The sequence below is a fragment of the Chenopodium quinoa genome, unplaced genomic scaffold (assembly GCF_001683475.1).
Source record: "Chenopodium quinoa cultivar QQ74 unplaced genomic scaffold, ASM168347v1, whole genome shotgun sequence".
Lineage (NCBI taxonomy): Eukaryota > Viridiplantae > Streptophyta > Magnoliopsida > Caryophyllales > Amaranthaceae > Chenopodium > Chenopodium quinoa.
In genome coordinates, this window is record NW_018742204.1 from 8,438,961 (window position 1) to 8,511,049 (window position 72,089).

General features: G+C 37.1%; 1 protein-coding gene across 1 annotated transcript; it reads left to right on the plus strand.

Annotated features, from left to right (window-relative positions):
• The first annotated feature begins 4,336 nt into the window (after positions 1-4,336).
• LOC110711574 (cullin-4-like) lies at positions 4,337-26,757 on the plus strand. The gene is made up of 17 exons (XM_021890012.1): positions 4,337-4,790; positions 10,265-10,380; positions 10,470-10,816; positions 12,412-12,592; positions 12,780-12,902; positions 12,993-13,280; positions 13,460-13,585; positions 13,702-13,803; positions 13,876-13,929; positions 21,579-21,685; positions 21,796-21,856; positions 21,935-22,066; positions 22,176-22,313; positions 22,406-22,486; positions 25,488-25,568; positions 25,681-25,761; positions 26,225-26,757. Exons 1-17 carry the CDS (start codon positions 4,529-4,531, stop codon positions 26,336-26,338), a joined length of 2,394 nt encoding a protein of 797 aa, XP_021745704.1. The 5' UTR covers positions 4,337-4,528; the 3' UTR covers positions 26,339-26,757.
• Positions 26,758-72,089: the final 45,332 nt, after the last annotated feature.

Consider the following 72,089-nt stretch of genomic DNA (forward strand, 5'->3'; position numbering starts at 1 on the left):
TCATTGTATTATTTCACGTACAAAAATGTTTTCAAAACAAAATTATTTATTTTATGGGATGGAGTCGTAATTACTCAGTTTATCTGATTTTGGAGTTTCTCCTTGTGTTTCCTATTTACTTTTGCAGGTTGGTAAGACGGGTTGGTTCGAGTGAGGACGTATCATAGAATAAGACTATTTGCCTTTGTCGTCACTAAATATACTTTTAGTTTAAGTTTTATGTTAAGTTTGGGTTGTAATAAGTTATACTTGTTTTAGACCACCTAGCTATGGTATAATAGTTTAATATTTGTTTTTATCGAACTTTCCTATGCCTCTTAGTGACACTTCCAAAGTTTAAATGACGATTTTCAATAAAAATATGATTTTAGTCATTATAAAAAGAGTTCAATTTTGGGGGTGTTACAGCCGAAGACCCCCACCCCCTTTCCCCATTCTCACTTCCCCCTCCATTCCCCCTTCCCGTTCATCCCCCTCCTTGAGGAGTCCCTGAGTGCCCATTCCCGTCATACCCCTTCCCTTTCCCGCCGTTTCACAATCCTATTAGTCTGGTTCAATCTAATTTCCTAGGTTTATGGGTAGTCAAGTGGGTTTTCAGGGTTGCTGCAGGGTAGGGATAAGGGTTTCAATTGGTTGTGCGAGGCTCACCATCCATTGTGAGGGTTTTCAACAACAATTTTTTATGAGGTTTTCATGTCAAGGCAAGGAAGCGAGAATTGGGGAAAGGGAGGAGTAGGGTCGTCGTTGCTAAGGGAGGGAGGGGGGCCGGACGCTGGCAAGGGGGGATGGCAGTGCTGGTCATGTAGGGGGTGGTTTAGGATTTTTTTTTTTTTGTAATTTTTTAAAAACTTTTTATTTAGTAATTATAAATGTAATATTTAATTATAGTTATATATTTAATTAAAATCAATAAAGTATTATTAATTAAAAAATGACATGTTTGGTAAGTAGTAGGTCATTTGACCTATTAAAATAAAATATCCCTTAAAAGTCGATTTATTATGAGTTAATCGAAAAGTTGGCTTATTTTGAGATAACCACGCAAAGATCGACAAATTTCCCTATAGCTTATTCTTATAATTGCACACACGCCTCTTAGCTTGTTAGGATAATTATGTGAACTACGATGAAATAGAGGCTAGACCTTTATATATTATAGTGGAGGCAATTTTTAAGAGCTAACCTTGATAGATGACATTCTTTTTTCCTTGATAATCCCTTGCATATAAAAAGCTCTAAATAGGTTGGCTTGGATGACTAGGAGCAACATCTAGTGTTTGGTTGTATGAAAATATCACTGGATTTAGATTTCTTAGCTTTCTTCTTTTACTCATAATTTGGTGGTTTTCCTATAGGCGCAAACCAAGGTTGCTTCTTTTGGGCACTGAAATTTTTGACCATTTCTAATTCCTTCTTGTTGCGAGCAAGTGAATATCTAACCATAAAAAGCTCAAGCCTTGTTCCATATACTTAGCAAGCACTTCTTTGATTAGATTATTATCCCTCCATACCAAGGTTGTAATGATGTCAAAATTTGACAAAACTAACCCAATACAAACAATCAAACTAATCTTCAACTTGTATCTAAATCTAGAAGACTAGAATTCATTTAAATAAGAAAATTTTGCAAAAAACCACCTTTTATAAGCATTTTTTTTTTGCAAGAAACCACCTTATAATTTTTTTTTTTGCAAAGACATACCTTAATCAATTTTTTTTTCTTTTTTTTGCAAAACCATACCCTTATGCCGGAAAATAGAGTCAAACCTTATTTTCCGGCGTTGACTACCCCATCCCCACCCACTAAACTGACAGTGGAGGGGAGAAGGGTGGCTAGGGCTATAGAGGAGGGTTTAGGGTGGTCGACGTCGTTAAAGGGGTGTGTTTAGGGTGGTCAACGGCGTAAGAGGGGTGTGTTTATGGTTGTCAACGCCATGAAAGGGTGGTTTTGTGGGTGGGGCTGGGGAGGGAAGTGGTTTAGTGGGTGAGGCCTAGGGAGAGAGGTGGTTTCGTGGGTAGATTAGGGTAGTCAACGCCGGAAAATGAAGCGTAAAGGTGTTGATTTGCAAAAAGAAAAAAAAAATGATTATAGTGTGTCATTGCAAAAAAAAATTATAAGGTGGTTTCTTGCAAAAAAAATTGCTTATAAAAGGTGGTTTTTTTTTTTTGCAAATTTCCTTTAAATAAATCGATTTGTTTCGATCCTCCTAAGCTACAACAATCTAGTGGTGACAAAAAAAAAAAAAACAACAATCTAGATCCGAATAGAAAACTCCACATTGAACCTAATATTGAACAACCCGATTGCAACCATCACAACAATGTGATCGTTAATCAGATCTGAACCAAGAACTACTCACCAAACCTGATATTGAGCAATCGAATTGTAACCACTCCCACAACCGCACAATCAACAACCGAGCCCAAACCTAAAAATCGACATCATAATCGATATTGAACAACCCAATTGCCACCCCTTCGAGATTAAGATAACATGTAAAACGGGTATCTTACGTAAATTCCTCTAAAAGGGTAATTTGTAGGGCCAATTGACCATATTGGTATATAAGTTAACACCATTATGACATCTTGGTATATAAGTTATTGCCGGCGACATATTGGTATATAAATTAACAAATTGTGACATTTACCCCTATTTTTTCTTCGGATGAAAGAGCGTGTTGTATACTTCAAAAATTTGTTTTAATTACTTTTGTAATCTTATTTATTATCATAATATACTTATTCAGCACCAAATAATAATTTTTCCCTCTTCCCTTCAAATACAATAACGTCGATAAATCAATCAAACGATAAAACCCTAAAGAACTAATAATTAATAAACAAAATCTCAATATTGGTTATTTAATTTCAAAACCAATTACTAGTAGACGCTAACTTTCATTATTACTTCATTTGTTTAATTATACCCTCAATTTTGTAAATCAACAATATAATAAGAAAAAATATATATATGAGTGTTTTTTTTTTAAGAAAAAAAAAAGAAGAAGAATCTACCCTTGCTTCAATGACCAATGCCCTCAATACATTCAAGCTTATATCCCTTTGCTCAAGCTTTCCTATTCGTTTTCCCCTAGCTTCTTTCTCATCACTTTTGGGCTTTCAACTTTTTTTTTTTTTTTTGGATTTTTATTTCATAATTTTTTTAAATTAATATAAAAAGTAGAGAAAAGTACAAAAAAACAAAATGTCAAATAAAAGTTATTAGCACTAAAATTAAGCGCGTGTATCATACGCATATCCTCCGACAAGAAAATAGGGGTAAATGTCGCAATCTGTTGACTTATATACCAATATGTCGCCACATGTTAATTTTTATACCAATATGTCGCCGACAATAACTTTTATACCAATCTGTCATAAGGGTGTTAACTTTTATACCAATATGGTTGATTGGCCTAATTTGTAGTATCAATTAACCTATACTAAAAGCAAATCTAAAATGACACTTGTCACGATGTTATTAGTAATTTTCCCGCCCATTTTGTTTTCCGTTTTCCCTCAGATTTTTTAAGGAAAGTAAATTATAATAATCCAAAACATCTTTTTTCCCATTAAAATTGTTAACAATAATAATTCTCCACATAAACCCAACTAATATATTTTTCACATAAATGTAGTATTTAATATCAGGTTTTTTTTTTCCAAAAATAATATAAGGTTTTTTTTTTTTTTTTTTTTTTTTTTTTTGTAAAAAAATGAATGATAATATTATTAAACAATACTACTCTATCGCCTCTATATATGTTCAAAAAAAAAAAAAGACACACCAATATTACTCTATATTATCTTAGTTATCGTTAATACTATCAACTTTTTATTTATTTATTCATTTTTTCTAATTTTGTTACTTTTGCAATAATATTCAATTCAATAAAAAAATAAAAACATTTTGTTAACACACACATATACACTTTATTTTTTACTCTTAAAGTCGTATAAATAATAAAGTACATGTGCGGATACTATCCTTAGTCTTAAAGTCGTATCAATAATAAAGCACATGTGCGGATACTATCCTTAGTTCTTTACTTTTTAAAATATAACCTCATAGACCCCTTTAAAAAAAAAATAAAATCAAGTCTAAGTGTTACTATTATCAACATTGGTAATTTGGTATACCTAGGTATGATTTTAAAGTTATATTTATTTTTGAAATAGTATTATGAGTATAATTTTTTATAAAATTCAATATAATAACTCTTTACAAGATTTAATAATAATCGTGTATTGCTCGGGAGTTAAACTAGTAGGGAGTACTAAATCTAGAGCACTCTCTTCCCCTCTAAACTCTCCACATCATAGTCACTCCTCTTCCTTTCACATCCCCCCCCCTCTCTCTTTCTTACCAACACCAAATACCATGACCCTCAGCTAAGACACCCCCCAACCCATCTTCATTCTCCCTCATTTTCATGTCTCCCCCAACACCAAGCGCCCTTCTTCCGCCGCTTCCAACACCAACACCAACACCAACAACCTCTCTTCCTCCGCCTTCTCTTCTCCGATGAAGAAGCCCAAGTCCTACTCTCAGTCCCTCGACTCCAAGAATGGCCTCCACCATTCCTTCAACTCCGCCGCCGATGACGATACCGATACCCCCGCTTCCATGATTGTTGATGACGATCTCAAGTCTGATGCTGCTTCTGTTTCTCCTTCTTCGAATTCTCGTGCTCCGATCACTGCTGGGGCTACCGCGAATTTGTCCCGGAAGAAGGCTACCCCTCCTAATCCCTCTACTAAGAAGCTTGTTATCAAGCTTGTTAAAGGTTTTTGCTCTTTCTCTTTCTTTTTCTCGTACCTGATTTTGGTAATTTGGGCTTTTGAATTGTTAGGGTTTTTGGAATTTGCAGTTAAATTTGATTGTTTTGTTATGAATGATGTGATTTTTGTTAGATTTTTAGCGGTAGAGTGAGGAATTGAATTGAGGGATTATGTTAGGTTTTTGTTTTCGGGGTGTTGCAAATGATTGATGGCGATTTGTTGTTGAATTGAGGTAGAAATGGCGGTAGGTTTACATTAGCTTAGCTGTTTAAATGTTTAAGGTTATTAGTGAAGATGAGGGCTTTTCGGCGAGGATGATAGCGGTTGGATTCGGTTTTTGGATGGAGGTTTTTATGAACATTCGTTATTGGATGATGTTTGAGGATATGGTAAATGTGTCCGTTGTTTTGGTTGCTGTTGTTTCCATCATTAGCATTAAGCAGTGTGTAATTTATAGCTATTTTATTTGGGATAATGAGTAGTTGGAATTATGGTCATATAGACAAAGTTTCCTAATTTGCAACTTGAGGTACTATGTACATATGAAAGGTAAATAATTATGAAGTGAATGGGATCAAAGTTTTTGTTCTTTAGGATGTTAGATTTGTAAATTTTGTTGGTATGAACTTGGAATGGACTGAGTGGATTCTTTATGCCATTTTTGTCTTAATTTAAGCAGATATGTCAATGGTGGGATCTTCATGAAGTGTTGCTGCTTTATTGTTAATTTCAGGTTTACGGGGAAGGTATAAGGATTGATTCAGGGGTAGCTTCGTATACATGCCATTAGTGGCACTCATGTTGTATATTTTTGTTTCAGTGTACCTTTAGGTGTTGATTGTTGATAAAATGCAACCATGGGGAGGGGGTTAACAAAGTATAATACTTTTTCCTTGTATTAGTTAAACCTGTAGTCACTTTCCGCACTTGTCCTTGCTGCACTGAAAAAAAGGAGAAACTGAATTTAGTATAAGGCTCTTCAGCCTGCCAAACCATTGCATTGGTGCATTCAAAGTCATAGGAAATGGTGTTTAAGTAATGACTATCTATTATTGTAATGCAGTTAGCTTGTCTAATATTGTTTTCATTATCTATGTGCTCGTCTTTCAGGTTGTGATATGGCTTACTTGACCACTGCCCAAACTCTAGGTTGTCCTAAGGTAGCTCACATTGGTGAATACTATAGTGCACTAGACTGCTCGGGATATTGCTAGTCAAGAGTTCTTAGCCCAAATTTCTTGTTTCCATTAGTATTGTAGTGGTAGAAGCTATTCATCAAGGGTGAATTTTTTGTTGATTAAAGTGGTAAATCTAACATTTTGGGTGCCTTGTGTCCATAGTTTTTGGTGGTATTTTTTTTTTGCCTGTGTAACTTCCAACTTCCATTAGCAATAGAGTTAATGTTGGTGGTGCATGTTATGGGTAGGATATAGGTTAGGGTGGGATTATCTAAAAAGATGTTTGCTGAATTGAGAAACAATTTTTAGTAATCGCCAAAGGCTAGATTTTAGGTACAGTTTTTAGAGATTGACCTGGTTATATTTGAAGTTCGCAACAAATGGTGTGAAGAACTTTGTATTAGACGAGCTCTTTATCTTATGTGAGAAGCTCTCTGTCCTTGCAACAAGGATGAAGAATAAAGATGGGTGGGTAACAACAAATCGGACTTTACAGGTACATCTGAAATCAACCCAACTAGCAAAAGAAATCTTAGTTTGCCTCCAAACCTGAGTCCAAGACTGTGTTACTATATTGCTCATTTTCAAGTCCAATCTATTCAGATCTTCTCATTTTCTATTACAAATCCACTAAAATTTTTGTTTGATAGTATTTGTGGTTCCCAAAGAAAATTGTTATAAACAACAATTCAAAAGGTCAATAAACCAATCAAGAAGTTGAGACCTGAAATTTGTAGAGTGACTTATAGGTAAAGTTGAAATATATTAATAAGTGCTGATGGACCAACTATAATATTAACCTATTATCTATGATTTTTATTTTTTTTGAATAGCAAAAATATTACGTTAACTAAAAGTCATATGACATCTACAATAGAGATTCGACGTTAACAAATATATAAAATATTGAATTAAATAAAATTTTCCTTCATAAAAGCTACGATCGTATCTTGCACTGTGGAACATCTCCCGCTTATATCGCTGGAAAATACAGCCTTGTTAGAGAATGATGTTTTTCTTCTGATTCATCCTGTCTGTATTCGAAAACTTGATAACTTTTTCACCAACGAAATAATTTCACAACAATCTGTTAGATCTAATATTATGGATTTAAAACTAAGAAACTTCTCCCCCGAAAAGAGGAGATAAACTTTGTCTTTCGATGGAGGTTGAAAAACTCTTGTCTTTCAAAGGAGATCGGAAACCCTTTCTTTCGAGGGAGAAAAGTTCCTCCCAAAAGGAAGAAGCATTATTATAAACCTAGAAAAACTTTAAAAAAACAAGAATTGGGCTTTCTACCGGTTAAAACCGATGGATGCCCCTTCAAAACTCAACAATGAGTGCTAGGGCATTGGAGAGAGGAGGGAGGAGAGAGGATAGGTATACCTATTATCTATGATTAAGTGTAACAAATCTATTCATAAGTAAGCATTTAAAATAAAAAGAAATTCTAATCTATTACATACTAGTAAAGGTGAAACTAGGAGGGACACTTGGCAACGAGTTATTATAAATTTTCCCTCCAAAATTACTTGCTAAAAAAAAAAAAAATTCATTGTTACATAGAAAGAAGTTTTGTTTCTAAAGTAAACTTCCTATAATTTAAAATTGCCCATTATAACTATTATATATATAATTATATTCTGTCATATTTTTTAAATATATTTCATACTTTTAATGCTTGGTGAGTATATATATATATATATTTATTTATTGTCATTATAACTATTTAACAACCGTGTATTGCACTGGGTTTAACTTAGTTTACAATACAAAGTGCCATAAACACCTTGTGAATTGGAAAACTGAAAGGTAATCAACACTTATAGGAGCCAACGATGGCGATTTTTTATTTTTTTTGAATCCAATAACTTTATGATTCGTTCCTTTTTATTTATCTTTTTCTACTAGCATATTAAACCTAGTCCCAATTGATAAAACTGGAAATGTAGTCAAGTATATACATCCTTGAAGAATGACATGGAGAGAAGTTTAGATTGCTTTTTGGAAACTGATGTTAGTTGATTGGCTTTTAATGAGCAAATGCAATAAACGGGGCGAGAGAGGGGTTTTGACTCTTGGCTGCAAAATCAGAACAAGTGATGGGCTTAAGGTTTACTTTGGCTTTAATACTCTAAAGAATTAGCGAAGTCAAAAATATTCGCTGGCCTTTTAATGAGCTTAACCTGGTTCATATACTTGTAGCCTTCGAACTGAACCCGATTCCTATTCAGTCTTGGTTTCAAACAGTTTGAACTCAAATTTGGATTGGAAAATTCCTTTGCAGTGAGTCGGCCATGGATTGGATTCAAATTTAATTGCTGCCCTTAATGAAAATTAAAAATACAGGTGTTAAGGATATAGGAAAAGTCCTATAATTCAAAGAAAATGACAAATCAATTGCAAAACACACATGAAGCTAAAGAATTATGGGGAAGTGCCTTCGATCGAAGGTAACAACCATGGTTATTGTAATATTTGGTATAGATGTTTGCAACAAGGCATGCCTATTGCGTTGAAGGATCATCCTTAATTGTGCCTTCATTGAAGCAGGAAAGGTAGTTGTGGAGTAGAGAGCCTTTTTATAATTTGAAGGAAATTCTGTGAAAAACCAACTTTTAAATCCTTGTTTTTGTGAAAAACCATCTTTAAAATTTTTTTTTTTTTTGTAAAAACCACGTCAGTTAAAATTATTGTTGTAATTTGCCACTACAAGAACAAATGACGATTGAATCGTTTATAGTTGAAGCTCATTTTCCTACAGCATGTGGTGAATTACAACAAAATTTAAATTAGGTGGTTTTTTACAACATTTTTTAAAAAGATGTTTTTTTCGAAAAAACAATGATTTAAAAGGTAGTTTTTGACAAAATTTCCTAATTTGAATGCAAGTTTCTCTATCTCTGGCCACCAATTAAGTACATTCTTCCACTCCTGGAACTTTTACTTCCCTTTATTACTTTATGTCAGCCGAGCAACCACCAAATGTTATCCTAAAATCACATAGGAGGCTTTCTTAATTCTGATAGTTTTGGTAAACTTAAGAAACAACTGCCAGAAAAATTCTTCTTAGAAAGAAAACTTTTTATATCAGCTCTCCAAAAACACAGCTTGTGGAATTTTCTAATACTGAATTTTTAGTTACTAAACTTTCAGGTGATACTGATATTATATGGTACTTTGAATGGTATTAAAGCCATTTAATTATCTGCTATAATTAGCTATAACATCTTTTTATGGGTGACGATGGCTTAACCTATTCAACCAATTAGCTTTTTACTGGAAGGATATTTACTTATAACTGGACTACCAAAGAATATCACAACTATTTAATTTTTTTTTCTTCTAATATTAGTAATTTGGCAACAATCAATAGAACAAATATCTTCCAGTTCCTAAAAACAATCTTGAAAACAATAGCTCTTCAGTAACACTATTTATGGCCCTTGTGTGAGGCAGATGCTGACATTGTAATCAAGGATTTTGCCTATGTCATGTTAGAGAAAAAGAGTGATGAATCCAGGGATTCTACTTCCATATTTTTTCAAATTTATTCTATATCAGAAAATCAAGGATATTATCAGAACTTTGGGAATTGGGATAAATGCAGCAGTACTAGGTGTTTGAAGTATCAGAATGTTCAGATGAAATTTACACAAATATCTGACATTTATTTATCAATTGTGAAGAGGAACAAGAAACTAAAGAAGAGACCCGAAACAAATGTTCTCCATCAGTTCTATATTAATATTTTCATCATTATGAATGAAGGTTAGGGATCAAAAATGTATATAAGGAGATGTGAGTGCTTAATGTTTTTTTTTTTCTGAAGAGGAATGGGCTTTATAGGTTTTGTTTGGTTATCAGTATTTGTTGTTTCAATTAAGGTCGTTGCTAGAGGTAGATTGAATCAATTTATGTTGTGGGCATTTGTTTCACAACCATTTTGTCTCTCTTCCTCCATTTTAACATTTCTTACTCACTTCAGTAAGACTTAATGGCGACGCATCAGATTTATTTCTAGTACATCATGTTGCAATATCTTGGAAATTCACTCTTTGATTATCCTGTTGTAGCTTATGTAAATGATAACGGTGTTCCTTTAAAATCTGTGGGTAATTGTATTGATTATATTGTTCATTGTATGTGGAAGCCAAAAAGCTGAGTTCATCATGCTGCCATTTGACTGTTTTTAATCTAATTGGAGTTTATCAGATGGAATCGGAAAGTAATATTTACTGAGAGTGTATCTATTCAAAATGCTTATTTGACTTTATTCTTCTTTGCTCATTGTGAAACAGCTAAGCCCACCCTTCCCCCAAACTTCGAGGAAGATACTTGGGCAACCTTGAAGTCAGCCATCAATGCTATATTCTTAAAGCAGCCTGATTCGTGTGACCTAGAGAAACTGTATCAGGTAAATAAACTCACAACTTCCAGGTAGAAAACACAAACTGCCTTGTCCTTTTTGGAATATTATTCACAGTTGTGATCTTAAATTTTTAGGCTGTTAATGATCTTTGCCTGCACAAGATGGGGGGAAGTCTTTATCAAAGAATTGAGAAAGAGTGTGAAGCTCATGTTTCTGCGGTACTGCATTCATTGGTTGGACAAAGTCCAGACCTAGTAGTTTTTCTATCACTTGTTGAGAAATGCTGGCAGGACCTTTGTGACCAAATGCTGATGATTCGTGGCATAGCTTTGTATCTTGATAGGACATATGTGAAACAGACCCCAAATGTGAAGTCGTTGTGGGACATGGGATTACAGCTATTTCGTAAACATCTTTCTTCATGTCCTGAAGTTGAGCACAAAACCGTTACTGGTCTTTTGAGAATGATTGAGAGGGAAAGGTAAATTTGCATGTTTCTTTGCTTTGTATTTTTCATTATTTCTAAACTATGTTCTATGGACATATGGCTGAAATATGCAATGACATCGGTATCACAACTTTGATCCCTTACGCAATATTTCCATCATACAGATTAAGTTGACTGACATTTTGGCTCCTCTGCTTTTTCCCTATGCTATTGTTATGTAGTATTGTAGTATTGTGTGTCTATGTGATATATCTCTAAGAGGACAACTTATCTTACAGATGCTGGTTGATATATTTTGCCTATGCTTTTTGTTTATTCTAGCATGTTGTTTTGAATTGTAATTGATGCTAAAATTTGATATTTGTTCGTGAATTATCTTCTGCACTAGTTTTTACAGTTGAGAGCAAGGCTTTTGTTTTAACCTTTTTGGAACTTTGTGTGTGTGTGTGTGTGTGTGTGTATTTTGTGTGTGTATTTTGTGTGTGTGCGTGCGTGTCTGTGCGTGTGTGGAATAGAATTATCTTCATATCGCTTTCTTTGGCATGTTCAATTCATATTAATCGTATCTTGCTGTTATAGACTGCCTCCGGCTAGTATTAATTAACCATAATTATGCAAGAATTTATAGTAGGAAACTTGGTTAATTGATTAATAATGGCAAATTATCTTCATATCGCTTTCTGTTTTTTGGCAAGGTCAATTCATATTAATTTTATCTTGCTGTTATAGACTAGCTCCGGCAAGTATCAATTAATAGTAATTATTATGCAAGAATTTAGAGTAGGAAGCTTGGTTAATTTATCAATAATGCGAAATTGCTTACAAGGATTAATAGCTTTAGGTATCACTCTCAATTAGTAGCTTTAGGCTACAACTCTCAACAAGTGTTTTATCTCAATTTCTGGACAATTGCTATTCTACTACTCCTGCTTTTTTATACTCAAGCTCTATTACAAGGGTTAAACCTACTCTTTGATTACATTTGTCCTCTATTGCCAAAAGTATCACATGGTCAGAGAATCAGTCTTTTTTCCCTCCCCTTAGTGCTTCATTGATGACTTTTGTTCTGTTCCTCTTTTTGCTTATTTGGCTGTTCTGTTGCTTGTACTCCTGTCCCCTTGATTTTGTTCTGCCTTTGAGCATAGACCCTTAGTGGTGGCTCAGTAGTTCACCCAAATGAGGTGGCTGACCCAAATTACATACTGGGCTACTTGGGTCCATGACACTTGCTGTTTCAGAGGAAAAGAAGAGGGACTAAGTGCTTGTAGTGCACTTATTATGTAGTATTATATTTGTGCTTCTTTCTTATGATTTTACCTGAAAAGGTTTTTTCTTTCTTTTCTTTTCTGTTAACCATTTTTTTTCTTCTTATTTTGCTGTTTCAAAGGAAATTAGGAAAAGAAGAGGGACTAAAATGCTGTTTTCACATCTGTTATGGTTTATATTTATGCTTCTTTTTTTTTTTTTTTCATCTTTCTGTAATAAAAAATGTTTGTTCTTGAGTAATTTGTAAATCATTGGACCTTATATACATTTGCTTTAATGTTAGGTGCTATTATAACAAAATTGTGTACGGAGTTCCTGCCATTGTAAGGTGTTTATTTTTTCATTTTGTCACTGTTTCCCAGATTAGGTGAAGCTGTTGATAGGACTCTTCTGAACCATCTTTTGAAAATGTTTACTGCTCTTGGAATTTACCAAGAGAGCTTTGAAAAACCATTCCTTGCTTGCACAGAGGAATTTTATGCTGCTGAAGGTTCAAAATACATGCAGCAGTCGGATGTTCCAGATTATTTGAAGCATGTCGAAGTATGTGTTTGCTTTTAGTATCCCCTCTAGTTTAAAGCATTTTTTTCCTTGCATTATTCATTATTATGATACTGGAACTGTGTTTTTGTACTGCTGTTATTATCATTTAGGGGGTGGCATATGATATGGCTATTCTTATACAGCAACCTTTCTGTGGTCAAAATCTGATGCTGATGCTTCTTTGCAGATAAGATTACATGAAGAACAAGAAAGATGTCTACTTTACTTGGATGCAAGTACTAGAAAACCACTCATCTCAACGGCTGAAAAGCAGCTTCTTGAGCGTCATATATCTGCAATACTTGATAAGGTATGACTTTTTGCAATACTCGTGGCATCTCTGCACTTTCATTTCCTGTATTTTGCTGTATTATTACTGAAGTGTTAATATATTGAGCAGGGCTTCATGATGCTGATGGATGGAAGTCGTGTTGATGATCTGCATAGAATGTACAGTTTATTTTCCAGGGTCGACGCCCTTGAGTCTCTGAGACAGGCACTAAGTTCATACATCCGCAAAGCTGGTCAGGCTACAGTAATGGATGAAGAGAAAGATAAAGACATGGTTTCTTGCCTCTTGGAGTTCAAGGCAGCACTTGATAAAATATGGGAAGAAAGTTTCTCAAAGAATGAATCATTTGGAAATACTATCAAAGATTCGTTTGAGTACCTAATTAATCTACGTCAGGTAGGCATTTTAAAAGCATCTATTTTCTAGTTACCAACTTGAAGTCAAGTTAGCTAATACAAAATGAATGTGGGACATGCGTGTGTATTATATATTTATTTCATTTGTTCTCTACATACTTTGCTTAAATTCGCTATATTCATGCATCATCAATTCTAACTTTATACTCGATTTAATAGAACCGTCCTGCGGAGCTGATTGCGAAGTTTCTGGATGAGAAGCTTCGAGCGGGCAATAAAGGAACATCTGAAGAGGAATTGGAGGGAACCCTTGATAAAGTTTTGGTCTTATTCCGTTTTATACAGGTAAGTTTGTTTATGTTAAGTGGAATATTGAAGGTTCTCTTTCTGTTGCAAGTGATCTGCATATTAATTCAGTCTAAATATTTGGGCCAATATCTCATTTCCTCTGTTAATTCTAGGGTAAGGATGTATTTGAAGCATTTTACAAAAAGGATCTTGCGAAGAGGCTTTTGTTAGGAAAGAGTGCTTCAATTGATGCTGAAAAGTCTATGATCTCAAAGGTGACTTTATTGATATAATTCTGATTGTTTGAAGTTCAATTATTCTCTCTGATCATTTTTTTGGCATTGCAGCTCAAAACTGAGTGCGGTAGTCAATTTACAAATAAACTTGAAGGAATGTTCAAGGTATGGTTCTTATCTTGGAAATTGTTATTTTACAAGCAATTACAAATTCAATTGTTTAAAATGTGATTACGTGACATACAACATTATTTGGATGCAATTTTTTTTTTTTGATTTGTACTGCTGAGATTACTGTTTGTCCTCTTCTGATTTACTTGTATCTGATACCTTTGGTTTTTCAAAGGAAAAAAAAGCCTTTTCTTGTCCAAATTAAAATATTAAAAGTAATTAAAACTATGATGAATTACTTGCATATTATCTTATCAAGTGGGATTATTTACCAAAGTTGAATAAGAAATGAACTCGAGAGTCTGAGTGTGCGTTAAGGGACTTTAGGTTTAATGTTTCTCAATTTCAAACCAGTACAAAACCATAATTTACCAAAGCTGCTCGGCCTTCTGTCTAGCTTATCTTTTTATTTTCCTCTTTAGTTTGTATTTTTATCAAAAGTGAAATATATTAATTTCAGTGTCTTTTGGCTGTTTACATCATGTGAAAAAAAGGTTCATGTGGTTTGTTACATACTTGCCCCATAAATCAGAGGTTAACTATAAGGATTGCTCTTCATTGAGATTGGGCATGTTGAGAAGCTGGTCTCTTAGCGACATGGTATGTTGAGAAGCTGGTCTATTGGTTGACATAGGGTCCAAGTACTTGACTGGATCACTTAGGTGAAGGGGGAGGGGGGGGGGGGAGGTTGCGTGTTGATGTATTGACCAAGGGAAAGAGGTTTTATTTCTTCGGTGGTCTTCTGTGTGAAAACAATTTGTAATCCTAAAAAAACTATAAATCTGCCAGCTGATTGTGAAAAGTTGATATCAGGCAATTGTTTAGAGACTGTAATTTGCTAAATGAGAGGCCTAAAGATGCAATTCATGTGCTTATGAAGCTTAAGTATTCATTTTAGGTAATCATGCTTTTAATCTAAATTTAACTTTTAGCATTGTGCTTGGTATAGTGTAATGAAGATGATTTGCTAACCCATGTTAGCTTAGTATTTTAGAGCCTTCTATTTGAAAGATGTTTTAAATCATCTTCAATGGTGGAAATGGATGGGTTTGGTAATTTCAATTGTTATTTATGACATGAACCAGGAGTAGAGTTTTATGATACAATTAGACTCTGAATTTTGGTGATTGTGATGTATAAGAATGGGTATATAAGATTTTAAAATGGTGTGTAAATGAACATCTATTGTAAATGATTTACCGTGTTAGTTCAACTTAGGTCGGATCTCCTGTGGAAGCTATTTCTAGGGGACACAGATAATAAACAGGGGCTAAATGATTTTCATATGCATGTTGTGTCCATATTATGATTTGAGGTACATATGGCCTATCTATTTTTAAATTTAAGAGTTTTTTCTTCCTAACTTTTTACTACAACACTCGAAAACCCCAATACTCTAATCTTATGCATTTGATTTTTTATTTTATTTTTATTTATATTTTTTTATAAAAAGAAACTACCAATCCCACTGTTTTCCTACATTTTTGTTTCAAGGGACTCCAATAACTACTCCTCCCTCCGTCCCTTTATTACATGCCTATTTCTCATTTTGCACGGGTATTAAGAAAGTTAAAGATTCCTTAAAACTAATAATTGAGAGTATAAATATGCATGTGGGGTTAGAGAGAGATAGAGAAAGAAAAAGTTGTTGAGAACTAGGAGAGAGAAAGTATTGGGAATTGATGTTAAAGTACAAAAAAGAAAAAGAAAAGGGGTGACAAATCAATAAGAGAATAATATTGTAAAAAAGTACAACCTATAAATAGAAATAGGCACTTAATTTTGGTCACCCTAAAAAGGAATATAGGCATGTAATAATGGGACGGAGGGAGTAACATTTTACTTTTTGTTGTTTTCTTTCATGAATAACATAAAGCACGGTTATGCTCTAGTTATTAAATAGATGAGTGGGGAAGTAATGATGTAAGATAGAAATTGTTGGATTCATTAAAAGTTTAAGAATTAGCCTCCATTGCAAATCAGTTTTAAGAATTTAGCTCTAGTGGTGTGTTTGAATGATGGAATTTCGAGGAAAAACAAGTGTTGAGAGGTGAAAGGATTTATTTTAACTTATTTGATAAGGAATGGAAAATTGAGGTATCTGTTTCTGTTATTTATTTAACTTTTTTATTTACCAATTCCTTGCATTATTAGGCGATTGTAATCTATAAAAACTGGTGTTGAGATTTTAGATTGATGGGCTGAATAAACATCAAATAATTTATTCATATTAATTCAACTTAGGGTGGGTTTCATTTGGAGCCATTTGTAGCGAGTGCAATTAATATGTATGGGGTAAATGATTATCATATACGTTAATGATTTGAGTGTACATATGGCAGGAGACAGGGGAAGGATAATATAAAATGGAAAATTTTAAATTTATTAAAAGTTTAAGAATTAACAGTTAATGCAAAATTGAGATATCATTCACCGTAAAGATGCAATTTGGAGCAAAAGGGAGAGTTTAGAGTCAAAGAAATTTACTTTGACTTATTGGATATGGAATGGGGAGAGGAAAGGGATTGGAGAGGTATTTGTTTTCTTTCCCTTTGTTATAAACTAATTCCTTCCATCATTGAAAGGATTTAGGAAGAAGATTCTAGTCCAGTCCTCCCTTCCCCTCTTCTCCCCTCACCTCCCTCCCTTCTCTTTCTTTCCCCTTTCTTCTGATGATTTCCAACCAGCACACTGTACATTAACTTGTTGTTTTCTAAAATGGCTGAGGAAACAACCGTTTGTTAATTAATTGGGCAATGATACTCTTTCCGCTAGCTTGACAGGTTTTTTGGCAGGTTTTTACCTCATTCGATCATTTTCTTTTTTAAGAGGAGATGAAGGGCTAAATGCTGTTGAGAAAGATGGAAAAGAGGGATGTAGGGAAAATCTTAGGGGGAGAAGGGTGGGGGGACTAGGAAGGCAAGAGAAGGTATGCTTAAGATAAGGAAAAGAAATGCAAAAGAGTTGATCATAGAGAATGGCAAGAGAACAATTTATACGTCAATACAAAAAAAATGCATGCATGTAATTTCATTGTGCACCCTGAAATTAACTTGGACACCAATCAGGCAATCACACATAGAATGCTTTATTTATTATATATTACTATATACCCATGTTACTCTACTAATGTCAATGTTATGGTTCAAAATTTTTGTCCAATATGTTGCGGTTCAAGATTCATTAGGTTGCCTAGTTTGTAGAGTATTTGTGAGCTAGTGTAAATGGTATGAGACAGTACAGTCTTAGAATGTACATCCAGGCTAATGTGGAGATGATTGGCCTTTTTATGTTTTGACATTTTTCTCTATGGTGGAAACCTTTGTTATGAAATCCCTTATATCCTCAACCTCTTGATTCAAAAAGCCTGCCTGCATTAAGGTGAGGTTTTCTAACAGATGAGCCTTTGACCAACGGCTATGTTCTTGAAGTCCTAGCAACTGTAGGCCTTGAGGATTCTGTGGAAAATAATGAAAGGGGAAAATCTTCAAATCTTGAAGCAAAATACTCTTATTCAGTAGATTTTGTGTAACTTTAGGGGTAGGCTAAGTTTGTTATTACAGGGAATAAAGGCTGTATATTGTAGGTCTGTAAGTGTTAAGTGTTGAGGCTATTGCAAGAGATGTAGTTAAAGTAATATTTTGTCTCTTCCATTGTTTCCAAAATCCAATTATGTTTGCTGGAAAGTGTTTGGGAAGTGAGTAAAGGTCTAACTTTGACTGACACTCATCTGGATTCTCTGTTTTTAGTAGAGGTTGAGGGGGGACATGCCAATAACCTGCTTCTGGTAGGACACAGATGGAGACTTGAAGGAATGTAAAAGATAGTCAATAAATTCCATGCTCAATGCATTACATACTATGTCTTGTCCTTGGGAACGTGTCCAAGTGTCAACTCGGCTATTTTGTGAAATATTTTGGTGATTTTTTAGCCCAAAGATATGTAGGACTGCCCGGGATACTTTGTGTGAAATGAAGAGTCGAGTGACATAGATTGCATCAATAGCAAATGGTTTTGGATAGTGAATTAGATTTTCAAAAATTGTTGCTTTGTTTGTGAAAATAAAGGCTATCTTGGGGTTGAAGAGTAACTCTATCTCAGTTAGGGTGAAAAAAACAATTTCAGACAATTTTAACATGTTTGTGGTCTGTTTTTATTGTGGCTTGCAATATTTTACCTTAATAAATGATATCTGAACTTCTGAGGCTATGAGGAATTAGGTAATTCTTCCCTTTTCGTTTCTTTTCCTTTTCTTTTTTTTGTTTTTTCATCATATGTTCCCCCCTTTCCTTTCCTCTCCTCTCAGTTACATCTTTGTAACCTAACATGTCGATACCTTGGCTATAAAATCCCCTCAATAATGTATTTGATGTATTCAAGCAATTTTAAACATATAATTTTCTAGACAATAAACAATATTTGCAACAAGGAAATCTAGGATGAAAAAAAAAAGAAAAAAACTTTTCTTTGTATAATAGGTGTCCTTTGAATTGTTGTGAAGCCACCCTAAATTATCACCTGCTGGCTACCTTTTATCATGCTTGACTGTAAATGCCCTGTTGCAGCTGTAGAGTTGTCGCGAATACCATGCTCTTTCCTCTCGTCTGTCTTTTGTGAGAATTATGCTTAAATGGTGGTAATAATAATAATAAATTTGGGCTTCTGATCTAGTCCAGTTTAGCTGGTAATTAAGTAACAATTAGGGCCTGTTAATGTGAACTGAACTGAACTGATTGAAGCTGAACTAAACTGAAATGAACTGATTGAGCTGAACTGAACTGAACTGAGCTGAAATGAATATTTTATGAGAGGTAAATTAGGAGCTGAACTGAACTGAACTGATTGGAGCTGAATTGAACTGAAATTAAGTAAATGTGAACATGCCCTTAGTCCTTTACTTTAACTATTTTTTATTTACTCGTCTGCAGTACATTATCAATAAAATGTATTTTTGCTATTTGCATAGTTTTGATTTCAATATATGTAGGCCTAAGTATATGCTAGGCAACTGGATAAGGAAAAAAATGGGAAGCTACCTTGATATAAGAATTCCTTTAGGCCTTGCTATGGGCAGAAATTAGGCGTGGAATTTGGGGAATTTTGGAAAGGTGTCAGACTTTGTATGAATAGAAGGATTGAGAAGGGAATCCAAAAAGTAATAGGTTCTCTTTCATTTTTGTTTTATTGATGATATAATCACTCCTATAATATAGCCGCTGCTTCCCTGTTTCTCTTGCCTTCTCTATTTTCTTAATTTCATCTTAATTTCTTTTCAATCTCAAATTCACGTCAAAGTCCCCATCTATTAGAGCAACATTATTTTGGGTTACCTGATAGCTACATGTGATTTTAAAAAAATGGCACCAAGCTATGTTCCTCAAAGAGTAGAGTTGGTGGAGCAAGAATCACCAAGAGTACATTAGACTCTCCAAAGTCCAACCTTGTGTGTTGGAATAGATTGTGGCAAGCTTGACAATGAGGCTGGATAGATGCCTCGCCACTGTTGTCGGCAACATCGCGACCATAGTGAAGGTAGCACAGGTATTGCAGCGCGAATTTAATTTACAAGATGATGACATAATTGTGTCAAAATATTGGAAGTGAGCGTAAAGATGGCGGCATTGACATGCCTTTAATTGATAGGTTTCATTCAGACTTTGAGCTATCTGAATCCAAATTAATTGCCTTGAACCTTCCTCAAAGGTCTAATGAAGGAGATATAGGTGACTGAATTCAGCCATTGAGCCATGGCTTTTTTGTCAAAGAGGAAAAGGGGCCGGATCTACCAGGCAATTTTGGGGTCTCATTGAGAACGTACTCCACCCCTTGTTACGTATACAATCTTAACAAACTACCTTTATAACCCAAAACCACTTAATCAATTATCTTGGCTCGATAGTTTAGCCCTAAACAACAACACACAATGAGCTTTCTCCAAACCTACCATTGAAGTAAAGAGACTGACAATTACGATCTATAGCATAGAAGGGAGAAAAACCTTTGTTTTTGGTCTGATGAGTGGTGGTTGGTGGGTCATATAGCTGTGTGCTACTCGGCAAAGATGATGAAGAGGAGGGTGAAGCGGTAGTCGGACCCATAGACGATGAGTAACATTCCATCGTCCTATTTAAGGCTCTCTTAAATCTCTCTAAAATTGGTGGTGGGAATAATTTTTACAACTCTGTAATGGTGATTAATATTAGGGAGGAAGAAGTGGTAGTCATGGTGGATCTTGGTGCAACCCACTATTTCATAAGCCTTGATACGGTGGTTCACCTATGAAATTATGTCGGTGTGTCTTAGCTCAAAGGAAGGTTAATTAAGGGGGTGCAATTCTACCTTTAGGAGTTACAATTTGTTTCAAATTTCAACCCCTTATGCTAGGTAACTTATATTTGATATTGAGAGTAAAATTGGCTGTCCAATACTCAGCAACTGGAAGCTTCCGGCTTTGAAATTAATTTCAGGCTAGAGGGATTTTCATAAACTTTCTTGGAGACCTAATGTAGAGAAAAATGGAGATTTCATTATAAGCCATGTTGAGGACTATTCAAAGAGAAAGGAGAGATTAAGATTGAGTTAGAATCAATTAAAGGTAGCACAACATTAGTAGGAAGACACGAGTGGACGGTGCCACCATTTTTGCATACCACCTTGCAACAATTATTTAAGATCTTTTGTATGCCCACCAATTAGGGAAAAAGAACATTCAATCACCCTAAAACGTTGAAAAAATAAAAAAATAATAAAGGGGAAATGATCTTGTAAGCATGCGCTTTATCTAACCTCCAATCCCGATGAGATTTAATGATATCAGCTGGAATAATAAGGCCTTATTGTAGGCCATTTTTTTAGCCTGATTCTCTTTAATAAAGAAGTATGTGTTATGGAGGCTATGTGTGGATTACAGAGGCCTTAAACAGATAGACAATGTTTGTAAAGATTGATAAGCTTCTAGATTAACTCTACGGGTCTTGAATTTCTCTATGCTTGATCTTAAGTCGGGATATCAGAAAACAGTAGGGCTTTGTGGTTTAAGAGGGCTGTTTACTTTACAGAGGAAGGATCATGGTTCTAGGTAATTTTAAGATTACTTCAGCCTCCTTCTACAAGTATTCATTACCCTCGTATTGGGGGCATTTGGGGGAAGCTCAAAACTTAGCTTCAGTTTGTTATGGAATAGTACTGAATTTGTATGACCCAACTACCCCATTTACATTATATATTGGCAGGAAAAAAGGTCTAATTATTATTGACCTGTCTCATTGCTCTCAATCTGCTATACAGATTAGGTTACAAGTACCTCTTTGTGCAGCACAGGACTGTGTATCTAGTGAAAGATTGTATCTTCTTCCGTTCCTCTTTCAGTGGAGTATCTAATTGCTGTACGGCATTAAATTCTAAAATGTTATTGTAGAGACTTGGTTTTTAACATCGACAGATTTGTCGATTTGATGCACATTATGCTTCCTGATTCGTAGACTTCATGTCAAGTAAAGTTAGATATGGCAGTTTAATCCAATAATATACGCTTGTGAAAATACTTGAATATCCTATTGTTGAGTTCTAGTGTTAAATGACCGTATGCTTCTTAATATATATGTGAATGTATAGTTTGTTTATTCTCTCTTGTATTTTTGCAGGACATTGAATTATCGAAGGAAATTAATGAGTCTTTTAAACAATCATCCCAAGCAAGGACAAAACTTCCATCAGGAATTGAGATGAGCGTACATGTCTTAACCACAGGGTAGGTTGTTATTCTAGTCTGGTTTTCGAATCCAAAAGGATTGAAGAGATTTTGTTTAGTAGGCTTCCTTGCTTGGTCCACTGGTAAATCTTCTTGTTGTTTTGCTGCAGTTATTGGCCAACGTACCCCCCGATGGATGTCAGGCTCCCACATGAGTTAAATGTATACCAGGTAAGATACAAGTTGTGAAGCCAGAGGATTTATAAATGTACTGCCATACAAGTGTTTTGATTCTGGTTTGATGTGCAGGACATATTTAAAGAGTTTTACCTTAGCAAACACAGTGGTAGACGGCTAATGTGGCAAAATTCTCTGGGTCACTGTGTCCTGAAAGCAGACTTCCCAAAAGGTAAAAAGGAGCTTGCAGTTTCTCTGTTTCAGGTTGGTCTCCTCCAATTACTTTTGCTGTTTGTTTATTGACTTTATTTTTTGTTTATAGAAGCCCTTTTATTTTGTTTTAACTCTTTAACTTATGTATTGTAATACCTAGGCCGTAGTTTTGATGCTATTTAACGATGCTGAGAGTCTGAGCTTCCAAGATATGAAGGATGCCACTGGAATTGAGGATAAAGAGCTGCGGAGAACTCTCCAGTCCCTTGCATGTGGCAAAGTTCGTGTCCTTCAGAAGGTACTGACCAGCAATTAGTTTATTCAAAACTTTCTTTGGATATTATGTTTGAGATATTGTATCAAACACTTGTTATAAATTTAAAAATGCAGGTTCCTAAAGGCAGAGAAGTGGAGGATGATGACTCTTTTGTGTTCAATGACACATTTGCTGCCCCGCTCTATCGTATAAAGGTACCCGAGATCTTATAATAATGAGTTTATACATGAACTACATATAATACACAGTGAAGAAGATAATCATCGAATTAATTCTGTCATTTATTACATCAGATTATTTTCTTAATAATGTACCTGTCTTGCAACAAAGCATCATGCTTGCTAATGTGTAGCTTGTATTAGTTTGGACTTTGCATTTTCTCAGTCTTATCTGAGTTTGTAGATGTTGAGAGATTTTTGCATTGTAGTGGTTCATGGAAATATTGGGAGGGGAAGATGAGCAATTGTGGGAAGAGAGGTTGATTGTGCTGCAAAATTGCAATTATGTTCCAAAGATTGCACCATGTAGTTTGGACTTTGATTTTTGTTATTGCTTTGGAGAGTTAGAGAGTTTTTTGCATTATAGTGGTTTCTTAGAAGAATGGGAAGGGAAGACAGATTGTGTGTGTCAGTGGAGAGGGGGGGTACATGGTTTAGCTGCTAATGCTAAACTACTAGGAAACTAACATCCTACATACACTACCATTTTCCTTTTATATAACTAGGGCGGCTAACGCGTGCGATGCGCGCGTCATAATTAGCCATGTCCAGGAGCACTTTCAGTTTGTCCTTATGTCATAGGTTGGTAGCATTGATGTGGGAAAATATATAAACAAATATTTTTAGGGGTATAAATATCTGCACACTATTAAAAAAAAAGAGATAATCAACATAAATGAGGGCAAATAAGTAAATAAACATTTTAAAGGTTTTAATTGTTCAAACACTATTCATAAGAGTTATCTCAAACTTTTCAAAAAGTAGGGAAACAATATTATCATTTGCACTCCTCATTTTACCTCAAGTGCGCGATTAAGATCCCTCATACATGATTAGGACACTTTTAACCTTAATTTTGGATTAAAATCATGACAAAATAAGACATGGTAAGATAGGCGAACCACTTCCCGGTAACAAATATGACATGGTAAGATAGGAAGGATTTCAAAATTTTCAATTTGGCTGTTTTATTGGGTGTTTACTGTGCAGTTTTAGACTGTATGTTAATATGTTATGCCTATATCTTAGAATTGTACACTGGTTCAGGCAAGGGGTGTAGGCCCTAGTGTTGAAGATCCTTTTTCATGTTATCAATTTTATGTCTTTGTTCATCTTCCAAATGGGTAAATTGTGAATCTTGTTGATTGAAATTGTTATCAAGGACTCGGATAGTCAATCGCAGATTTGAACATAAGGGGCTTGTCCAAATTGGTTGGCAGACTTGGCGTTAGAGTTGTCTTGTCATGGACAAAGATAATTCTGAGTAAAGGGGCTACTCATAGAAGAACGGGTGTATGGTTGTTCTATCATGTATTCTTTGAGAAGTTTTCATCTGTAATGCTTTTCTTCTACATGCTATGGTAGAATGGCTTTGTTACTATTATATCCATTTTATGTATTTTGTAGTAATAATGTTTTTGTTAACTCTATTAAAGTAGTAGTTGCAGTAAGGTGGGCCTCCCAAATCTTTCTTAGCTGAATTAACTCTAGGTCATTTAGTTGTTCCTACTGTCATTCAGTTGTTCCTACTGTCATTCAGTTGTTCCTACTATCCAGTCTCCTAGGCTTTTTGGTGAATTAGTGCTAGAAGTGCATTTTTGCAGAGTAATTTGCTGTGCTATTGAGACAACTAGGTGATGGTTACAATGGCATCTTTAAGGAACTAATGTGAGGATGGGTGAGTAAGAAAGAGATAGATTCATTTTAAATGTTGATTTGTTGTACTTAGTTGATGTTGGACATCATTCTCTTGTAGTCGTCACCTCTTTGTTTGTTTTTAAGACTTTGAAAGTTTTTTGAGGAGCACCTTTGATGGCTTGGCTATTATTTAAAGAATTTGGGCTAATATGCTGCAGAGTGTGGTAAAAAGGAATTACATAGCATCATCTACAACACAGCTTCCCTCGAATAAGATTTGGGAGATTCTTTTCATAAGTATGCTAATTAAATCTTGGGAAATCATACATGGAACCAAATTTGAGGGTGGATATTTGAATGAAGATTCTGCTGAAGTGGCTATATGTATAAGTGCTCCCGCTTGAGGGTGGTATTTGTTAAAAATAATTTCTAAAACATATTTTAATGCAGTTACCTGGCTATTACTTAGGGGTTGGTTTTATTTATTTTTTAGCTATTAGTGGTTTATATAATGTAACCTTCAGCTATTCCTTGATGCGTGTAGAAATACCCTATCTGTTTGATCTTGAGAGTGCCACTTTCCACATTGATTATTTTATTACTTTTCTTTTTTCTTTAGTGCAAACAGATCAAAGCATGTGCTTTTGATCACTGGGTATCCACATGAAATTTGACTACATGGAAATTGAACAACCCAATCATAAAATTTCCTTCGTGTTGATTGTTACAAAAACTCTGATGCTTTTAACCTTTTTGTCAATTTTTGCAAAGATGTTGTCATGATAAATAATCAAATGTTCAAATGTAGATCCTCATTAGAGAGACAAATGTGTAAATGTGTGATATTGAAATATGAATTATTGACATCACCACCATGCCAAAGAGGTGGAGATGGCAGTAAGCATCGGGCTAGATTGTTGAAGGTAACAACAATGGTGGTGTGGGTGATGATCACCACGAGTGAAAAAGAAAAAAATGAAGTAAGTCAACCAAAAAGATGACCATATTCCGGAGCACAAATACCTACTGTAGTTTGTAAACAAGCTGACTGGTCCAATAATGTCAAATGCAGTTAAAGTTTGGCCCAACTAAATAATACTCAGTTGTATTTGCGACTGTTTATGGTAGACCAGCCATATTTGAGACCGTCTATTTCAAATTTTCCTTCAAAATATGCTGCTTAATCTGATAAAATTTTATTAAACGGTGCAGGGAGCAATTGCCTGAAATCTAAGTACCCTTTTCCTCTTTTGTGCCGAGACCTGAGCTTCATCTTCTTGTCATGTGCCATGGATTGCTTATCTGACAATAATTAATCATGAATGTTTGAATGATGCAGGTCAATGCAATCCAGATGAAGGAAACAGTGGAGGAGAACACGAGCACCACTGAGAGAGTATTTCAAGATCGTCAATATCAGGTTTGCCTAGTATTCGATGCCCCTCATTTTGTAATGCTTGCAAGTTTGCTCCAGGGTATGATTTTTTTAATTTAGGTAGCTAATCAGTGTTTTACATTTTCGTAAATCAAAGGTTGATGCTGCTATAGTTCGTATTATGAAGACGAGGAAGGTGCTTAGTCATACTCTTCTGATAACTGAACTATTCCAACAGGTAAATTTATTACTTGATATTCGGGTGGGCTAGGGAGTAGCTGGGTACAGGAGTTCGTATACGTTTGTAGTTCTGTCATATTCAGTCCCATGTATGCATTTTATTACTGGATTGGGAACTGAATTTCTGTTACTGGCTGTAAATGGTGTTGAATATTACATCCTTTTCAAAGTGTTGCAAATAATTTGTGATGGTTTTATAAAGGAAAATGATGCAGTATTTCAGGATGGAAGGTGTACCTTCTGTGTTGCTTATCGTTTAGTTGCATTAAGCACAATGTGTCTTTGATGCTTGAAATGCTGCTTATTGTTTAGTTGCATCAAGCACAATGTGTCTATTTGTCTTTGATGCTTGAAATGCTTATGTGTAGCTAAACGTTCTAAACGCATTGGACATGTTACTTGATTTTTGCATTTCTTTATATATGCTGTTTGAATTTACTTTGTTTTATTTGATGAAACAGCTCAAGTTTCCCATTAAACCAGCTGATCTGAAGAAAAGGATTGAGAGCCTTATAGACAGAGAATACTTGGAGAGAGACAAGAATAATCCTCAAATATATAATTACTTAGCGTAAACAGATCATTTTGAGTCGAACCTTCTAGATGACACACGGAAAACCTGCTACTGTCAGCTGAAGGTTTGTTTGATAATGTACAGTAATTTGCACCCTTTTTTTTTCCCAACAATGTAGATGTAATATTTTTTTTCCCCATTTCTTGATAATTTTGCATTTAAAAAAAAAATTCTCGAAACCAGTTGCAATATGTTGTAAAATATCAGGGATTTGGTAATCAGTACTGAATAGCCTTTGGTCACTCAAATCTCCACACTTGCCGTGTATTGCCTCAACCATTTGTAGTGTGTCTCCGACCTATATCCATCCCCCTCTCTTATGTAATCCTGGAGGTGTAAGTGTTGGTGTTGGTTAATTTGTTCTCTGATCAAAACAACGTTATTTCAATTGGTACGAATATATACGAGTATTTACATTTATAAAGCTGTATGTCATTTACTACCTTCGTCACTGAATAAAATCAACACTTCTATTTGGAAAAATCATAGAATGATTATGGTAGGCTATTGTTGATACAAATTGAGTAGAAAAAATTAAGTGATTTGAGAGGAAATATAGTGGGCTTAAAGAGAAGTTGATGAAGAGTGAATTAAAAAAAGTTGGTGGGTGAAAGAGAAATGAGTCTTCTATTTGAGGAGAATAATTTTGGACAATAGCTAAGACTTTTTTAAATGTGAAAAGAACGTCGTAGTATGCTTGAGAATTTTGTAATCAAAATCATTCAATAGGACTTTTATGCTTGCCATTATCAATATCTTTGATCATACTTAAGTAACCTAGTTTTTATTTCATTTATTAATTTTTTTTTAACAACTTAATAATAGGAAAGTGATAAATGAACCCTTGTATTAGAAGTTAAAAAAAACAAGGAAATAATAAGGGATGCATATAAGAAGCTAAAAATGAAAATGATAAGAATATGTATAGAAGTGCACATATGTATTGTATATGGGAATGATATTATTCCCTGTTTATTTTGGTACTAAGGCTCTGATGTAAATTAACTAATTTTAAAGTTAATAAGTTTGGGGAAATAAATTTTAACTAAGTTCAATATAATTCTAAGTTGTATAATCAAGGGTTAATAAAGAATTGTCAAGTTAGCGGATGATGAATTTGCGGTTAATAAAGTCTAGTCAAATAAGCGGGTGATAAATTTAAGGTTAATAAAGACAGCTTAAATGAGAAAACTATTTATACAAGGGTTTGGTTTTTTTTTTTTTTTTTTTTTTTTTTTTTTTTTTTTTGATAATCTTATACAAGGGTTTGAGTATCAGTTTATAAACATTCGATCATTCAACCAAGCAATACGTGGTCCACTTGGTATGAATCGTCCCTTACATAATTGAGGCATAAGAATCCTATCAATAGTACCAAATAGAGTATTTAGAGGTGGAGAATCCTACCAATTTGAAGAGCGAAAGAATATTTAGCTTTGGGACACTACTTGGTTGCTTTTAAAGTGCAACTCTTAACCTCATGTATAACTCATAACTTTAATTATTAATAAATTTAGTTATCTAAATTCGTTATAAAATATTGATATAATGAAACATGCCTTGTTAATAACATTTTTTTTTTTGTACATTCATAATAAACTCAAATCAAATCCCACTAAGGGCCTGTTTATATTTACTTATTTTCAGTTTAGTTCAGTTCAGTTCAGCTCCAATCACTTCAGTTCAGTTCATTTCAGCTTCAATCAGTTCATTTCAGTTCAGCTCTTAATTTCCCTTCAGTTTAGGTCAGGTCAGTTCAGTTCAGCTCCAATCAGTTCAGTTCAGTAAATATGAACAGACCCTAAATAAATTTTGCAAAAGGTAAACAAGTTACACTTGCAAGAATGGAAGGGGTAACATTTAAAAGTTTAAACTATACACTAAGACAAATTAAACAAAATCATGACTTTAGTTTTTTTTTCAAAGATTACTCTTAATTAGGTTTTCTCTATTATTAAATGGAACATTTAAAGAGACGACAAAAAGAAACTATACATTATACAATCAAGCGAGTAATAAACAAATACGGTAGAAAAGAAAATTAAAAATACAGAGCACTATAATACAATACTGTAATTCATCTTTGACATAGAAAAATCGTTGACACTATGATTAAGAATTTTTACATTACAAAAAACTTGCACAACGACCAAAATCACACAACAAAAAACCCAAATCCATGATCCAATCCAAAAAAAAAAAAAATTAAAAAGAAACAGAAGATTCGATTTCATTTAGATCAGATTGAGGGAGATTGCAGATCGAAATCAGACGGGCTTAGAAGGGGTTGATTCGGAAGAATCAGCGTCGGGGTTGAGAGGAGCGCGGATGTTGTTGTTGGCGTCGTCGTCATCGGGGTCGTAATCGGGGTTGAGGTTACGGTCAATGGCTTCGCGGCCTTTCTCGAGGCAAGGTTTGCAGGCCATCTCGACTGCAATCCAGCCTAATGCTAGACCCACCACTGCTATGATTGCGGTTGTGATTGCCCCCATTTTTTGTTTTCAGGGCGGAGGTTGTTGCTCGCCCACGTTTGTGGAAATGTGTCGACAAGCTTATGGATCTATTGTTGATGTTTTTGAAATGTATTTTGTGTCGTTATTATGATAATACTAGTCAAAGGCTTGTAAATGACTAAAACTCAATTTATTATTATTATTATTATTATTATTATTATTATTATTATTATTATTATTATTTTATTTTTTTTATATTTTTTTTTTGAAAACCCCTCTCAAAGGAAAACTATATTATAAGATCTTCGGAAATCAAAGACAAAATACTATCCGGAACATCATTTACCCATACTCTTCGACCCAACTCCCAAGGTTGAAAGTGAGCTAAAGTATGCGCTACCCGGTTACCACTACGCTTAACAAAAGACCAAGAAAAAGACTCAAAATTAGAACATAAAGCTAGAATATCTTCTAAAAGAAGATGAAAAGTGCTTTGCCCTCTTGAACCATCACGCAAAGCTTGCACCAGCATCAAACACTCGCTCTCGATAACAATCCTCTTGTATCCCATCTCAATTGCCCAGCTTAATCCCCATGAAAGAGCCTTTGCCTCTGCAATTTTCGCTTCCCATACTTCCTTGCACTAATACGAAGCACAACCAAGCACCTGCCCATCACAATCACGCGCAATAACACCAAAAGTCGAGTCAATATCCCTCAACAGACCAGCATCCACATTCAATTTGATGCTTCTCACCGCAGGCTTAGACCAGGACACGGGATGACAAGCAGCTTGTTGCCCCGAATTTAACCCAGCATCATTACCCACCTCTCTCACTTCCCCACTGATCTTCAAGGCATAGCTGATTATGCTTGCAGGGTCTGGTTGCTCACCTTCAATCACCTAGGAGTTTCGAGCACTCCAAATCGCCTAACAGATGGTGAGAATGTTTTCAACATCTATCTCATCTAGCTCCTTGAAGCAATACTCCCACCAATTAGCAACACAAGAGAAGCGCATCTCACCCAAGTTCTTATAAGGAGACTCGTCCCAAATATCCTGAGCCAGAGCACACTCCTTCAATGCATGAATTGCAGTTTCCTCCGCTCCCTTGCAGACCCCACACAACGCATCAAACTCTTTCATACGCACACTCAGCCCTTTTCTAGTAGGCAGGGCATTCTGACAAGCACGCCAAAGAAAGATCTTGACCCTAGGTAGCACACGAACACCCCACAATTTCTCCCAAATACTGATGAGAGTTGTTGCTGCTCCTTCAGTTTTTTTCCAATCATCATCAAAGAGCGCCCTAATGCAGATCTTACAGAATAAGTCCCATCTTTCTCTAAATCCCAACACAGAAAATCCTCTGGAAGACGACTACTCTAAGGAATATTCAAGATACTTTGTTGCTCAAGAGGAAGAAAAGTGCTAGCAACTGCAGTAGCACCCCAGCATTTTCTCACAGGATCAATAAGGTCGCAGACTTTTAAATCCGAGCTGACATTTCCTTTAGGAGAGAGCACCTTAAGAGTTTGGGTACCAGGAAGCCACGGATCATCCCAAACTCTAATTTTTTTTTCCATTTCCAACTCTCCATCGCATTCCCCTTCTTAAAACCCAACGAGCCTCCAAAATTCCCCTCCAAGTATAACGTGGAGACGAACCCAAATCTGCATCCATAAAGCTTTTCGATGGGTAATATTTGCCTTTTAATACCTGTTCCAGCAAGCTGCCCGGTTGCATAGCAAGTCTCCATGCTTGCTTTCCAAGTAAAGCCCAATTAAAAAGCTTAAATTCCCGAAAACCAAGCCCCCCTTCATTCTTTAGCTTACATAATTTTTTCCACGCAAGACAATGAATTTTTCTTTCCCCTTGTTTTTGACCCCACCAAAACTGAGCAACTAACGACCTGATTTCATCACAAAAAGAAGATGAAAACTGGAGCACACTCATAGCGTAGGTAGGGAGAGATTAGGCCACCGCCTTTATCATAACCTCCCTATCCGCCTTAGAAAGCACCATCCCCTTCCAACCTTGTAGTTTCTTCCATAATTTCTCCTACACACCTCTAGTGATTACCTTTTTCGACCTACCAACAACGGTGGGTAGCCCGAGATAACGATCATGAACATCCACGAGCTTCACCCCAAGACTACCTGCCAAAGCTACACGCCTATCTTAAGGCACACCTTTACTAAAAGAAACCGTTGTTTTATCAAAGTTAACCTTTTGCCCCGATGTAGGGAATATTTCAAGCATCATAACCCCAATCTTGAACCCCACTGTGATCATACACTTAAGTATGGTGGCGTCCAAAGGAAAAGAAAAGAGAGCAAAAGAGTCGCCAACAAGTTTTAGGAACTTGTAAACCGTTCACGAGGTGAAGTTTACACCCCTTAACGATCCATGAGATTGTCAACTCCATAAGGTCTTGAACCAAATAGGGTTCGGGGATGAAGGTACGAATACAATCTACAAAAGAAAGGATCCGCCCTATAAAATAGGCCTCTACTTTATTCTGCTCGTATTCATGTGCGCTTTTTGACTAACATGCAATCATTATATTAATCCTAAACCTGTTTAATCTATGTTGGTTGAATATTAATGCACAAATAAAACTATTATTTGTGATCACTTGAATTAAAATCATATTAGCCTAAACCAAATTATTAATTATCTTATTAGGCATGATTTCAAGTACAAATTCCCTTTAAACATGCATAAAAGGCATGATCAAGCAATAACAATAAATATATATCAAGCAACATAATAATAACAATAATCAAAATCATGTTAATAATAAAGCTTAAATATAATAGCAAGACCCTAGACATGATATTAACAAGATTAATAACAAATCCTAGCATGTCACTAAACATCAAAGATTAAAGCTTTAAACCTAACATGGTACTAACATGTGTAGACACCCATTTGTGTCTCTCCAAAACAAAACCCAGTGATAAGTACCTTTCACGTCGAATCATAATAGAATGAAGTGAAAGTGTGGAAAGTTTAGTGTTGTGGATAGTTTTATTTTCTTTTCTCTTCTCTCTGTTTTTGAAAACCTATTTTAAGAAAATAGCCTCCGGTTTTGTTGGTCCATGATATGGGTCCAATAATAGTGTTGGATAGGGCTTGAAAATAGCTTTCTGATGATATATTATAAGCCCAATTCCGATGAATATTGAGGAAGTTATGGCCAAATTACTGAACTGGGCCCGGTTTGAGCCTTATATGCGGCCCAATGATCTAGAGAAGGGCCTAATATGGATTTATCATTCCTAATGCAATTAGGAATGGTTTTAGTCTTCTAGATTCTTCTAGAAGATTCTTTTCATTCCTAAATCAATTAGCATTGATAAATTGACTTTTGTTGATTTTTTAGAGTTTTAATCAGAACAAAAGAATGTTTTTGAGGAAAATACGATTTAATCCTCCTGTACGGGCAATTTCTATCTGATTTTAGAAAACGTGTCAATATTTTAGTCAGCACCAAACACCAGCATTAGCGCCTGGCGCTAGCGTTAACGCCTGGCGCTAATGTCAGCGCCTGGCGCTAACCTTGGTTTTACGCGTCAGAACTCTGTTTTGATTTTTTATTTTTTTAGCTGATTTTCTCTATAAATAGCCTCCTAAAAACTCCGTTTTCATTCACCAATTCTCTTCATTCACCAACTCTCATCAAGATTCTTTTGATTACTCTCTCTCTCTTTTCTAAACTAGCCTTTTCACAAATACAAAATTCCGCATCCGCAAGACTTAGATACACCTAGCCATATTCGAAGTTGCCTTCGCCCTAAACGTGAAAGGTTTAATTTCTGAGGGTTTGGTTCCAAATATCTCTTTCAATTATTTAATTTAATAGTTTGATTTATTATTTTCCTTGAAGTTACTAACGTGTGTATTTTGTTATTAGAAAGAGGTACGAGGCATCCAAGTAAGTACTTTAATGATTTTTATTGATGTTATGATATAGAAATCATGTCTAAATTGTTATTATAATTCCTAGTATCATGTCTAGGGTAACTTTAATATCAAATATTATTATTATGATGCTTCCTATTTTCTTTCTAATATTTATATCGTTAGTTTCATGTTAGGGTTAAAGCTTTAATTTTTATTGTTTAGTAACATGCTAGGGTTTGTTATTAATCTTGTTAGTATCATGCCTAGGATCTTGCTATTATGCTTTAACATGATTATTTTTTTTATAATTATTATGATTATAATTATTGTTATTATGATTATTATTTATTATGTTGCTTGATACATTATATATTTATTGTTATTGCTTGATCACACCTTTTATACATGTTTAAAGGGAATTGGTACTTGTAATCACGCTTAATAAGATAATTAATAATCTTGTTTAGGGTTAATTTGATTATAATTCAAGTGATCTCCAATAATAGATTTATTTGTGCATTAATATTCAACCAACATAGATAAACAGGTTTAGGGATAAACCTATTGATTGCATGTTAGTCAGAAAGCGCACATGAATACAATCAGAATAAAGTAGAGGCCTATTATTAGGGCAGGTTCAATCTCTTTTAGGTTGGATTTACACCTTCATCCCCGAACTACCAGTCATGGTTCAAGACCTATTGGAGTTGACGATCTTTTGGATCGTTAAGGGGTGTAACCTTCACCTCGTGAACGGTTTACAAGTTCCTAAAAAACTTGTTGGCGACTCTTTTGCTCTATCTTCTTTCCTTTTGGACGCCACCGTACTTTAGTGTATGATCACAGTGGGGTTCAAGCTAGGGATTAGTGCTTGAAATATTCCCTACAGTTTTTGGTGACTCCGCTGGGCAGGATTTCTATTTTAATTCCTGGAATTTATTTCGGCAATGATTTAGAATGAGTGGATGAGACTCGAAAAGTTCTATGTATTTCATGTGCGTAATTCTGATTAACATTATTGTCATATGCATAAAAAAGATCTCATTGAAAGACCATCCGTAATGAGTTAAAACATAGGATTTTTACACGTAGGAAATTTGAGGAATATCTTTCACAACTAGGACCGAAATAACACTGCGCGAAACTGGATAATTTTATCGAGCACATAAAGTTGCTGAGGCATGTAGGAATTAGCGTCAGCGAACAGAAGTTAGCGCCAATATTTTGGCATTAGCGCCAGACGACAGCTCTGTCTCCAGGCGCTAAAGCCAAAAGCTGACGCCAACCTCTGTTTGTTGGCACCAAATTCTTCCAATACCGAGCCAGAAATATGCGTTCTAATTTCGACTAGTTTTTAGCATTGTTTGCTCGATCCTACTTCCTGATTGAGTTTTTCTCACTTTTCTGAAACCTATATGTGTTCTACATATGGACATAACCCCTTGGGAATTCATGCTCCATCTACCTGATTGAACGCTCTGGGCAACAAAGGGTACATCCGGGAATGTTGAATTCACCAAACCATGGAAGCGAGTTTTTTCTAAAACTCGCGGTGTCCCATCCACTCGCGCCAACCCTTCACGGTTAGGCTTTCGCGCGGTGCATCCAGAAAATTAACCATGGACCCTCTATTGACTAACCCATATCCCGAACTTTAGAGAACTAGAGCCATGGTTAGGTTGCAAACTCATTGCATCATATTATGCCTATTTGACTAATTGTGCATTATTTGTGCATATGATATATGTTTTTCTTAACCGTTTTTTTTGACTTGTGCTAAGATTAAATAAATCAATGACTAAAAGAACTTTTCCTAATTAATAAATTAATTAATTAATTTGAGTACATAAAGTCTAATATTTTAACTAGAATTGACCTAGTATGACTTTAGGCATACCCCTGTTGATTAATAATACCGAAAACAGTTTCAGATTGAAGCTCCAGCAATGGCGCCAAAGTTTGAACTGTAGCGCCACTCTCTGTAGTGTGGCGCCTGGCGACAGTTCTGTCGTCTGGCGCTACACTGCAAAGAGAGGCGCCAGTCTTGTCGTTTTGACGACAATTCAGATTATTGATCGAGTCATCACTTTGCGTCTAATTAACCAGTTGGCTAATTAATTTGGTTAAATTTTACTGTTAATAACACTTTGTTAAGTCATTAATTGAGTCTAGGCACCAAGTCCCATGGTCTTACACAAGAGTCCAAGCATGTCACTTACACTCAACGCACACACCAACACACGTACTTTGACCATGTCTAAGAAAGTCTTGTACGCACGTTTTTTCCGCCTTTTTTTTTAGGGGGGTAAGTCGAATATTAATCCTCCAATTTAAATACCATACTTGGTTCCTAAAAAAATATATACCTTATTTTTGCCAAAAAATATGCACCTATTTTTTTATTTTTCCTCTTTAAAACCATAAAGTTAAGGTCGATTTGAGTCAAGTAATTAAAACAAAAATGGTCTAAATTACAGCGCGTGGTCAAGAAAGGAAGGGCGGTTAATCAAAGACAATCTTTTCGTACAAGTCCAACTTTTCGACAAACCCATTGCTCGTAAGAGGAAAGCTAGAACATTAATGGCAACACAAGAAGAAGTCAATGAGCTCAGGAACCAACTGGTTACCGTGACTGAGGCACTAAAGATCCTAACCCTTAAGATCGATGATCCCGTGAAACAACAACAGATGAACCTCATGCAAGAGAGTCTTAGCAAGATATCTAGAGACTACAAGTTTCAAGGGATTAGTTCACAAGGGGTCTCGGTGGACAAAGATCTTCTTTCGCAGAAGTTCAATGCCAACGACTTCCCGAAATTCAAAGCAACCGATAACCCTTATTTTCATTTAAAAGCCTTCAAAACAATAATGAGTATTAAGGGTATCGACAAGAAGGTGTTCCCCTCTCTGTTTTAACTATCTCTCGAGACCGTTTTCCATCCATGGTTCTTTTCTCTCGAGAAAGAAAAAACCTCCACCTGGGAGTCCATAGCAAACGCTTTCGTTGATAGATACAAATGCAACATTCAAGTTGAGACTGACCATAGGGAACTTGAAATCCTCAAACAAAAGGAGAATGAAGGCTTCACATCATTCTTTAACAAATGGAGAGAAACCTTAGCTAAGATGATTGAGGTGCCCAGTGAAAAAGAGTCTGTAAGGTTATTCATCAAAAACCTTCAAGAAAAATACTCCAAGCATCTCAAGTATCAGAATAATCTCCATACCTTCAAGGCCGTCTACGACATTTGAATCAATATTGAAGACGACCTGGCTAAGTTAAAAGCTTCCAACAATAACTCCAACAGTGGCTGGAAAGGCAAGAAGAACGACAATCCTTCTTCTTCCAAAACCACCCACTCAAACAATGTTAGCACTTTTAACCTAGGTGAAGTCCTTGCTATGAATAATCAAGGACAAAAGAAACCATTTATGAGGAACTTTACTCCTATTGGCATGAGTTATGACACCGCATTTGACCGATTAAATGTAAAAGGTCTTATAACTCCTATTGGACCATTTAGGGACCCACCAGTCAAAAAGAGGTCGGCTAATTGGAACCCTAATGCACATTGCAAGTATCACCAAGGTAGGGGCCATCTCACCGAGAACTGTTGGAAGCTTAAAGAAGCTATCCAAGACTTCGACAATAACAAGCTGCCGTTGCCCCCTGCCAGTAAAAAGCCAAGTATTGATAATGCGCCGCTCGCTCACTCTTTGGCTATCTATGATGAGGAAAACGAGGTTCACCCCTCGTCTCTCATCAAACTTGTTACAGAAATCCATGCCATCGAAGAAGAGGAGGAGATCTTTTTCGACGCCATGGATAATCTTCCGGAATTAGCAAGTAAAGAGGACATACAATCGCTTACACTGTCTATGATCGAAGGATCGCACTTGCTACGTGAAACTCTCAAGGCTATAAAAGAACTTCAGGAGAAATATGATGAGGTTCCACTCCCGAAAAGTAAACCCAAGGAAGAGTTCACACCCATGGGAACGACTTATGAGGCAAAACGTTTTCCTTTACAAGTCACCGAAAAACCCAAGAAGAGTAATAGACTCTACACTCCAATTGGGATCCCATATGTACAAATTTTCAAAATGCTCTCCGAGAGTGAAGAAATCAAACCTCTCGAACCGAGACCATTTGAATCATTGAAAAGGACAGATAGATATTACTGTCAATATCATCAATCAGGAGGTCACACTATCGAAAACTGTTTTAAATTCAAGGATTTAATTCAGAAAATGATTGATGAAAAGAAGCTAGTCCAAGTTCCACAAGAAGAGGATGCAAGTATTAATGGAGTTTAGGACAGCGACGAAGAAGACGTCTACTTAAAAGACATGGTAGAACCTCCACCTTCGGTGTCATATGCCATGGATGACTTTTGGGTTGAAGAAGATTCATCAATAGACGTCCTCACAAGATCCGGGAGAATGCAACCTCCTGTTTCAACACAACCCATGCCAACCACATAGTAAGTTCCCATGCCTATCATTGAAGATAATGATATCGTCAAACAGTTCAAGAAGACAAAAGTTGAAATAAACTTATGGAAACTTCTGGCCACATCTCGAGAACATAGGTTGGCTGTAATGAATGCCTTAAACAAAATAGGGATAGATTCTGACACCACTCTTGAGGGGTTGGCTAACTTCCTCACGAGTGATCTACCTAGTCCCATCAATTTGATCACCTTTTCTAACAAGGATTTACCCCCAGAAGGTGACAAACACTATAAGGCATTAAACCTCACAGTAGTTTGCAAGAGAATGAACGTCCCTATGACTCTTATAGACAATGGATCAGCCATTAACATCTGTCCACTTAGAACTGCCAGGATGATAGGCATAAGGGATGAAGACTTAACCCCATCAACGCAAGGAATAAGAGCCTACGACAACACTCGTCGTCAAGCTCTTGGTAAAATTACCTTGAATGTAACGGCGGGAGCAATAGAACATGCTACTACTTTCCAAGTAGTAGATATTAAAGCTTCACTCAATTTACTGTTGGGACGCCCTTGGCTTCATGACCTAAAGGCCGTCCCCTCATCCCTCCACCAACAAGTGAAAGCTATAGTTGGAGGAATTCCTATTACCGTCGATGCTTCACCTATGAGAATCAAGTCTATAGAAAATCCAATAATTAACGTGGAGCACGATGAGGATGATGAAGATTTATGGGGCTTTAATGAAGAGGTCTCCTTAATCTAGGAGGATGAAAGGATCCTTCTTTTCCACGACCCCCATTCTAACATGATCGTGAATGCTATTCTCAAGAAACAAGGACATTTTCCTAGGAAAGAAAAAGGGAATAGCAAAACCGCTGGAATCACCTGGCCTCCCTAAATTAGATTCTTTCGGACTTGGTTTCGAACCGACTCGGAAAGATCTTAAGCGAGCCCAGGAAAAGTCGAAGGCACGTAGGGACGCTCGCATTCAAAAGAAAGCAATCCCAATGGATCAGTACCCTCTTACACTTAATGGTCAATTCATAAAAGAAGGAGAGGACTATCCATGCCACGAATTTCCCGAGCCATTTGTCGTAAACGGCATAAGGCAACCGAGATTTGAAATTTTCTTGGATTGCTATTTCACAGATGAAATCCCAACTCCTGTCCATAAGGAGAAAGCACCCCCATGCTTTGACTTTAATGTCATGGGATTATTATTTGGCCGAGAAAAGGATGAGCCGACATACAAAGAGGATAACTCCTCGCTCATTCAAACAGTCCTACAAAGCGAAAACTTCGATCCCTCGAAGCTAATCACTCCAGCGGAAGGATCACTACAAGGGTGGCGCAAGACCGTCAAGGTGACTACTCCAAGAGGAAGAAAGATCTCCATCACGATAGGACAAGGACCGATGTTCGAAGATTCATCTGAGTTAGAGTCAGAGTCTCTCCCTATAGAGTCATCTAAGTCTTTAGTAGTAGCACCTTCCCCTTCTTTCTCTTCTCCTAGAATAGTTAGTGATCAAGTCCCTGAGGACATATCACTCTTTGATGTAATGATCTCAGAGTATAATAATATGATTTCTTCTCCTTACTCCTTGTGTTCTTCTTTAACCCAAGATGACGAGCATTGCTTAACTAACAATTAAAAAGACAAATAACTTATTAAATCAATGGAAACACTTGAAAAGAAAACACCGATAATCGATGAAACTGAAACGGTTGATATCTCAAATGATTCAACCAATAAAAGAGAAGTTAAAATCGGACTAACAATTAATGAACAAGAAAGAACCGATTTAATTAACTTGCTTAAAGAATTCATCTATGTATTTTCTTGGTCATACGAAGATATGCCAGGCATTAATAGAGAAATAGCTCAACACACTATACCACTAATCCCGGGAATGAAACCTGTAAAACAAAAGTTACATCGAATGAAACCCGACGTAGCTCTTAAAATAAAAGAAGAAGTTCAAAAACAAATAACTACAGGTTTCATTAAGGTATCAAAAAACCCCGAATGGGTCGCCAACATCGTCCCAGTTCCGAAAAAAGACGGAAGGGTAAGAATGTGTGTCGACTATTGAGATCTAAATAAGGCAAGTCCAAAGGACGACTTCCCTTTACCACACATCGATATTCTGGTAGATAACACAGCAAATCACGCACTTCTCTCGTTCATGGATGGATACGCAGGCTATAATCAGATTCTCATGGAAGAAGAAGATATGGAGAAAACAACCTTCATAACACCATGGGGCACTTACTGCTACACGGTAATGCCATTCGGGTTGAAAAACGCAGGTGCTACTTACCAACGTGCAGCGACTGCCTTACTCCATGACATGATGCATAAAGAAGTTGAAGCGTATGTGGACGACATGATTGTAAAATCAAAAGATCGCCTGGGCCATCAAGTAGCCTTAATAAAATTTTTCGAAAGGCTAAGAAAATACAATATGAGGTTGAACCCATCTAAGTGTGCTTTTGGAGTCACCTCAGGCAAGATTTTGGGTTATGTCATAAGCTCTAGAGGAATAGAGATAGACCCAACCAAGATCAAAGCAATCATGTCAATGCCACCGCCCAAAACCGAGAAGCAAATTCGAGGATTTATTGGCCGGTTACAATACATAAGTAGGTTCATATCAAAATTGACGACGATATGTGAACCAATCTTTAAAAATCTTAAGAAGAATGTACCAGTAATATGGGATGACGAGTGTCAAAAAGCCTTTGAAAAGATCAAAGCCTATCTCGCAAATCCTCCCGTATTAGCACCAGCACTTCCCGGAATACCTTTTAGGTTGTACCTAACAGTTACCAAAGAGACAATGGGAGCTATGCTAGCACAAGAAGTAGAAGGAAAAGAAAACGCAATCTACTATCTAAGCAAGAAAATGCTCGAATATGAAGCGCGTTATAAACCACTTGAGAAGTTGTGCCTCATCTTGGTGTGGGCCACAACCAAGTTAAGACATTACATGTTAGTACATACAATCTTTGTAGTCTCCCGATTAGATCCACTCAAGTATCTATTCGAGAAATCTATACTTAATGGACGCATATCGAGATGGATAGTCAATTTAGCCTAGTTTGATGTAAGGTTTATGCCGCAAAAAGCTATCAAAGGATCTGTAGTGTCAGACTTTTAAGCGGACTTTCCAATAGAAGACTCGACGCCAATACAAGACAATGAATTTCCAGATGAAGACTTAATGGTCACTGAAGATGATACCTGGACCTTATACTTCGACGGAGCCTCAAACCAAAAGGGGTGTGGCATTGGAGTATTACTAGTATCACCTAAAGAAGAGCATGTTCCAATCTCCATAAAGCTTGATTTCGACGTTACCAACAACGCTGCTGAATACGAAGCATGCGTGGTAGGCCTTGAAATAGCTTTGGCATTGGGAGTAAAAAAGTTACGGATATTCGGAGATTCTTCACTAATCATTAATCAAATATCCAAAAGGTGGAAAGTAAGGAGCGAAAGTCTAGCCCCTTACCAAACCTATCTGGAAACTCTTACTAATCAGTTAGAGAAGGTATAATACTCATATCTACCTAGAGAAGAAAATTGCTGATGCCTTGGCAAGACTAGCCTCAATGGTTAGGATTCCTACGGAAATCGAGCAAATGCTTCTAACTATAGAAAAAAGGCACAAACCAGCATATATTCAGGCTATAGAAGATGATGAAATAATCTAAGACAAAGAAGAAGAAGAAGAAGAAGAAGAAGAAGAACCGTGGTATACAGATATACTCAATTATGTCACCATAGGAGAATACCCTCCCCATGCTGACAAAAGAGCAAAACGAGCATTAAGACTCTTGGCTTCCCAATACGTACTCATAGACAATGAGCTACATAAAAGGGTACCTAAGGGTCGAGCTCTCTTATGTGTAGGAAAAAAGGATGCCCAAAGAGCAATGAGGATAGTCTACGAAGGAATTTGTGGAACTCACATAAATGGTAAAATGTTAGTCCAAAAGATAATGCGAGAAGGATACTACTGGACTACAATGAATAGGGATTGCCATCAATACGTAAAAAGATGCCCTAAGTGCCAAATCTATGCCAATTTACAACACGTTCCTCCATCCTTGCTCTATACCTACACGTCGCCATGGCCATTCTCTACATGGGAAATTGATATCATCGGCAAAATCACTCCCCCAGGAACATGAGGCCACGAATATATCCTAGTGGCAATTGATTACTTCACAAAGTGGGTCGAAGCGCAATCATACGCTAAACTCACTGCAAAACATGTAGCACTCTTTATCGAGAGAAATATTATTTGTCGATACAGAGTGCCACATGAAATGATAAGTGACAATGGAACTCACTTTCAAGCCAAATGTGAAGAATTGCTATAAAAATATGGCATTCAACATCATCATTCCTCCCCTTATAGGCCTCAAGCAAATGGAGCAGTCGAGGCAGCTAATAAAAATCTAAAGACTATCATCGAGAAAATGACGGAAAGTTATGGTGATTGGCCTGACAAACTTCAGTTCGCATTGTGGGGTTACCGCACGTCAATTCGCACATCAACAAAAAATACGCCATTTTCCTTGGTTTATGGAATGGATGGCGTACAACCTGTCGAACTAGAGATTCCATCTCTACGCATCGCATTAGAGAGCAAACTCGATGAAGTTAAATGGACTAGGTCAAGATATGAAGAGCTAATTCTACTCAATGAAAAACAGCTAGAAGCTCTACATCACACTCAGTGTTACCAAACTCGTATGGCTAGGAATTTTAATAAGAAGGACAAGACAAGAAACATCAAAGTAGGAGACTTGGTGTAAAAAGCATTAAGGAAAAATGTTTTAGATCCAAGGGGAAAATTCAGACCTAATTGGTCCGGACCCTACATTGTCAAAACAATCCTGATAGGAGGTGCAACAAAATTAACTAACATGGATGGCAATGAATTCTCGAACATGACAATTCTTGACCAACTTAAGAAATACTACCCATAATTACTTGAGTAGGATACTCAAGAGAGCTACGTTTGGCCTGATTCCTTAAGAGAGGATACGTAGGCAACCCTTTACGGGTGCGGCCACTTTATTTTTTAAAATCTCGCATCCCAGACTTAATAAAAAAAATTCAACAGAAGATCGACGAAACATCGGCGTCACAGAAAAGATTCTGGCGCCAGCCGATGAACATCAGCGCCAGACGACAGCATCCGTCGCCTGACACCAGACTGCCGCAGCCAGCGCCAGTCGCAAAATTGTGGCGCCAATTTATAGTTAAATGTCTGGGAATATTTTGGTGTTTTTCGAAAAATTTTCGACTTCCGTACCTGAAAAATTAATTCTTTGGTTTTCATTGCTTTAATAAAATAAATTTAAAGTGAATAATTTAATTAAAAATCCGGAATTTCATTAATAAAATAATTACATTATTGATGGAATTTAAATAAAGTTTAAATAAATTAAATTTAAATTTAAAATCTAAGTCTAATAATTGGAAACTAAGCAATGCTCTTAATCTTCTTTTTCTTTCTTAGCCCTTTTCCAATTCTTGTCTGCTACTTCTTCCTCATCCATAAATTTAGCTAGTAGGCATCCTTTAGAGGACCTACATTCAATCTTGGAGTAAGTAGTTTCCCCCTCAGCTAGGACTCCATGCTTCTTTTCTACCCAAGCTTTCTTTTCTGTGGTGTCAGCTTTCCTTTTTCCTTTATCTTTTGAAGTACTCTTCTTCTTAGGTATTATAGGTGCTTTGAACTCAATTCTTTAACCCAAGTGTTCCCTAACAGGAATCACTTTGTCACCTAGACGATTCTTCACATCATTCTTACTCTCATTTTTCTTCACGTCCTTTGAGGGTTTCTTCAGAAGCCACTTTTTTACATCATTGGGCAAAGAAGGAGGAACCTTTTGGGTAATTACTTCCCATAAAGGTCTAGCACTCCAATAAGCATCAAATTTGTCTACTTCCTGGGAGACAGGGAACTCGTAGGGACGACGAAGATCACCAGAAGGAATAGTCTGAAGTAAGCCGTATTGTCTTTTTACCCTGCAGGGATAATAAAAAGTCATACGGGACAAGCTTGGAAGACGACAGAAAGGGTGCTTGTTGACACCAACCATCTTCTCTATTTTCCACCAAGGGATGACCCACTTGATGGTAAAATTACAAGACTCGAAGATCTTCTTCCATTCATGGCGCCCCATCTTAGAGAAGCGTTTCTTCCTTCTCACGAAACAATTTGGAGTATATTTCTCAATGTTGGAGGGCTAATTAATTCGAGTCTTTACATTAGCCACATCTGTAAAAATTGCAATGCAAATAAATTATTATTACTATACAAAAATATATTTTTGAAATCTGTAATTAAAAATATTATTTTTCTACCTATAATAAAATTGGAGAGCCCCGAAAAGGTGCTTTTGGATTTTTCTTCAATTCATCAAGACTAAGCATAGTCTCTCCAACTATTAAAGGCATTGGATTTCTCCCTGATTCAATTTGTTCTAAAACAGTGGATATAATTGATTGACCCTCATTATTTTTACCACTAGTAAGAAAAAATTGATTAAGCATGCAAAACAGGAAAGCCCTTCTTCTATAAACATGGAAAGATTAAGAATAAGGCCTATCAAAATGATGGCGAGCAAATTCTTTCAAATTAACTACGCTACCATCTACTATTTTTGATAGATCTCTGTCTTTTAAATTGAAGAAGCGTTCAAAATCCTTATAATAATATTCATTTATTGTAGGGATTACTACAAGATCTAGCGCAGGGAAGCCTAAAATAGCACCAAATTCTTCCGGCAAAGGGCTAATATCATCATACCATATTCTAAAGCAATGAGTATCTACATCCTAATATTCTAGAGCGGTATGAATAAAATCTGAATCAAGATCTACCCCTTTGACACCATAAATACCCCCCAAGTGAAACACATCTAACTCTTTTCTCTCCTTGGCATTAAGAGACCGTCACCATTCATAAGTATAGTTGGTAAAACTTTTGGAGACTAGAGACATGATGATATTTTTCTAAAAGCTAAGAAATATTTTATCTGCTGAAATTATGAAGAAAATCGGCTGGGCAGGGGGCTATTTATGCACAAAATCGAAGCAGTTTTAATCCAGGAAGGATTCGAGGTCAGCGCTCATTAGCTCCTGACGCTAACTATTGGCGCCTGACGCCAGATCCTGGCGCCAAACGCTAAGTGTAGCGCCTGGCGCTACACCAAAACGCGTGGCGCCAGCTGGCGCTAATACGTCTCATCGTACGCGCTTTCTAAAAAACCGCGTTTTTGACTTGATTCGAGTCTGCTAATGATTTTACGGTTTCCTTATCTTTTTTCTAAAAAATTCATCTATTCCTCCTTCTTGATTAATATAGCTATTATATTAATTTTTGGATTTTATTTAGACTGACTTCCAAGTCGTTATAAATCCAATATTTTATTTGACTCTTAGTTTTTCATTTTTTCTTTTTTGGGGGAGAAAGTCGGATACCCTCCATCACTAACAAAAATGATGGAATTTTGCGCAAAATTATTTTTCACATTTCCTTGCACACACAAACATGCACATAACAATAATAAAAAATGAAAAACATGATAAATAAAGAATAAGCTAATAATCGTATGTATATACAAATATGTCTAAGTAATGAGTCTAATAAAAGGCAAAGTTTTATACAAAGTCAAAATAAAATAATAGAAAAAGCACAGGAATAAGCTACGACGCCGGGGGACGTACACCCATCATCTCATAAAACTGCGCCGTACGAGGAGTAACCTCTCCACCAGCTCCAACGCCAGCTCCAATTTCCTCGGGAGGAGGAAAACTCAACACAGGACCCGTCCACCCAAGATCAACCTGAGGCTGAGGCTGCTGCGATGACGAGCCGACCTCGTACATCCCACATCCTCTAAGAGCTGAGGTAGCCTCTCCCTGGCCTACTGTCGCATCATGTGCACCCTCAGATGAAGAGCCCGAGTCCTCTACCGCCTCGGTACGATCAGCCTCAGAATGACCGCCCCGACCTCCCAAAGCACTGCGGCGACGTCTCGAGCTAGACCTCGGCGGATCCCTCCGCACCTCAGGTCTCGTGCAGGTACGAGAAGGAATGGGCTGACCCTGCAAAAGAAACTAAGATCAGAAACATGCAAAGTAGAAGCGGTAATACAAAAATATAAGAAGGGAGGCTACCTCCTGAACAGCATCGTCTCGACGGCAGGTAGCCACGTTCCTTATCCGGACGAGCTGGCTACGGAAGGCATCTATGCATCGTGCCATCGCTGAAACCACCTCGCGTGAGAACTGTCAAAGAAATAAGTCAGTAAACATGCATAACATATATGGACAAAAAGTTGTAAATAAACAAGCTTACCCGAGTCTGGTGACGAGGAATCGACCGCTCCACAAAGCGCTCGCCCTCAGGAGCCGGAGGAATCATCTCCTCAATCGGTCCATATGTCCCTTGATAATGGATAGATATATGGGGTGGCACGAACTCAGCAGGATCATCCTGGCAAAGCAAAACAAAATTAGTAAAGCATCACTTGGGGGATACTTAACGAAAGGTAAAAGCTGAAAGTCGTACCGCCACATCCTCAGCAGGTACAGGAACTGCAGCTAACAACGGCAGTAGCTCCTCCCCATAGCATCGCCCAGGGATCGTGTAAGATCGCAAAGGGGTATTGACTCCCTCTGACATACTCACCAACCTCGTGGCGTTAAACATGTGACATGGTGGAGGAGCAGGAACGACAAAGGTATCTGAGGAATGATGAATAGCAACCCTCTCTCCAAGATACGCAGCCGCTCCGTAAGTCCCCAAAAAATAGCGACGCTCAGCAGAATACTGCGCGGCTAACCCAAGGACTACCAAGTTGACCCATGGTCGGTACAACAACTCAGGCTCCTGCAAAGAGCGTCTATCAGGTGAGAATCTAGCTAAGGCATTGCAAAATGTCAAATAGGAAAAGAATCATACGGTCTCGGCGGCGCTGCTGAGGGAAGTACTCGTAGAACCAGATCTACAAAAGGGTAAGTTATCAGCAAATGCTAATATAGGGCTGAACTTTATAGGGAATAAAGTATACCTCTACGACCCTCCAAAAGCCGGATAGAGCAACATTCACCCCGAAGGACCGATGTCGACACGAGTCCCACAACGCTCAGATGAAATCAGCATAGGCCAAGCTGGCCCCGTCATAAGTCCCGATCCGGTGCAGATCACGGACGAAAATAAGGTAGTATAGCAGCGCTCTACTACCTTTGTCAGGGAAGAACGTCCCTGACAGCAAGATAAGTGCAAAGATGCGCACCTGATGCTCTCGGGTAGTGGCATTATCATCGAAAGCAGCTGATAGAGTCGAGCGGCGAATCCCCCTAGTATTGAACTGAGTCGACTCTACCTCTGCTCGAGCCTGATTAGCAATCGGGCGCAACAACTCCTCGACCTCAGGAGAAAAGATGTCGATCCCGCTGTGGAACGACAGCGCCACAGAGCTAAACTTTAGTCCCGTAATGAGATTGAAGTCGGTAGGAGTGACCATCATCTCACCCTAGGGGAAGTGGAAAGTGTTGGTGGTGTCCCAAAAGAACTCCACCAGGAACAGACTACGTGGTGACCCCGCTAGAGGCAATCATGGCCTCGGAGGTCTCGAACAGTGCAGTAAGCCCGCAAGACTCTCATAGAAGTCTCTTCTGATCGTCTTTGGCGATGTACATCTTGTACAGATCGCCTAAGCCATCACAACCAGAACCATGGCGTGTCCTCCCAACTTTGATTCCCCGTCTCACCCTCTCAGAGATATGGTGGACGAGAGAAAAGTACAAGGTCCGCTCATCCCACTTAGGGAGGGGCTGAGCAAAGTGGACGGTTCAGCATCGTCCTCTACAGGCTCGTCGAACGTCTCGGGACCGTGAACTAGAGCCTCGCTGTCTAGCCATGCTACATTATGTAGAATTATCATAAATTAAGGTTCTATAGTATCTAAGGTTCGCCTAGCCGCATGATACTATGTTCGCAAAAAAAAAAAAAAAGTACGTAATACTAAAATAGAGCACAAATTTAAATTGAGCATGCACGGCATTTTTCAAGCAACCAAACAATTTCTTGCAATAATATGGTAATTATTGTGAATAATTGGACAAGAATTGCTAGCAAAAACATCAAGAACAAGCCACATTGTTTTCCCGACCTTAAGAGGTTCAACAATGGTGATTTGTTCATTTCTTCACCAAATTGAGTCAAACTAGTCTCAAATTACTCCCAAGGCAATATATAAACATAATCAAGCAATTTCATGGCATAAAATTTGATAAACAAAGAGAATTAAGCAATTCTAAATTCGAATTTTCAAGAAATTCAAGGACAAACACATGTGAAATTCATTGATACCGGCGTGAGTTTTGAGGAAACTTACATAGATCGGGAAAATGGATGGAATAAGCTTTGATTTGCAACAAATTTGAGCAAATTTGGTTGAGAAATGAGCAAGAACGAGTGAGTTGAAGTTCTGAGAATTCTCGAGCAAGAAACGCGAACAACAGCAGTAGAAATGAGGAAGAGAAGGGTATTTAAGGAAAACCCAACTCTAGTGTCAAGCGTCAGACCTTGGCGTTAGTCGATAAGCTTAGCGCTTTGCGCTAGCTCCAGCGTTTGGCGCTACAGCCAGATAAGTGGCGCTGATGTTATTTCAGCGGTGCCAGAATGTTCAGCCACTCAGTACGGTTGTTCCAACCTGATGCAATATATTTCAGGTTCCTTGGTACGCCAGTTAGACCCTCTAAGCAATTTGACACGATTTTTAGTAATCGGCTTGATTACATAAAGTGATCGACCTAATGAAAAATCGTCTCACTTAGCTTAAAGCGCCTAAGCATTGGCTCATCGCAAAAGGCACCGACATACTGGTTCATTCAGAATGGCACCGGTATATTGGTTCGTAATTCATTTAGAAAGGCACCGACATACAGGATCACAAGCAGAAAAAGCGCCGACATACAGGCATAGCGGAAGCAAATTTCAAGCGAGCTTTTAAAGATCGACAAGAGGAGGTCTTCGATAATTTTCTTTGGAATATTATCACAACAAATGAGGATAGCTTCAAGCGAGAATATCTTCGGCAGCATTCCCTAGCTTGTGGAGAGTTGTCACAAACAACTGATGGTGATTTCAAGCGAAGTTGTCTTCGATCGTGTTCCCTAAGATGTGGAAGATGGTCACAAAGCGGAAGAGGATCGTTTCAAGCGAAGCAATCTTCAATAGTGTTCCCTGGCTTGCAGAAGATTATCATGGCGGAATTGGAGGCAGTTACAAGCGTAGCAGTCTTCAAGAAGGATGGCATTCTCTAGCTTGCAGGAGGTCATCAAAACAGTAAAGCAGCAGAAAATCGGACACTTCAGAGACGTGTGCTCGACGGTGCAGGATACGCATTTCTTAAATCTTTTATCTGTTTAACTAACGCTAGTTTTTAGGTATTGACGTTGGAAGAATGATTTAGGATCGTAGAAAGTTCTAAACCATTCTCCGTCCTTATCGATACTTTGACTTTTGTTTTCGAAACTTGCGTTTCTCCAAACTCAGTTAAAGTGGGGGCTTCTGTAGACACCCATTTGTGTCTCCCCAAAACCAAACCCAGTGATGAGTACCTTTCACGTCGAATCATAATCGAATGAAGTGAAAGTGTGGAAAGTTTAGTGTTGCGGATAGTTTTTAATTTCTTTTCTCTTCTCTCTGTTTTTGAAAACCTATTTTAAGAAAACAGCCAATCCGGTTTGGTTGGTCCATGATATGGGTCCAATAATAGTGTAGTTGGATAGGGCTTGAAAAGAGCTTTCCGACGATATATTATAATTAATCCCAATTCCTCCGATGAATATCGAGGAAGTTATGGCCAAATTACTGAACTGGGCCCGGTTTGAGCCTTATATGCGGCCCATTGATCTAGAGGAGGGCCTAATATGGGTTTATCATTCCTAATGCAATTAGGAATGGTTTTAGTCTTCTAGATTTTTCTAGAAGGTTCTTTTCATTCCTAATTCAATTAGCATTGATAAATTGACTTTTGTTGACTTTTTAGAGTTTTAATCAGAACAAAAGAATGTTTTTGAGGAAAATACGATTTAATCCTCCTGTACGGGCAATTTCTATCTGATTTTAGAACACGCGTCAATATTTTAGTCAGCGCCAAACGCCAGCATTAGCGCCTGACGCTAAGCTTGGCGCCTTGCGCTAATGTCAACGTCTGGCGCTAACCTTGGTTTTACGCGTTAGAACTCTGTTTTGATTTTTTATCTTTCTGGCTGATTTTCTCTATAAATAGCTTCCTAAAAACTCCGTTTTCATTCACCAATTCTCTTCATTCACCAACTCTCATCAAGATTCTCTTGATTACTCTCTCTCGCTTTTCTATACTAGCCTTTTCACAAATACAAAATTCTGCATTCGCAAGACTTAGATACACCTAGCCATATTCGAAGTTGCCTTCGCCCTAGACGTGAAAGGTTTAATTTATGAGGGTTTGGTCCCAAATCTCTCTTTCAATTATTTAATTTAATTGTTTGATTTATTATTTTCCTTCAAGTTACTAATGTGTGTATTTTGTTATTAGAAAGAGGTACGAGGCATCCAAGTAAGTACTTTATTGGTTTTATTGATGATATGATGTAGAAATCATGTCTAAATTGTTATTATAATTCCTAGTATCATGTCTAGGGTAACTTTAATATCAAGTATGATTATTATGATGCTTCCTATTTTCTTCCTAATATTTATATCGTTAGTATCATGTTAGGGTTAAAGATTTGATTTTTAATGTTTAGTAACATGCTAGGGTTTATTATTAATCATGTTAATATCATGCCTAGGATCTTGCTATTATGCTTTAACATGTTTTTTTTTTTAATTTTTTTATTTTTTTTATAATTATTCTGATTATAATTATTGTTATTATGATTATTACTTATTATATTGCTTGATACATTATATATTTATTGTTATTGCTTGATCACACCTTTATGCATGTTTAAAGGAAATTGGTACTTGTAATCACGCTTAATAAGATAATTAATAATCTTGTTTAGGGTTAATTTGATTATAATTCAAGTGATCGCCAATAATAGATTTATTTGTGCATTAATATTCAACCAACATAGATAAACAGGTTTAGGGGTAAACCTATTGATTGCATGTTAGTCAGAAAGCGCACATGAATACGATCAGAATAAAGTAGAGGCCTATTATTAGGGCAGGTTCAATCTCTTTTAGGTTGGATTTGTACCTTCATCCCCGAACTACCAGTCATGGTTCAAGACCTATTGGAGTTGACGATCTCTTGGATCGTTAAGGGGTGTAACCTTCACCTCGTGAACGGTTTACAAGTTCCTAAAAAACTTGTTGGCGACTCTTTTGCTCTATCTTCTTTCCCTTTGGACTCCACCGTACTTTAGTGTATGATCACAGTGGGGTTCAAGCTAGGGATTAGTGCTTGAAATATTCCCTACAACATGATAACATGATATTAGAAATAATAAAAGGCACCCTAAACATGATTCTAGAAAGCATTAAAAACATCCTAACATGATACTAGGAATTAAACAAATCTAAACATGCTTTCTACATTGAAATAAAATAGGGAGTAAGCTAATTACTTAATTTGAAGCCTCGTACCTCTTTCTAATAAAAAAATACACGTGTTCGTAAACTTCAATGAAAATAATAAAATCAAAGAATTAAATTAAATAATTGAAAGAAAGAGTTATAGAGTTTAGACTGGATTTGGGACCAAATCCTCAGAAATTATCAACCTTTCACATCTAGGGCGAAGGCAACTTCGAATTTGGCTAGGTGTTTCAAGATCTCGTGAGTGCGGAAATGTGTTTGTAAAAAGCTAGTTTAGAAAGAGAAAGAAAGAATAAGCTAGACTGCTTAGAGAGAGAATAGAGAGAATTGATGATTGTTGATGAATAAAAACGGGGATTCAGGACCCTATTTATAAGAAAAATAGTCCGAAAATAGGTAGAATTTGATAAGGAATAAAACTCCATGCCGTCGTCGCAAAACGACCTTGTCGCGTGGTGACAAGCCTATCGTTTGGCGACAGCTTGGATTTTAACGCGCTTTCAACACGGATTCCACTTGGTGATCAAATTTGATCTGTAGAGTCCGTACGAAAACTGAAATCGTATTTTTACATAAAATAATATTTTATTCCAAGTAAAACTTATCAATCCACAATTATCAATTCTAATTCCATTAGGATTTAAAAGAACCTTCTAGAGAATTCTAGAAGACTATAATTAATCCTAATAGCTTTAGGAATGATAATTGACATTGGGCCCTCCTCTAGATCATTGGGCCGTATGTAAGGATCAAACCGGGCCCAATTTAGTATTTTGGCCATACCTTCCTCATTATTCATCGGAATTGGGCTTATAATATATCGTTGGAAAGCTCTTTGCAAGCCCCATCCAACTACGCTATTATTGGACCCTTGCCATGGACCAAACTAAACTGGATTGACTATTTTCATAAAATAGAGTTGGTTTTCGAAAGCAGAAAGAAAGATTTTTAATAAAAACTAACCGCAACACTTGAACTTTTACACTTTCACTTCATTCGATTATTGTTCGACGCAAACGGTATTGATCACTGTGTTTGGTTTTGGGGAGACACAAATGGGTGTCTACACCCGACGACTTCTCATAAAGCTCAAGCACGTCCTTAATGACAGTCACATCTTGTTCCGTTGCCGTGGTGAAAATAATGCAATCATCCGCAAAAAGCAATGATTTACAGAGGGTGTTATTGGAGCAATTCGAATCCCCCTAAGACTCCCGGACTCTTCAGCCTTCCTCAAAAAATGCGAAAACACTTTCGCACATAAAATAAAGAGATACCGAGAGATTGGATCCCCCTGTCTAATACCCCTAGTCGGAACAAAATTATCAGTTGGGATACTGATAACTTGTTATTTGGTATGTTTTTAGGGTACTTTTGAACCTTGTTTTCCTGATTATTCGACATCACAGTTCATTATTTATCCTATTTTTATACAAATTTTGCACCATCCATGCTTCAACGGTTGTTTGTATTTTTAATGTAATGTAGCTATTTTTAGCACTATATATGGACGTGATCAAGCATGAATGAACAAGGAGAAGGGAAAGCTTGGTTGATAGAGCAATAGAGGAAGAAGGATGAGTGCCTTAAAGAGAAATGAAAAGCTTTTGGAAAGTTTTAGAAGGATTTTTGCACTAAGGTCAACTTCAACTGACCATAATTTTTTTTCCACTCAACATTTTGAAGTGATTCAAATTGGAGATTAAATTTCATCTCAAGATCTTTCCAACGACTGGTCACATACCTTATCCTGATGAGTAACAAAAACGTTATGACCTTCTGAAAATAAGCTGTTTCGCCAGAAAAGGTCTGCACGTCCGTGCCAATAAGTGGCACGTCCGTGCAAGTCACTGCACGTCCGTGCCAAATGAAGCAGGTCTGTGCAAGGTCAAGAAGTAGCTACTGCTCTTATTTTAACAGGTCTGCACGTCCGTGCAATCTTTGGCACGTCCGTGCTGACCTGTAGACGAGCCCGACTCTTGTTTTCTCCGTCCTTTTTATTTGGGGGTCATATAAATACTCTTCTTAGCTCATTTTGTACGGGGGATCCAATTTTGGAGTGACTTCTCTTAATTTGTAATTGTAGAACACAAATATTCTCAAATCATTAGTTAGATTTTAATTAATAGCTTGAAATTTCAATCTCAATCATTGTAGAAGACAAGTTAGTTCCACCATTGTTATTCAAGTTGAAGCTTCTAGTAACATTTTCTAACTCTTCTCTTCCATTTTAATTGATTTGATTGTTAATTATCTTGCTTAATTCTTGTATGCTTAGATTGTTATTTAGCTTAATCTTTAGTTAATTCTTGTTCATGAGCTACTTGAAATTCCTAATTGCTTTAATCTCCATGAATTGTGAGTAGTCTAATTTTCTAGGGTTTGGGTAAAACCCTCAATGTAGTCTCTAATTACTTGTTGCATGTGTTAATTTGGTAATTGTTGGGTGTTAATTAGTTGAGCTTAAGTGGTTTGATTGCTTAGTTCTTGTATATGGCCATAGCTAGAACTATTATCTAAGCTTTCTCAACGAAGGATCGAGAGATGAACTTGAGTTAGCTCCCTTATGCTTAATTGACTTGAAATGCCATGAGAATAGGAATTTCCAGTCAAGGGAATATTTTTGTCATGTGATTATACTTTAACACTTGTTTTATGCTCTGTAACCACGAGAGTAGGTTGTATTCATGATTCAAGTAATCCCTCTAGCTTGAGAGAGTAGTTGGGTGTTTTAGATGACTTCCCCTATATTATCCCCTTAATTTATGATTGTTTGCTACATGACATTTGTGATTTGTGACGAAATTGAGAGGTATATCCCGAGCCCTAGAACTCTCTAATTATTGTTAATCATCCCTTAGTATTAGTTGATTTGAATTAGTACATGCTACATAAAATCTAACCAATTTTGACTTCATTTAGCTTGTTTAAACGGTAGTATCTCGGTGGTTGATTCAACGCCTCTCTTGGGTTCGACCCTTTCTTACCCTTGTTGTTAGCTAGTGAGACCAATATAGGACTTTATCTTTGGTAGGCTCGACGACGGCCTATCAAATTTTGGCGCCGTTGCCGGGGAGGCAAAGTCACATTGAATGTATTATTGTTGAATGAGACTAAATGTGTGTATTTGTATCATAATTTTTCTTATTTATTTTTGTATATTTGTGTTTTTAACTTATGATAGTCATTTCTAACGTCTTTCTTAGCTTTGTTTGAATTTTCATGACACGATAGACTAAGCAATCATCGCTTATTCCCGTGGATTTAGAGTTGAACAAGACCTTGAGGAACGTCAGGAGATTTTGTAAGGCACACCGGAGTTCTCTATTGTATATTCGAATTCCGATCCGGAAGAGGTTTTTGAAACCAACAATGAAGATATCATGGGTGATAACAATCCTCCTCCACCTTTACTACGAGACTATGACCACACCAATGCCTTCACACTTCGGAGTGGCATACGTCTCCCCACCACAAATGCAAAAAATTTCGAGCTTTCACCTCAACTCATCCGTATGATTCAAAGTGATCAATTTGGGGGTAGTTCTTATGAGTGTCCTTTTGCTCATTTAGATAACTTTCTTGAATTGTGCACAACTATCAAGCAAAATAACATTTCAGAAGAGTTTATTCGGATGCACATGTTTCAATTCTCCCTTTGTGATAAATCCAAGCATTGTCAAGGAAAGTTGAAGAGGGATCGTTAACTACTTGGGATGAAGTTACTAGAGCTTTTCTTCGGAAGTTTTTTCCCTCCCGAGAAAACCGCCGAAATAAGACGGAAAATCACCAACTTCAACCAAGAGGTTGATGAAACTTTGTGTGAAGCATGGGAGCGGTTCAAAGATTACACTAGAGCATGCCCTCACCACGGTTTCACCTCATGGATCATAGTGCAAAGCTTCTATGATGGTCTTACTCCTACCTCAAGGGCCAACCTTGATTCCGGGGCCGGTGTTAGCCTTAAAAAGCTATCGGTTGACGAGGCCTACAAAATGATTGAAGTGGTTGCCAAGCATTATGCTTATGGGGGTGACAAAAGACAAAGTCATCCTAAGAAGGGTGGAAAGCATGATCTCGAGGCAATAGATCTTATTGCTTCAAAGGTTGATATGTTAGCTCGAAAGCTAGATCAAGTGAACAATGTGCCTGGTAGCTCCTCCTCACAAGTCATGTCTTGTGAGACTTGTGGAGGAAACGATCACATGGCATCCTATTGCAACTCTACAACAACAAAGCATGTGGCTTCTATTGGGAGAAATGATCCTTACTCTCAAACCTATAACCAAGGTTGGAAACAACATCCAAATTTTAGGTGGAAACAACCCAACCAAGCTCCCCCTCCTCAAAACAATTATAACCAAGATCCTCCTCCTCAAAACAATATCAATCAACCTCATTCACAACAATAAGCTCCCTATCGCCACCCCAACCAAAGAGACAATGTCCAACAAAGAACCCAATACAATCAAGCCCCTCCTCCTCAAAAATCCAACATTGAATCCGTTTTGGAAACCTTCATGACCCAACAAATCAAGATCAATGGGGAAGTTAGTAGCTCAATTCAACAACTCCAAGCACACAATAAGATGATTAAAAGTCAATTATCTCAAATTGCGCATCAAGTTGGATGCCCTTCTAGCCCCGGTGGTCAATTTCCAAGCACAACGGTAATGAATCCAAAAGAGCATGCGAAATCAATCACCTTAATTTTGGAAAGTGGGTATGAAGCTCCAATTATGACAGATTAGGTCACCAAAAAGGGAGATGAGGGAGATTATTGGGCAGATGAAAGTGAGTTTTAAAATGAAGTGAGTGAGGAAGCAAGAGGAAGCTTAAAATTGAGTGATGAGGGTGCCTCAAAGAGAGACGAGCGAGAAGTGCGAAGCCAAGCTCCATTGAAAGCATATGAGCTTCGTATTCCATTCCCTCATTGAATGATAGAGAAGAAGCTAAATGAGAAACTTTCCAAGTTCCTTGATGAAATGAAAGGACTTCAATCAAACATTCCACTTCTTCATGCTTTATCACAAATGCCTACATATGCAAAGTTTTTGAAAGATTTTCTTTCTAAAAAGAGTAGGCTTGAGGAGAGTAATTTTATTTCCCTTCCAACGGAGATAAGTGATAATCCTAAAAATGAGCTTCCCAAGAAGTTTGGTGACCCCGGTAGTTTTGCTATACCGGTGAAGGTGGGGGATCTTAAATCAACAAATGCGTTGTGTGACCTTGGGGCTAGTGTTAGCCTTATGCCTCTCTCTATGGCTACAAGGTTGAATCTTGGGGAGATAAGTCCCACCAAAATGTCAATCCAACTAGCCGACCACTCGGTTAGAATCCCATTGGGAGTCTTAAAGGACATCCCGATTCAAGTGGGGAAAGCTCTTGTGCAATGCGATTTTGTAATCATGGAGATGGATGAGGATTCCAAAGTACCTATCATATTGGGTAGGCCCTTTTTGAAGACCGCGGGTGTTAACATTGACATGAAACAGGGACGACTTAGCTTGCATGTTGGGAATGAAAATATTTTCTTCTCATTTCCGGAAATTTCAAGTGAGCCCATAATGAAACAAGTTCATCGGATCGATGTTTTGGCTAGTACTTTGAAAGAAGACATGGAGGAGCCACAAGAATTGACTCATGCTTCGGAGGTGAAAAAGAAAAAGGGGGTGAAGAAGAAAAAAAGAAACAAGATAAAGTTGATGGAGAAATTATTTGGTTGCCTTTCTAGTGATGATAGCAATGTGATTATTTTGCCTAAGGAAAATGGCAAGTGTGTGGGAACAATGAGATGGGTCAAAAAGGTGTGCCTTGACCCTCCCTAATTATGGATAGCGCAATGTCGTTAAGCTAGTGACGTTAAAGAAGCGCTTCTGGGAGGCAACCCGAATATTTTTTTTTGTATGGATTAAGTTGTTAAAAAAAAAATAAAAACAACAACAACAACAACAACAACAAGAAGAAGCAAAATTAAAGTCTTCCAATAAAAACCAACAAGAACAAAAGTACCAAGGAGGTTCAAGCTTCAAAGAAGGCCCGATCCTTGAGTTAGTCTTCTTTCTCCCCCTTTTTATGTGCTTTTATTGGTTAACATTGAGGACAATGTTTATGATAGCTTGGGGGGGGGGGGGAGGGAGTCATTTTTATTCCTTCTTGGCATGTTGGTTTGTTTATGTTGTGTTTGTTTTGGTTGTTTCATTTCCCTTTTTAATCCAAAGCCCTTAAAGCCAAACTTGCTTCCATTAAATCCAAACTTTTGATCATGTGTGAATACTTCTCTTCTCTCCTTATTTAGATATATATTTATGTTTTATTTTTATGCTTAGCTTAACTTAACATTGTAAATATTCTTGCTTTCTAGTAGTAAAAAAAATGAAAAAAAAAAACCGAAAAAATGCCCAAGGGTGAGACTCAAATGACGATGCTCATATAATTTGCTTTCTTGACTCTTGAGTGATGAGTAAAAGTTCTTTTAAAAGGGTTTATGCTAGAGTTGGGGTCATTTAGAGGCTTATTAATCTTGATTGCATTAGAGTATATGAAATGAAAACCGATGAACGCTCAATTGCACGTCTAGCATAGGATATTGTCAAATTTGCCCAAAGTAGGATATGTTTGAATCGAATTGTGGTCCCTTGTGCCCTTGATGTTCCTCCCCAAAATAATCAAACTCTATTAGGGAATTGTATCTATTTGTATCTTGTGTAATAAGTGGCATAATAAGCCACATGCCTCGAATAAAAGAAAGAGCCGCTCAAAGTTAAAAGAGGCGAGGGCAATGAATGTAAAAAAAAAAAGAAAAAAAATATAGAAAAAGAAGGGAGATAAAAAAACTCCTCCAAAATTTTCAAAATTTTCACTTTTTCTTATTTAGAGGTCAACTTGTGGATGCCTCCCACACTTTGTCTATTTTGATGTTTCTTGTGTAAATTCCCGAGTTAGAGTGTAGTTAAAGGGGATTGGGAGTGCATTTTGGGAGGTGGACTTGTATTTTGAGATTTTATAACCGAAAAAGGGCTTGTTGCAAATTTTGAATATCTAGATGTGCTCTAATGAACTAGTAAAAGGTCTAAAGAAGTATCCTAGTGCAACCTTGCTTAGTTTTCCTCTTTACCCCCAACTCATGTGTACATTTGTATGATTGGTAATTCTTGAAAGTTTCTCACTTGTCTTGCTTGTGTCTCATATCCCGATGAGTTGACTTGGGCGGGAAAAAAAAACATTGAAATTGTATGCATGATTTTTTATGATGTGTTGTGGTTTGTGTGAGTTGTGGGTTAAGCTAAATGGAAACCCTAACTCGACCTCTTAGGCGACTTAGGGGTTTAAATTTGTTTTCACTTTTGCTAAAAGTGCTTATGGTTGTTACCATGCGGATTTGTGTCTTTGTGCTTCCTCTTTATTACCACTCCTTGTATTGATCATTAGCAAGTTATCTTCCTTCTTGATTTGAGATGTTTGTTTTGCTCGAGGACTAGCAAAATCTTAGCTTAGGGGGATTTGATAACTTGTTATTTGGTATGATTTTAGGGTACTTTTGAACCTTGTTTTCGTGATTATTTGACATCAAAGTTCATTATTTATCCTATTTTTATACAAATTTTGCACCATCCATGCTTCACGGGTTGTTTGTGTTTTTGATGTAATTTAGCTATTTTTAACACTATATATGGACGTGATCAAGCATGAGTGAACAAGGAGAAGGGAAAGATTGGTTGATAGAGCAATGGAGGAAGAAGGATGAGTGCCTTAAAGAGAAATGAAAAGCTTTTGGAAAGTTTTGGAAGGATTTTTGCACTAAGGTCAAATTCACTGACCATAACTTTTGTTCCACTCAACATTTTTAAGTGATTCATATTGGAGATTAAATTTCATCTCAAGATCTTTCCAACGACTGGTCATATTCCTTATTCCGATGAGTAACAAAAAAGTTATGACCTTCCGAAAATAAGCTGTTTCGCCAGAAAAGGTCTGCACGTTCGTGCCAATAAGTAGACCATCCGTGCAAGTCACTGCACATCCATGCCAAATGAAGCACGTCCGTCAAGGTCAGGCAGTAGCTACTGCTCGTATTTTAACAGGTCTGCACGTCTGTGCAACCTTTGGCACGTCCGTGCCGACCTGTAGACAAGCCCGACTCTTGTTTTCTCCGTCCTTTTTATTTGGGGGTCATATAAATACTCTTCTTAGCTCATTTTGTACGGGGGATCCAAGTTTGGAGTGCCTTCTCTTAATTTGTAATTGTAGAACACAAATATTCTTAAATCATTAGTTAGATTTTAATTAATAGCTTGAAATTTCAATCTCAATCATTGTAGAAGACAAGTTAGTTCCACCATTGTTATTCAAGTTGAAGCTTCTAGTAACATTTTCTCACTCTTCTCTTCCATTTTAATTGCTTTGATTGTTAATTATCTTGCTTAATTCTTGTATGCTTAGATTGTTATTTAGCTTAATCTTTAGTTAATTCTTGTTCATGAGCTACTTGAAATCCTTAATTGCTTTAATCTCCATGAATTGTGAGTAGTCTAATTTTCTAAGGTTTGGGTAAAACCCTCAATGTAGTCACTAATTACTTGTTGCATGTGTTAATTTGGTAAATGTTGGGTGTTAATTAGTTGAGTTTAAGTGATTTAATTGCTTAGTTATTGTATATGGCCATTGCTAGAACTATTATCTAAGCTTTCTCAACGAATGATCGAGAGATGAACTTGAGATAGCTCCCTTATGCTTAATTAACTTGAAATGCCATGAGAATAGGAATTTCCAGTCAAGGGAACATTTTTGTCATTGTGATTATACTTTAACACTTGTTTTATGCTTTGTAACCACGAGAGTAGGTTGTATTCATGATTCAAGTAATCCCTCTAGCTTGAGAGAGTAGTTGGGTGCTTTAGATGACTTCCCCTATATTATCCCCTTCATTTGTCATTGTTTGCTACATGCCATTTGTGATTTGTAACAAAATTGAGTGGTATATTCCGAGCCCTAAAACTCCCTAATTATTGTTAATCATCCCTTAGTATTAGTTGATTTGAATTAGTACATGCTACATAAAACCCTTCGACTTCATTTAGCTTGTTTAAACGATAGTATCTCGATGGTTGATTCAACGCCTCTCTTGGGTTTGACCCTTTCTTACCCTTGCTATTAGCTAGTGAGACCAAGATAGGACTTTATCTTTGGTAGGCTCAACAACAGCCTATCAAACCATTAACAAGCATAGAGCAAGACACCGAACGCACACAATCCTTAACTCTGTCTCGCCATTTATATTCGAAGCCAAATTTTTTCAGAACAACATCTAAACAAAACCCATTCAATTCTATCGTATGCCTTAGACATATCCAACTTCATTGCCAGACTACCCTCAACATGTGCCGAATTTTTCATGTAATGAAACAATTCAAACGCCACCAAAATATTGTCAGTAATTAATCTCCCTGGGGTAAAGGCACTCTGATTAACTCAAATAATCTTATCAAGAAATATTTTCAGTCTATTAGCCAACACTTTCGACACAAGCTTGTAAATCACATTACACAGAGCAGGCGGCCTAAAATCAGGCATATAATTCGCGTCCTTCTTCTTCGGAATAAGAACAATAAATGTTTTATTTAAATATGAAGGGATCGGCATACCACGCAGGATGGCTAGAACAGTGTGAATAACGGATGGACCAACAATATTCCAATAATATTGGAAAATAGGGGGCACATTCCATCCGGACTCGGCGCTTTAATAGGATGCATTTGGCTTAAGGCGATTTTTACCTCCTCTTTACTATACTCGGCACACAATGTAGCATTCATATCACTAGTCACACGAGCTTGAAAATCATGCAAGGCCTGATCAATCAATTCCGGTCGAGAAGTGGTGAACATATTACGGAAATAGTCCACTGCCATAGTGCCTTTTGTCGCTTCATCAGAATGCAAATCGCCCCTATCATCCATGAGGCACCTGATTGTATTTTTACTCTTTTCACTTGAAGCTCTTTGGTGGAAAAATTTTGTGTTTCTATCATCTGCTTCTGTAGACACCCATTTGTGTCTCCCCAAAAACAAACCCAGTGATCAATACCTTTCGCGTCGAACCATAATCGAATGAAGTGAAAGTGTGAAAGGTCAAGTGTTGCGGTTAGTTTTTATTAAAAATCTTTCTTTCTGCGTTTGAAAACCAACTCTATTTTATGAAAATAGCCAATCAAGTTTAGTTTGGTCCATGAAAAGGGTCCAACAACAGCGTAGTTGGATAAGGCTTGCAAAGAGCTTTCCAACGATATATTATAAGCCCAATTCCGATGAATAATAAGGAAGTTATGGCCAAAATACTAAATTGGGCCCGATTTGATCCTTACATGCGGCCCAATGATCTAGAAGAGGGCCTAATGTCAATTATCATTCCTAAAGCTATTAGGACTGATTATAGTCTTCTAGAATTCTCTAGAAGGTTATCTTAAATCCTAATGGAATTAGAATTGATAATTGTGGATTGATAAGTTTTACTTGGAATAAAATATTATTTTATTGAAAAATACGATTTTAGTTTTCGTACGGACTCTACGGATCAATTTTGATTGACAAGTGGAATTCGTGTTGAAAGCGCGTGAAAATCCAAGCTGTCGCCACGCGAAAATGCTTGTCGCTAGGCGACAAGGTTGATTTGCGGCGACAGCATGGAGTTTTATTCCTTATCAAATTCTACCTATTTCAGGACTATTTTTCTTATAAATAGGGTCCCTGGACCTCCGTTTTTATTCATCAACAATCATCAATTCTCTCTATTCTCCCTCTAAGAAATATAGCTTATTCTTTCTCTCTCTTTCTAAACTAGCTTTTTACAAACACAATTCCGCACTCACGAGATCTAGAAACACCTAGCCAAGTTCGAAGTTGCCTTCGACCTAGACGTGAAAGGTTTATACTTTTCTGGGGTTTGGTCCCAAATCCAGTCTAAACTTTTTAACTCTTTCTTTCAATTTATTTAATTTAATTCTTTAATTTTATTACTTTCATTGAAGTTTACTTACAAGTGTATTTTGTTATTAGAAAGAGATACGAGGCTTCAAAGTAAGTAATTAGCTTACTCCCTATTTTATTTCAATGTAGAAAACATGTTTAGATTTGTTTAGTTCCTAGTTCATGTTAGGGTGTTATTTATTGATTTCTAGAATCATGTTTAGGGTGCCTTTTATTCTTTCTAATAGCATGTTAGTATCATGTTAGGTTTAAAGCTTTGATCTTTGATGCTTAGTGACATGCAAGGATTTGTTATTAATCGTGTTAGTATCATGTCTAGGATCTTGCTACTATTATTAAGCTTTATTATTAGGAAAATTTGGATTTTGGTACCTCGAATATGGGGGTAATTGAAATTTCGTACCCGTTTAAAATATATTTTTAAATTGGTACCTCCAAAAACACAAAACTGTAGATTTCAGTACCTCCGTCCATGTTCCGTTAAGTTTTCCGTTAGTGGGGCCCATTATCTAATTATTTAATAATTTAATTAATTAAAAAAAAAGAAAAAACATTTTATAAAAAAAAATAAAAACTTAAAAAATAATAAAAAAAATAATAAAAAAATGAAAAATCCCTAAAATCTTAACTAGCCACCACCGATGCCAACCCCCACCGCCATCACCCAATCCCAACTGACTACCCTCTACCCACGAAGTCAGCCGACCGACCTTCCTCGAACCACGACACCAACCGTCCGACCACCTTCGAAACGAGCCCAACTGTACCCTAACCTTAGCCCCGATTTTGTTTCAGGGTAAGGGTGAGAGGAGTACGACAGTTTATGGGTTTTGATATGGGTGTGGGTTGGGGTTTCGGCAGTTCGGCGATGGTTTTGGGTAGGGGAGAGGAGTTTTGAGGCGGCGGTGGGTTGATTTGCTACTGTCGTCTTCTCGCTAGGCTAGTTTAGGGTGGCCACCGTTGCGATGGGGTTTCGGGGAAGGGGAAAACAGGGAGGGAAAGGGAAAGGGAGGGGGTGGGGTATCGCGGCCAGGAACGAGGAAGGGAGGGAAGATGATGATGGTTGCGCTAGGGTTTCGGGGAAGGGGTATACAGGGAGGGAAAGGGAAGGGGTGGCCGGCGCCGATGCCAGGGGAATTCGGCCACCAACAGCCGGAAGCCGGCGCCAACGCTGGTGGAAGTGGCTGATTTTTTTTTTTTAAAATTATTTTTAAGTTTTTTTTTATATAAAATGTTTTTCCTTTTTTTAATAAATTAAATTATTAAATAATTAGATAGTGGGCCCCACTAACGGAAAACTTAACGGATCTGGACGGAGGTACTGAAATCTACAGTTTTGTGTTTTTGGAGGTACCAATTTAAAAATAAATTTTAAACGAGTACGGTACGAAATTTCAATTACCCCCATATTCGAGGTAGTAAAATCCAAATTTTCCTTATTATTAACATGATTTTTATTATTATTATTGTTGTTGTTATTATTATGTTGCTTGATATTTATATTTTTGTTATTTCTTGATCACACCTTTTACGCATGTTTAAAGGGAATTTGTACTTGAATCACGCTTAATAAGATAATTAATTGGTTTAGGCTAATGTGATTTAAAACAAGTGATCGCCAATAATAGATTTATTTGTGCATTAATATTCAACCAACATAGATATACAGGTTTAGGGCTAAATATAATGTTTGTATGTTAGTCAGAAAGCGCACATGAATACGAGTAGAATAAAGTAGATGCCTATTTTATAGGGCGAGTCCTTTCTTTTGTAGATTGGATTTGTACCCTCATCCCCGAACCCTATTTGGTTCAAGACCTTTTGGAGCTGACGATCTCATGGATCGTTAAGGGGTGTAACCTTCACCTCGTGAACGGTTTACAAGTTCCTAAAACTTGTTGGCGACTCTTTTACTCTCTTTTCTTTCCCTTTGGACGCCACCATACTTAAGTGTATGATCACAGTGGGGTTCAAGCTTGGGGTTATGATGCTTGAAATATTCCCTACAGTTTTTTGACGACTCCATTGGGGAGGATTTCTATTTTAATTCCTAAAATTTATTTTGGCAATGATTTAGAATGAGTAGATGAGACTCGAAAAGTTATAAGTATTTCATGTGCGTAATTTTGATTAACATTATTGTCATATGCATGAAAAAAGGTCCTCTATGGATAGACCATCCGAAATAAGTAAAAACCATAAGATTTTTACATGTAGGAAATTTGAGAAATTAATATCTTTCACAACTAGAATCGAAATAATACTGCAAAATCTGGAAAATTCTAAGAACGTAGATACCTGCTGAGGCATGTAAGAACTAGCTCCTAGAAAACAGGGCTTGTAGCCTGTAAATTGCTTCTGTCGCTTGGCGACACGGGTACTTTTGCGGCGACAGTCCCTGTAGTCTGGCGCCAAATTCTTCCAATACTGAGCCAAAACTCTGCCTTCTTGTTTTGACCATTTCTAGCATTGTTGGCTTGATTCTACTTCCTGATTGAGTTTTTCACTCTTTTTTGAAACCCATATGTGTTCTACATATGGATATAACCCTCTTGGGGTTCACGCTCCATCTACCCAATCGAACGCTCCTGGCAACGACGGGTACATCCGAGTTTGTGAATCCACCAAACCGTGGAAGCAAGTTTTTAACTTGCGGGGTCCCATCCATACGCGCTAACCCTTCCAAAGGTAAGTCTTCCGCGCGATGCGTTCGGACTCATAACCATGGACACTCTTTGACTAACCCATATCCTTGAACTTTAGAGAACTAGAGCCATGGCTAGGTTGCAAACTCATTGCATCATGTTGTGACTACTTGAACTATATGTGCATTCTTTGCTTGTGCATACCCTATATGTGCTATTCGTTTGTTTGACTTGTGTTTAATTCTAAGTAAACTAATTAATGACTAAAAAGGACTTTGTATTATTAATTAATTAATTAAACTAATTAAAGGCTAATAAATCAATCTATCTGACTTAGCACGACTTAGGCATGTCCCCTTTAGAGTAAAATTACTAGAAACAATCCCAAATTAATGTTCCAGCAATGGCACAGTGGTTTGGGCTATGGCGCCACGTTCTTCTGTTTGTCGCATGGCGACAATTTTGTCGTTTGGCGACAAGCTTCCGAATGCGGCGACAGTTCTGTTGTTCTAGCGACAATCCAGATTTTTACTCGAGTCATCACGACGAGTCTAATTAAGTAGTTTGCTAATCAGTTTGACCAACTTTGTTAATGGCTTTAGCCATATTTAGTCCTTGTCTGAGTCTAGACACTTATTCCAATGGTCATACGCAAGAGTCAAAGCATGCCACTTGCACTCACTTATAAAGCACACACTTAACATGTATGTCATACTTTTACCATGTCTAGAGAGTTGTGAATGCGTGTTTTTCGTCATTTTTTTAGGGGGGTAAGTCGGATATTAATCCTCCAAGTAAACCACATGTTTGAACCCATTCCCAAAAATATGCACCCTATTTTTGTTTTTTTGCTTTTAAACCATAAAATCAAAGTCACTTTGAGTCAAGTCATTAAAACAAAAAAGGTTTACTTTACAGCGCGTGGTCAAGAAAGGAAGGGCGTCTAATCAAGGACAACACTTTCGTTCAAATCTCACTCTTTGATAAGCCAATCGGTCGAAAAAAAAAGCTAAGAAGATAATGACAAGTCAGGAAGATGTCAACGAACTCAAGGGACAAGTGGCTAACATGGCTGAAAATGTTGAAGAATTTGACTCTTCAAATTAATGACCCTGTGAATCAACAACAGATGGAGCTCGTGCAAGAAAGCTTGAGCAAGATATCCAATGACTATAGATTCCAAGGCATTAGCTCACAAGGGGTCTCGGTGGACAAGGATCTTCTTCCACAAAAGTTTAATGCCAACGACATCCCAAAATTCAAGGCAATGGATAACCCTTATTTTCATTTAAGAGCCTTTGAAACTATAATGAATATTAAGGGAATAGACAAGAAAGCTTTTCATTCTTTGTTTTCTTTATCTTTAGAAACCGTTTGTCAGCAATGGTACTTTTCTCTTGATAAAGAGAAAACCTATAATTGGGAATCAATTGTAAACGCTTTTATTGATAGATATAAATGCAATATTCAAGTTGAAATTAATCATAGAGAACTTGAAAACCTTAAATAGAAAGAAAATGAAAGCTTTACTTCCTTCTTTAATAAATGGAGGGAAACTTCCGCGAAGATGGTTGAGGTGCCTAGTGAGAAAGAATATGTGAGGATGTTCATCAAGAACCTCCAAGACAAATACTCTAACCATCTCAAATACAAAAATAACTTGCACACTTTCAAGGCCGTCTATGACATCGGTATCAATATTGAAGACGACCTAGCTAAACAAAAAGCTGCTAACAATATTAACTCCAAAAGTGGCTGGAAAGGCAAGAAGAACGACAATCCTCCTCCTCCAAAACCACACACTCAAATAATGTTAGCACCTTTAATTAATTTGAATGAAGTCCTCGCCATGAACAATCAAGGACAAAAGAAACCATTTAGGAAGAACATTACTCCTATTGCTATGAGTTATGACACCGCATTCGGTCGCCTACATGCAAAAGGTCTTATAACTCCCATTGGATCGTTTGGGGACCCACCTGTCGAAAGAAGAACGACTAGCTGGAACCCCGACGCACATTGCAAGTATCATCAAGGTAGGGGCCATCCCACGGAAAATTGTTGGAAGCTGAAAGAAGCTATCCAAGATCTAATTGATAACAACAAACTTCCATTGCCCGCTGCAAGCAAGTAGCCAAGCATCAACAATGCACGTGTCGGATTCCTTGGCTATTTCCGATGAGGAAAATCAGGTTGACCCCTCAAGCCTCATCAAACCCATCGAAGAAGTTCATACCATTGAAGAGGAGGAAGAAATCTTTGAGGATGCCAAGAATGAATTTCCTTGTGGACAAGAACCCGCAACTAAACAAGAAGCGTGCATCCTTATACAGGTTGTGTTAGAAACGAGGGAATTGATACGCGAGGCCATCGAGGTCACAAAAGAACAAAATGCACTACTCAAAAGTAGACCTCTACCTAAGGAAAAGAAATCGTTTTCCCTCCAAGTAATTGACACACCCAAGAAGAGTAATAGGCCATACACTCCAATTGGAACTTATGCAAATATGTTCAAAATGCTCTCCGAGAATGGTATAATTCAACCTCTCGAACCGAGACCATTTGAATAACTAAAAAGGACAGATAGATACTATTTTCCATATCATCAATTGGAAGGTCATACAATAGAAAATTGTTTCATGTTTAAAGATTTGGTCCAAAGATTGATTGACAACAAGAAGCTAGTCCAAATCCCACAAGAACAAGATGCTACCTTAATGGAGTTTGGGACAGTGATGATGAGGATGTCTACCTCAAGGATGTTGAAGAAACTCCACTTTTGACAATATATCCAGTAGGTGACATTTGAGATGAAGAGGATTCACCCATAGACGTCCTTACAAGATCCGGGAGAATGCAACCTCCCATTACTACACAACCTATTCCCGCTACTCAACAAGTTCCCATACCAATCATAGAAGACAACGATGTTCTCAAACAATTAAAAAAGACCAAGGTCGAGATGATCGTATGGAAACTTCTAGCTACATCCCGAGAACACAGAATCGCGGTCATGGATGCTTTAGATAAAGTAGGAATAGATTCAGACACCACTCCTGAGGGGTTGGCTAACTTTCTCACGAGTGATCTCCCATGTCCTATTAATTTGATCACCTTTTTCGACAAAGATCTACCACCGGAAGGTGACAAACACAACAAAGCTCTAAACCTCACAGTAATTTGCAAGAGAATGAATGTCCTAATGACTCTTGTAGATAATGGATTGGCAATTATTGTTTGCCCACTTAGAACTGCAAGGATGTTAGGAATAAGAGATGAAGATTTATCTTTATCAACACAAGGGATAAGAGCCTACGACAACTAACGTCGCCAAGCATTAGGTACAATTACTATGAACATAAAGGCGGGAGTAATTGAACACGCCACTACATTCCAAGTGGTATATATTAAAGCTTCATTCAATTTACTGTTAGGACACCCTTGGCTTCATGACCTTAAGGTTGTCCCTTCATCCATTCACCAACAAGTGAAAGCCATAGTTGGAGGAATCCCAATTACAATCGATGCTTCACCTATGAGGATCAAAACACTAGAAAACCCAATAATCAATGTGGAGCACGATGAGAATGACGAAAATTTGTGGGGCTTTAATGAAGAGGTCTCCTTAATTGAGGAAGATGAAAGGACCCCTCTTCGCTATGACTTCCACTCCAACATGATAACCAATGCTATCCTGAGAAAACAAGGACACTTCCTTGGAATGAATCTAGGAAAGAAGAAAGGGATAGCAAAACAGATGGGACTACCTGGCCTCCCCAAATTAGATACTTTTGGACTTAGTTTCAAACCAACTCTCAAAGATCTAAAGCGAGCCCGGGAAAGATCAAAATCACGTAGGAATGCTCGCACACAAAAGAAAGCAATCCCAATGGATCAATACCCTCTCACTTTAAATGGACAGTTCATAAGAGAGGGAGAAGATTATCCATGATATGAATTCCCAGAACCCTTTGCTGTAAATGGTATAAGGCAACCTGGGTTTGAAATATTTTTGGATTTTTGCTTTCTAGATGAGATCCCAACTTCCATCTATAAGGAGAAAGCACCCCCATGCTTTGATTTTAATGTCATGGGACTCCTCTTTGGGTGAGAAAAGAATGAGCCAAAATATGCAGAGGATGACTCCTCGCTCATTCAAACAGTCCTACAAAGCGAAAGCTTCGATCCTTCGAAGCTCATCACTCCAGTAGGGGAATTAGTGCAAGGATGGCGCAAGATAGTGAAGGTGACTACTGCAAGCGGAAAGAAGATCTCAATAACTATAGGACAAGGACTAATATTCGAAGAATCGTCAGAGTCCGAGTCAGATTCTTCCCCTATCGAGTCTTCTAAGTCTTTAGTTGTAGCACCTCCCTCTAACTCTTCTATTTCATCACCTACTCCTAGGATAGTTAGTAATCAAGTCCCAACGGACATCTCTTTGTTCGATGTAATGATTTCTGAGTTCAATAATATGTATTCTTCCCCTTACTCCTCGTGTTTTTCTTTAACTCAAGATGACGAGCATTGCTTAACTAACGATGAAAATGACAAAGAAATCATTAAAGCAATGGTAACTCTTGAAAATAAAACACCAATAACTGAAGACACTGAAACAGTTGATATCTCAAAAGATCCAACCATTAAAAGAGAAGTTAAAATTGGACTCACACTTAATAAAGATGAAAGAACCGATTTAATCAACCTACTTAAAGAATTCATCGATGTATTCGCTTGGTCATATGAAGATATGCCAGGCATTAATAGAGAAATATCTTAACACACTATACCACTAATTCCAGGAATAAAACCTGTATAACAAAAGATACATCGAATGAAACCCGACATAGATCTTAAAATAAAAGAAGTACAAAAAAAAATAACTGCAGGTTTTATCAGGGTATCCAAATACCCCGAATGGGTTTCAAATATGGTCCCAGTTCCGAAAAAGGATGGTAGGGTTCGAATGTGTGTCGACTATCGAGATCTAAATAAGGTAAGTCTAAAGGACAACTTCCCTTTACCACAAATTGATATCTTGGTAGATAATACAACGAATCATGCACTTCTCTCGTTTATGGATGGATACATAGGGTACAACCAGATTCTCATGGCCGAAGAAGATATGGGGAAAACAACATTCATAACATCTTGGGGTACTTACTGTTACACGGTAATGCCATTCGGGTTGAAAAACGTGGGTGCCATTTACCAACGTGCAACAACTGCCCTACTCCATGACATGATGCACAAAGAAGTCGAAGTATATGTGGATGACATGATTGTGAAATGTAAAGACCGTCCTGGACATCAAGTAGCCTTAAGAAAATTCTTCGAGAGGCTAAGAAAATATAATATGAGGTTTAATCCATCCAAGTGTGCTTTTGGAGTTACCTCAGGCAAACTATTGGGTTATGTCATAAGCTCTAGAGGAATAGAGATAGACCCAACCAAGATCAAAGCAATCATGTCAATGCCGCCGCCCAAAACCGAGAAACAAATTCGAGGATTTCTTGGCCGGTTGCAATACATAAGTAGGTTCATATCCAAGCTAACAACTATATGTGAACCGATATTCTAAAAGCTAAAGAAAAATGTGCTAGTAATATGGGACGACGAGTGTCAAAAAGCCTTTAAGAAGATTAAAGTCTATCTCGCCAATCCTCCTATATTAGCTCCAACGCTTCCAGGAATTCCTCTTAGGTTGTACTTAACAGTCACCAAAGAAACAATGGGAGCTATGCTCGCACAAGACGTAGAAGGAAAAGAAAATGCTATATACTACCTAAGCAAAAATATGCTCGAATATGAAGCACGCTATACACCACTTGAGAAATTGTGCCTCGCATTGGTGTGGGCCACAACCAAGTTCAGACATTACATGCTTGTTCATACAGTCTTTGTAGTGTCACGAATGGATCCTCTCAAGTACTTATTCGAGAAATGTACACTAAACGGGCGCATTTCAAGGTGGATAGTCAGTCTAGCCCAGTTTAATGTAAGGTTCATGCCTCAAAAGGCTATTAAAGGATCCGTGGTCTCGGATTTCTTAGCGAAATTTCCTATAGAAGATTCGACACCAATACACGATAATGAATTTCCAGATGAAGACTTGATACAGAAGACGATACTTGGACTTTATACTTTGATGGGGCCTCAAACCAAAAGGGATGTGGCGTGGGAGTCCTATTAGTATCACCTAAAGAGGAACATGTCCTAATCTCAATAAAGCTAGAATTCGACGTTACCAACAACGTTGCAAAGTACGAAGCATGCGTGGTAGGCCTCGAAATAGCTTTAGCATTAGTGTAAAGAAACTTCGAATATTCGGATATTCATCCTTGATCATCAATAAAATCTCAAAAATATGGAAAGTAAGGAGCGAAAGCTTAGCCCCTTACCAAACCTATCTGGAAACTTTCACCGATCAATTGGAGAAGTTAGAATACACATAACTACCTAGAGAGGAAAACCAATTTGCCGATGCCTTGGCAAGACTAGCCTCAATGGTCAGGATTCCTAAGGAAATTGAGCAAATGCCTCTAACTATAAAGATAAGACACAAACCAGCGTACATTCAAGCTAGAGGATGATGAAACGGTCCAAGAGGAAGAAGAAGAACCATGGTACACTGATATACCCAACTACGGAGAATACCCTCCTCATGCTAACAAAAGAGCAAAACGAGATTTAAGACTTTTGGCTTCCAAATACGTACTCATAAATGATGAGTTGCACAAAAGGGTACCTAAAGGTCAAGCCTTCTTATGTGTAGGAAAAAATGACGCACAAAGGCCTATGAGAATAGTCCACGAAGGAGTATGTGGAACACATGTTAATGGAAAAATGTTAGTCCTAAAGATAATGCGAGAAGGATACTATTGGACTACCATGAATAGGGACTGTCATCAATATGTAAAAAGATGCCCTAAATGCAAAATCTATGCAAATTTACAGCATGTTCCTCCATCTCTTCTCTACACCTACACATCACCATGGCCATTCTCAGCGTGGGGAATTGATATAATCGGAAAAATCACTCCTCCTGGAATAGGAAGGCACGAATACATCTTAGTAGAAATTGATTACTTCACAAAGTGGGTTGAGGCACAATCATATGCTAAACTCACTGCAAAAAATGTAGCACTCTTTATCGAAAGGAACATAATTTGTCGATACGGAGTCCCACATGAGATGATAAGTGACAATGGAAACACTTTCAAGCTGAATGTGAAGAATTGTTACAAAAGTATGGTATTCAACATCACCATTATTCTCCTTACAAACCTCAAGCAAATGGAGCAGTTGAGGCAGCTAACAAAAATTTAAAGACTATCATCGAGAAAATGACAGAAAACTACAAGGATTTGCCTGACAAACTCCATTTTTCACTTTGGGGTTATTGCACGTCAATTCATACATCAACAGGAAATACGCCATTCGCCTTAGTCTATAGAATGGATGCCGTACAACCTGTAGAACTAGAAATACCTTCTCTACGCATTGCGTTAGGAAGTAAACTCGATGAAGTTGAATTGTAATACCCTGTATTTTTATGTATTTTTATAAAGTATTTAAGTATTAATAAAATGTATTGTTAAGGGCTAAAGTATTAATTAAATATTTTAAAGGGTTAAATATTTAAAATATAAGGTTTTATTAAAGTAA

Bases quoted from the DNA above. Each gene is read 5' to 3' on its own strand.
- LOC110711574 (XM_021890012.1), top strand. From the start codon at position 4,529: ATGAAGAAGCCCAAGTCCTACTCTCAGTCCCTCGACTCCAAGAATGGC. The intron at 21,857-21,934 runs GTAAGATACAAG...TTTGATGTGCAG, and splicing joins ATGAGTTAAATGTATACCAG to GACATATTTAAAGAGTTTTA. The intron at 22,067-22,175 runs GTTGGTCTCCTC...TGTAATACCTAG, and splicing joins TTGCAGTTTCTCTGTTTCAG to GCCGTAGTTTTGATGCTATT.